The sequence below is a fragment of the Pollicipes pollicipes genome, unplaced genomic scaffold (assembly GCF_011947565.3).
Source record: "Pollicipes pollicipes isolate AB1234 unplaced genomic scaffold, Ppol_2.1 Scaffold_4881;HRSCAF=5763_pilon_pilon_pilon, whole genome shotgun sequence".
In the NCBI taxonomy this organism is placed as follows: Eukaryota; Metazoa; Arthropoda; class Thecostraca; order Pollicipedomorpha; family Pollicipedidae; genus Pollicipes; species Pollicipes pollicipes.
In genome coordinates, this window is record NW_023596576.1 from 5415124 (window position 1) to 5476071 (window position 60948).

Here is a 60948-nt window from a genome sequence, read left to right on the forward strand (position 1 = left end):
ATGCAAATCCGGCTCGTATTCATCTTCATTAGTTATATGATAAGCGAGTTTGGAGACTAATTGGACCGATTTTACCGGCCGTTAGCATGTCTGGTGTTTCTGCAATGCTCACGCACCGAGCAAGCGCCTATCATGGCGCTGTACCTGGCTGGGCTGGGCGCAGGGAGCAGGCGGCAGGCGCCCGCCGAGCCACCCCGGCGGCGCGCCGCACGGCTACGGAGCCTCCAGCTCCGCCCACCGGCTGGCTCTTGCCCACCACGATCAATGACGCCGCGTTTTGGTATAAAGCGGACACATTTGAGATATCCGCTGGGCGGAATTCACTGGAGTCTTAACCAACGGTCACTGGATTCAACATTTCAAAAGAAGGAAAGGGATTAGCAGTTTGGAAGGAGAGATTTCAGCGACTAATGTAGCGAACTATCTCGTTTGGGGCATACACGAACAGGAGAGCCGAATTGGACAGATCTTTCTACCCCGGTGGCTCCTATCCGACAGGAATTTTTGCGACGGGGTATTTTGGACACTTATATTGCTATATGGTTTCGGGTAACATGGGTATCTGGTTTTTCAGTAACTTAATGCCCGCACCATGCCATCGTGTGCTTCCTTAGCCTGGGGCCTGATTTCTGCGCGCAGTGAGACGCGGCCTCCGTCGTCGACCGTGGAGTTCCGGTGCCCTTCGGCACCCGGTGTCAGGGTCACGGACACCGTCGCCCCAGTATCCGCCGCCCTGTGGAGAAGCGGTCCGGCCGCTGCGCCGACGCGGCGCTCCTCCTCGGGTGCACGCTCACTCCGGCTCGCGCGTCCGTCACCGCCGGCCGTACCCGCTGCCCGCGAGGTGTCCCTCACGGCCGTTTCAATCGACACAGCGACGCTAATGGGCGCAGGCACCGCAGATTAATTATGTAAAACAGGGCCGAACACCGGGCGGGCGGGCCTGGCTAATTGGTGGAGCGGCGTGGGGCGCGGCGGGGCCCATCTGCCGCACGCCGTTCATTACACGCAGCTCCGCTGACGCCGTTCGAACGGCACGTGCTTGATGTGCGTGTGTCCCTTCATGAGCCCTGCGCCTCCTCCTCGTTTAAACAAATAGATGAGGGGTGTTTGCATAATTGTATTGCCTAGTGGCGCCAGGCTCTGACCGCGTTACAAACCGGCGATCTCATGAGGACAGCGATCTAGAGGGGGAGTCAGATAGTGCCCCAACTTCCGGAAACAGGGACATCACTTTATGTCCCCCGTTCGTTGCAAATGTGACATGCACAGGTAACACGGTACTGCAATACGTCCAAAAAACGTTAGTTTTTTGAAAATCAACGCATTGTTATGCATGAGTGTTACACATTACATTTAGTGACTGCCTCCATTTAACGTGTTCCCTATGGCTTCTGAGTGGCAAAGTTCCCTGCGAAACACTCGTGCAAAGTCAAATATCATGCGTCACAGTGAACGACACTGTTTCTCTCCCAGGATCACCACATCTCAGTTATATCACGACACCGTTCCGGGTGCTGATCGGACACGCACGCGTACGTCACAGGCGTGCGTCACAGGCGTGCGTCACAAGCGTGCGTCACAGGCGTGCGTCACAGGCGTGCGTCACAGGCGTACGTCACAGGTGTACGTCACAAGCGTTCGTCACAGGCGTGCGTCACAAGCGTACGTCACAGGCGTACGTCACAAGCGTTCGTCACAAGCGTGCGTCACAAGCGTACGTCACAGGCGTGCGTCACAAGCGTGCGTCACAAGCATGTGTCACAAGGTGCCCCGTCACGACTCAACATGTAGAAACATGGGCCGGCCTTGGCTTTTGCTTAGTTTAGGTTGGGAATTTCCCACTGCAGCAACGGTGCCAAAAACATCAGCAGACTTCAAATGATCTGAACTTGCCTCCAAAGTTTGTCCGCAGCCATGGGATCCGCGGGCACATGGTCTCGGCAAGGTCAGCTTTTCAACTGCCTTAGGGCTTAGGGCACAGAAAATAAAACATTCAAAAAAGCAAACAAGAGCGAAGAAGCATTCTTACAAAAATAATCGCCCGGTGCCACACATCAATTAAACGCCAGAGCCCACCAGAGGGCTCTCATACTGTGTGTTTTAGAGCTACCCTGAGGCGACATATGATGCAGCGGACGTGTACTACCTAGTTGTGGATTATGAAATGTACCGCGTGGCTGTGGGTTACGAACCATACACACCTTGGAGCTCCTGGTTGATGGCTCTGAACAGATATACGATTGTGCCACCTGGTTGCGGGTTTCGAATGTGCGGGTTTGGAATGTATCAAACATATTTTGTGGGTTACTAATTTATGTATCAAATGCATTTACTTGCTTTGGACGTTTTCAAGGGAGGACGATCCCTCTCTTCACTTTTACTTGTTTTGGTATGAATGTGTGTCCGACTTTGGTGGCACATCCATCGTTTTCATTGTTAACCAGGGAATTCTCAACACTGACAGGGAAACAAACACGCATTTCTTGTCCATAGGAATCACCGAAACTGTCATTACCATACAACGAAAGACGTCATTTGAGCGTTGGACTGACGCACCTGCGATAGCTTGCTGCATAGCTAACGGTATGCATCGTGATTTGAAAACGTAGTACCCCCCGTGACTAACAAAAGGATACGGAAATCGTGCTTAGGTCTTTACAAACGCCACATCCGTTCTCGCCACAAGCCCTTATGTGCACACCGCGTTTCTCGCACCGATGACTCCGCGCGAAGGCTATCGCCATCGTGACACCCCATATCTGCCACCATCCGCTTTCTCCGCGAAGCACCTACACACTGTGTCAGCCGCAACTGCATACGGTCCGACGCCCAAGCCGTGAGACTGATACGACTCCGCGCGAAGCATATCGCCATCGTGGCACCGCGGAGACTGCGTACGGTCCGTCCCAGCCGCGGAGACTGCATACGGTCCGTCCCAGCCGCGGAGACTGCATACGGTCCGTCCCAGCCGCGGAGACTGCATACGGTCCTCCCCCCGGATGCATACGTCGACGCGGAGACTGCATACGGTCCGTCCCAGCCGCGGAGACTGCATACGGTCCGTCCCAGCCGCGGAGACTGCAACGGTCCGTCCCAGCCTGCGGATACTGCATACGGTCCGGCCCAGCCGCGGAGACTGCATACGGTCCTCCCAGCCGCGGAGACTGCATACGGACGTCCCAGACGCGGAGACTGTCATACGGTCCGTCCCAAGCCCGCGGAGACTGCATACTGTCCGTCCAGCCGCGGAGACTGCAATACGGTCCGTCCCAAGCCCGCGGAGACTGCATACGGTACGTCCGTCACAGCCGCGAGAACTCAATACGGTCCGGTCCCCATCCGGAACTGCTACGGTCCGTCCACCCCCATACGGTCCGTCCCAGCCGCGGAGACTGCACACGGTCCGTCCCAGCCGCGGGAGACTGCATACGGGTCCGTCCCAGCCGCGGAGACTGCATACGGTCCGTCCCAGCCGCGGAGACTGCATACGGTCCGTCCCAGCCGCGGAGACTGCATACGGTCCGTCCCAGCCGCGGGCACCATGAGCCGTCACGCGTCACGCCTGCTGACGGCCGCTGATGCTAGCCAGGGCTCCAGGTTTACGAGCTGATGTCAGTCGGGGCTCCAGGTTTACGAGTGGCGTACCGTGCCTGACGGGTCCACGCCCGATGACCTGACGGGTCCACACGTCTGACGACCTGACGGGTCCACGTCCGACGGCCTGACGGGTCCACGCCCGACGACCTGACGGGTCCACGCCCGACGACCTGACGGGTCCACGCCCGACGACCTGACGGGCCCACGCCCACGCCCAACGACCTGGCGGGTTCACGCCCGACGACCTGACGGGTCCACACAAGACGACCTGACGGGTCCACGCACGACGACCTGACGGGTCCACGCCTGACGCCCGGCTCCGAGACACCTGCAGGGCGGCACAGGAGCCAGACGGGAGCCGGCGTCGTGCCTGGCTCCGGGACACCCGCAGGGCGACACAGGACCAAAACCGGAACCGGTGCCGTGTACGGCTCACCGCGGCAGGGACCGGCCGGGACTGGACAATGGCCAGGGACGACACTGTCGGACCCGGCTGGGCACAATGGGTACATTACTGCCGGCCGAACTGGCCGCAAATGAAGCGGCGCGCTCCGGAAGGGTGGGCGGCGGACGCCGACAACGGCCGTGTGGGTCGGCGCGGCGCCGCGCGCGGCGAGAAAACACTGCTGCTGCGGACGCAATTACGCGAGGATCGCGCTGCCCGCTGCTGAAATGAGCACCAGGTATTTGCTGCTATTGTGCGCAGCGCGGTTTGGAGGTATTAGGGACAGATTGCGCACAAAACGGGTGGTCTGTCAGCTCCGCAGGCGCTTTTGCCCACGTATCATGAACACAAGTAGGACACGTCATTTTTTGTCTTCTAATATTATTCTTCCAGGAATATAGCCAACTGCACTGCTCAGTGTGGTTTTTCAAAACCGGCAAACGATACAAATTCTAGGGAGGGACGAAGAGACATAAATTTCTTATCATAAAAAGGTTGCGCCAAAAACATAAAATGTCATCAATGGAATGAAACCTATGTGCTAGTTGTGTATCAACCTCACCTTCACCAATATGAACTTCCCTAGGGTAATCTCATCTTTTTGCACGTTTTGCTAAAGTCAGATTGGACGCGTCCAGTTTGGTCAGGAATGCTAGTTTTCTTGAAATCTTTCTAAGTACTAACAACTCTATTTTTACAAGAACATGGTTTTGTGAAATTGCACGTAAGCTGCATTTCATACTCAACCCACAAACAATTGTAATAGATAACCATCCGCGTAATCGTGGTGGATGGAAGACCCATCCAACATTACCGGACATATTTAGCTGCAATTTGCCACAAAATAGTCCCATTCTGGTCAGCAGTAGCATGAGATCAATAGTTTGCTCCTTGAGTGAATCCTGTTGACATGCCTGGCAGACTGATATTTATACCTATGTGACAGCACATGGTGGCATCATTCTCAATTATGCAGAGACAGACTCGCATCAGGCGAGCATTATCAGATGTCCATGATTCAGACTTTTCTCCAAATCATCACTGTCAGGCTGGCTTTTGCTCCAGGGGAGCTGTTGAACTGGATGCCCTTTTAAACAATCAATCAAACACTGGGTGGTGGTTGAAATTAGTCCAATAAAATCATCCGATAAGGACATACTTAACGTAACCAGCACTACAGGAATGTAGTTCCCATTCAGTTTTGGGAAAGGGGGGGGGGGCATTGTGCTTCTCGTCAAGGGTTTCACAACATTAATAATAAAGCAAAAATTACCACCGACAGGGATGTTATGCCATCAGTTAAACGAGACATTGCTTCCCCCGCAAAAGCTTGTAGGGTCTTTACTTATAACTACATCACTTCTGCTGCAAAAACTCAAACACACACGAGTGCTACACCACAAACATTATGCTGCAAAAACTGATACTAGTCATTACTCATACAGCAAGCAATTATGGTCTTCACTTATGCGCGGCATTTATTCTACTGCAGAAGCTCATACACGACATAACTGCTACACAACAAAATTTCTTTTTGTGTTGTCACCGATCGTATCCGGTAAATCGGAAGGTTTTCACCCCTGACGATATTACCGATGTCTTGGCAACCTTCGTTCGCAGCTCATCAACTGTGCACGAAAGTACATGAGGAAACAAAGTCAAGAAAACTGCATAGTGATGAAAATCGTGCTACGTGCGTCAGCACCATCTATGCAATGAATGCTGTCTGTAGCCACTTCAACACAAAATATGTCTAGTTCTAATCCGAAATGTTCGCTGGATAGTTTGGACACGAAAAAATCATTTGCTTGTTATGTCCTTTTGGTAATTCAACTTCACTTTTTCGTGACATATTCTCACTGACAGATAGTAGGGGTTTGCTAGAGCATGTTCTCAAAATTTACAAAGAAGGTAACACACTCAATTAAAAAATACTTATTTCGTGCGCAGCGGTAGCGGCCGCGTGCATATTATGCACTGTGGGAGCATTAAAGGCTGACAACGTAATTCGGTTGCGGACCGACAGCGCCTTCTCTGTTCACGTAACACCCAGTCGTCAGCCCGGAAAAGAACATCCGGGTGGTCAGGACAAATGCTTAAAACCACACGACGGGAGTGCGATCGCGCGCGTTTGGTAGCACTGCTGCAGGGATGTGAGCTGACACAGGAGCAGGTTTGTCGGCCGACGGCATACATTTTTTTGCGGGGGGGGGGGGGGCGGGCCGCAGCCGCGACTTGCAAACTTCCGACCACCAATTAAACCTTTGTTGTCGTGCCCGGAGGGTGCGACCGTGAGCATATGAGGGCCCTGCGGGGGAACTGCGGGCCGAAAACATACATCGCTTGCCGGCCAACATCACCTATGTTGTTCAAATGGCACTCAGTCGGTGCTTCACCAGCTGCCGCCGCCGATCAAGAGCATGGTGGCGAACATGCTGCGGCGCGAGGCAAGTACTCAGAATCCCGCGCGGAAATGCAACCGTGGAGATTCGATAGCACTGCTGTAATGATATCAGGTCGCACCAGGATATAGCTGATAGAAAAGGCATGGCTGAAACTGCAGGGAATGGTCTTGAAAATGTAGTTAACAATTCAAAACCCGACACAAATGTGGTATGGTTCTTTTACTAGTGTCGGGCTGGCCGCAGCGGCGACTTGCCATGTTACGGCGAGCTATGACTTTCACTTGCGTCTTCTCATTCGGATTGTTTTGTAAGACAAATCACATGCACCTGAAAACTGACCTGTATGAACCACATTTTAGGAAAACACTGGCTACCTAATGATCTAGCATCTCTCTCCATATTTGCATGTACCAGCTTTCGCCTCGAAAACGGGTGCAGGGTGATCTTTACCATATTTGTGCCCTGGCGAAGCCTCCAGAGACATGTCCTTTGAGTGGCGAAAACCGCGCCTGAGAGAAAGCCATCCTCGGGTGACTTTTGTATTCAGACTTTACCAACAGACCCTTCTCGCGTCCACCGACATCCAAATTGCCCTAACGGCCCCAGTCCTAAAACACCACCGTTACAGCCATTAAAGCCATTAAGCCGGCCATAACGAGACGCATTACGTGACCACGTGCGTCTCCCGGCGTTCCAAACGGGCGGGCAACCACGCGCGGCCGCGCCCCTGCTCCAAACGGCGGCCCGTTCGGGGCGGCGGCGCCCGCCCGCGTGTCCGCTTCCAAAGGCGCCGCGACGTTATCAGCGCAGTATGGGCGCTGAGCGGCCGCACTCCGCGCAGACATGGGGGGCTGAGATGACGGCTGCAGATATCAAGAAGGGGGGAGGGTGGGGCTGGGGAGCGGCACGGCCAGGGCGGCGGCCTAACACTGAAATGGTCACCAGACAACGCAGTAGCGAGGCGTGCAATGCAGGATCGTATCGGTAAGTTGTCCTTTTCTATTCGAAACACCATTTTTTCCCACCGCTTCGCGCTCCGCGCTCAATCCTCTCTTGCTAGCCAGGGAAAAATCCCGGCTCTGTGGCGCACTGCTCCGCGCTCCGCGTTCAAGCCGCCCTTGCTGGCCAGGAATAACTCCCAGCTCTGCGCTGCACTGCTTCGCGCTCCGCGTTCAATCCTTTCTTGCTAGCCAGGAATAACTCCCAGCTCTGCGCTGCACTGCTCCGCGCTCCGCACTCAATCCTCTCTTAGTAGCCAGGAATAAATCCCAGCTCTGCGGCGCACGGATCGCGGCTAAAATCCGCGGTTCCAATCCTTCTAGATTGTCAACGAATTTTCTTGGATGCGTTCAAAATAATGCTTTTGGTCCAGAACACTATCTAAGCGTAGCTTGTTGCGTGCGCTCCAAATCACCGCTCGAAGTACGCCGATGTAGCCTATCCTATCATGCTCACTGCGGTCTTCTCGCCAGGCGGTACTTATATAATGATATGTGCCGTACAATGCTCCTACACGGTCGCCTTGGGCAGAATGTACCTCTCCTCAGTAGCTGAGACCAAGATCTCTCCGATCATGTGAAACTCGGGGCGGTGTACGCGACATTACTAGCGCTGCACCACTGCTCTTACTCCCACATTAATATTGCACGGGATTCCAAGCCCGTTAAGAGATCAATACATCTGCTGTGTTTGAACTCAACGTATAATCCTCAACACCGCTGCTCACCATTCGGGCGCAAACTTCCGGCTGCTGACAACCGCAGCAAACACTCTTCTATTGGGCTGCATCGGATGGTGTTGTCAGTTGAGTATCTTTCATCGGATACGCAGACAGTGCCCAGCAACCTAGGGATTGTTATGCTCAGTGAAATCAAAATCCACAACCCATCCAGTTTTTTTTGTTTGTTTTTGTTTTGACCGTCTGAAGTGGTCCTCCTCACGACATCCCTTTTGCACCATCGTAGCGAGATGTCATAGCAGATTCTATCAAGCATACACACGCACACACACACACACACACACACACACACACACACACACACACACACACACACACACACACACACACACACACACACACACACACACACACACACACACACACACATGAATATATATATATATATATACATATATATATATATATATATATATACATATATATATATATATATATATATATATATATATATATATATATATATGTACATAAGTACATAGGTGATAATAAAGGCATGTCAGGTAACAGTTCTCAATAATGATAAACTAAGCGCTATCATACATCTGGATCATTCTAACGTAACACAACCAAAATTTTCGAAAAACTCGTCATATTTTTTCAATCGTCCTAAAAAGCGATCTAAAGTTTATCGTAACAAGGAAAACATCCGAGAAACGGTTCCCGGGATATAGCTTCGGGCAATTTCCAAAGCAGACATTAAAAGCACACCTTGGCAATTTGCCATTCATTAATCATCAGTATGATCATCTAAAATGTCTCTGCGGCTTGCAGTTACGATGACCAAGGAACAGTAATGACATTTCGGAGGTGGAATTTTACAAATTTGATCAACGAACTTTGAAACTTAATTTTTAAAAAGATTACCTTGCCATGTTGACCAGCGAAGGTCGGTTTTATCAAAAAATTGTTTTAAGCTTTACCAATGTTCTTCAAAATAAGTAAAAAAGATGACTTTCGCACTGAAAGCACTATTTTTGAGCTTTTGGAATCGATCAACATTTCAACAACACTGGCTGTGGGCGGCACTAGTGACACCTAACGGCACATCTCGGAACTGAAGGACAATACTGAGATGCATTCTGCGCCAGATAACGAGTCTAGACATTTTAAGCGTAAATTGAGGTACTCGACTATTGTCTGATGTCAGACGAAGGTCACGTTGGCGTACCTGCTATTTAGAAACGTTAATGGATATTTTTTATCCTTGAAAGAGCAATCTTTCCGCGTTCCAGCGCGGCACTCACAGAGCCAGAGGTTAACAACATGCAATATAAACTCGCGCCACTTCCCCCATAGGAAAACAACCAACAAAATTTCCAGATGTTCTATCTTTGGGACACCCGAATTTAGGTTTTGTACGTTTGAAGTTCATTGGATATCGTGTTTATATTTTAGCGGGACAATGGAAAATAGACCATGCTTACACAAAGGGATACAATGCAATGCAATGTTTTACACAAAGAGATACAATGCAAGCTGAAACAATGCAGTAAAGTCGAAATATGAGCAACGTCCAACGGTTTGTTCTTAGAGAAAATGTACTGTGCCGGAGAGGTATGAAGTTTAAGACCGCGTACTGATCCTAGCTGCTTTTGGACTGCGGCCAGCAACAATACTTTTGCGGTAAGCACCTCGTGGACAGTGTGCTTCAAATCTTATATTTCAGCTGCTCAACACCAAGTGTCGCAGACCACACGGTAGACATTACAAAGACAACACGACAGTGAAAATGCGGACACCGAAACTCATCTCCAATAGCACGTGCAGGCCACACTAATTCTCTACAATCCTGCGCCACACAAACGCAAGAGAGCGATATCATTTCAATGCAAATTCCCCACCATCCTTCCTAAGTCGATTTCCGGGGTAATCTCACCAGCACATCTTTAAATGGCCTCACCATTTATCCCCTCTGCTTTCGAGATCTTTCGACAGCTGATACACTCTGATTGTGGTTCGACCCACCGGGCAGAATATGTGGCATCTGTGTCCCACCTACGGTCGCCGCCTTGGCGAAGAGGCCGCTGAGGTACCGTCCCCACCATTGCAACATCTTCCCTTGACACGTGCATGAATTTGATCGCGGATTATATAAAGCAAACGTGAGCGTGTTCTCAGCAGTGTGAATCTGGTTTTTGACAGTGCACCGGATTCAACAGTCTCATCCTCACCAGCATCATCATGCATGAACATTGACAGAAACCCCATCACTAAATCCTCACCGGACCACTCATCACAGTCATCTATCATACAACTTCGACTATCCGAGTTGCAAACAGCCACAGTAACTCAAAGTCAGGCAGGGGTTCTGGTAGTGGTCCTTCCTGGCTGCACTGATCACACAGAACGGTCGGAAGAGCCCACACCAGCCTGACCGCGCCGGATCGTGGTCTGCCCTCCGTCCCGTGGCCCGGCGGACTCCGTCGCTGCCCTCGCCTGTCACGTGACCCGACTCAGCTCAATGGTCCGAACACTCTGGACTGGAGCGCTGGAGACCGTGGCTGAGCCGCCGCCCGACGCCCACCGTGCCCTGCCATGGCCAAAGCGTGTCACGACACCCTCGACATGCATGTGTGCAGGACAAAGGATAACAGAGTTGAAAGGAAAATGTCCAAAGTCTCGTCGGTGTCTACTTCAATAGGCATGAGCGGTCTCCGGAAAGTCATTTCGGTGAATTCTTTGGTAAATATGACCTTAAACACGGCCTTGACCTGCCAACGGGCCTTAATTTCAATAAATATATATCCACAATGTCTTGGCCCTATCAAGTCATTGACCGCGTCTCTATATTGCACTTCAGTTTGGAGATATTGGAGATATAGTATATGCTACTGGGTATCACCAACGCTGCTTAGAGTCAATTTTGTGAAGCCCAAAAACGATGTTTACGGGGTGAAAACCGTCTTTTCAGTTCTGTGTTAAAAAGGAGCTTTAGAAACCTTAAATCGCCTTTAGACGAAGATACAACACTCACCTGCGAACAGGTCAAGGTAACTGTTAAACGTTACGCCACAAGGTTGTCATCAAAATTGGAGAACGGTGAAATCCAAGATAGCCGACATTTTCCTTGATTCAATACAATTTCAATGACGATTTTGGTTTCAATATTATCAGACTAGTAGTTGATAAATGACGAGCTGCAAAGAAGTACTAGCAATGTGATCTACGGAAATCGCCCAAGGGTGTATCTAGGGAACCGGCGATCGACATTGTTTTCGCTGCCACAGGGGTGACGGGCAGCGTTGTAGGACGTCACTGCTGTTGGGGGTTGATGGACGTAGGCTTTTAGGTAAATCAGGTAATGGTAAGTTTAACGTCGTGCAATAGTTCATAACAAAGCACAGCTTCAATGGATTTGCAACATTAACAAATGCATTATCATGCGGTGGTACCAGCATTTGAGTGATTTCCCTTCCGAATGTTTGGTTGTCTCTAGCTCGCTCGGCTTACCTTAATTTGAGCAGATTGTCTGCCAGTCTATGTCGTTCAACAGCTGATGCCCCTGTTACGATTGCACAGGTCTGGCAGTAATTCAGTGGCATTAGCATGGATGCTAAATTTCACCATACCACAAACGGCTGTGCGCAAAGTGAACTCGGCAAAAAGGGCATTGTGCATTGCATTTAACTAAGAGGGGGGGGGGGGCACGGGGCCATACCCCCCAAAAAAACTCTGAGAGTATGTTTTGGCCCCCCCAAAAAAACATTCCCAGAACTTTGTAAAAGTTTCGTCTACTTACCTCAAAAGATGTACCTCAAAATAATAGCCTACATAATAGCAAATACATAATAGCAAAATAACACCTCAAAATGAGGGTTACCAGCTTTGTAAACATGCACACTGTATACGGAAGATTCAAAAGCATTTCGGTGCTTGAATGGTGTCCCTACTAGGTACTGGCGAGAGGCACCATGCACTGGACCTCGGATCCCGCACCAGCCAACTGGCGACGAAAGGTTGGCCCCCCCAAAGCTCCAGGCTAGATCCGCCCCTGCCGGGGAGAATGGTTTAACGATAACAAAGGTAAGCGAAATAAAATGCTCCCCCACCCATTTGTCAAGAGTATATGTCAGGACTGGCAAAGGCCCAATGGTTATCAAGCGCAATGGGCTGACGTGCGTCAGTCTGAAGTTCTCTCAGATTCATCCCCTGCCACCTGGGGGCCACATTCACCAGCAACATTGGCAATACAGGTTTATGCCCATGAAGACCCAAGACCATTTATATAACCTAAGTACCAGTAAAAAAACATACCAGCGTGCACCAAGTGTAGGTACTGATTAACTGCAAGTATTTGCTCTACTTGGGCGTTTAGACACTGATCTATAAATGGCAGAGGCGCAAGGACTACCGTGTTATGGGAGAGAGGGGGGGGGGGGGAGTTTTGGAGGTTGAGGTATCCCGTAACATTTGTTGAAATCGAGCAATAAGTTAGCGGTGGTGCATGGAAAAACGACTTCAAATGCCCCTGAACCGTTAATCCCGGACACCTTTCCTCACTCCCGTATAAAGGTGCAAATTTCGTGCAGAAAGTCCACCGATCTGAAAGATTTGGCTCAGCTGGTAACCTCACACCTAGAATGACCTGGAATCATGCGGTCAGATGGTAGGGGTCAAGGCTCACAGAACGAACACTGCTCAGCGTGAGCTCTGTCCTTAGAAACATTCATTCAAAAGGCGCAGATAACACCTTAAAAACCTAACAAACGTGCCTGCAACGCCTCAGGCAGATGCTTACCAACAAACTGCAACTCAAAGTTTCTCCGCGACGAGTCAAATTCCGCAGCAGAAGCCAGCACGTCTAAAAAGGTATCCTCAACGCAAGCACAAGAGTTTTCGACATCATTTCTTTTAAATTACAGTCTGCATAATAACAGAACCATATCCGAATGAAAGTGGCATATCAGTACGGTCAAATATTTCAGTACTTATACTATACTTATACTTATACAAATACTAATACTTATACTAATATTCAAATACTACGATCGTCCGCACACCAAAGTGTCATGCCTCAGCAATTAAATGAGTCAGAGGGCGTGATAGGTAACGTCGTAGGACGCTACTGCTGTTGGCTGTTAACGAACGTAGCGCTGCATTTGGACCATATCGTGATGCGTTTAATGCTGTGCAATAGTTCATAACTTAGCACAGCTTCAATGGAATTGCAAATCACGCATGGCAGGTACTGTGGAATACCTTCAAGCTACAGTTCATCACCACGCAATCTAAGGGCGCAATATGACCTTAGGAGGCCTAAATGCACGCTGCCTTCTCACCCGAATGACTCACGCGCATCCTAAACCCCAATCATCATCGTCACCATGCGGTCTTGCCCGCATTTTAAGGATTTACCGTCGAGACTTGTTGTAGACTTGTTATTGCTTTCTCTGTCGTATTCGTAACATAAATCGAGCCGATGAACGCAGAAGGAGAGTACTACTGTGAGTGAAAGCTAGAAATGATTAAACACCCTTGTACGCAGTCATGCTGTTCCCTGTTTGATACACCTTCAAACATTTACCTCATCTAGAGCGACCTTCCAACAGGGCTGTTGAATGTTGCAATGGCAGTGTCATTGGTGGTTTATGCCAGCATGGTATGAGAAGTAAATGAGGTAGATGTGTGAATGAATTTATGTGCATATTTTTACTGATCTGGGACCAGATTTGTAAGGCAATCCTCTATCAAAAGGACTCACTAGTTCCACCGCTGAGTTTTGTGGCTCTCATTTTTTTGACACCACAAGTTTGGGCGTGTTAGGTACGTGTGTCATGCAGATATTAAAAATGAGAGTCACGACTCTGGCAAGGTTCTCGTGTATTTAATTTCCGAGTCAAATTGAGTGCCTGTGTAAAGACCAAATGCTGGCATTTGGTCTAACATATCTGAGAGTTTGGACCACGCCATATGACCAGGTAATTTTCAGTTACAGCCATTGTCAGAGTTGGTGTCAAAATTGGCTTTGAATTTTAATAAGTATACTTGATTTACCCACAGCTTTGCCAACTGAAAAGGAGTCTTCTCAAATCTTCAACTAGGTAGCGTGGTATCCTGAAATTTGGGAACTGTGTAAAAGTTGCTACCAATTTTCTTGGTACGCATTTAACTGAAAAGAGAGAATTAAGACTGTCAGACTGTTGCTGACATTCTTCGCAGCTTGGCATCATGCAGGCAATGTTACTGATCATCATCATGTTACTGCAGCAAGAGCATAGTTTTGGAAAAGTATGTCCTTGTACACTTAAAAACAACATAGGCTACCGTGAAGATATTCCAACAAATGGGTTTCTCCCCAGAATTTGCCCAGCTTTTTCTCAAATTGGGCGGAAGGGGCCTGGTGACCAAGTTGGGAACTGAAGTCACCCTCCCCCGAAATGAAAAGGAAATTACACACCTGGTTTGCAATAGGACTGATGATTTCACTTTTGTTGTAAGGTCTGAAAAGGGTACACAGTTGGGTATGCTGAACTGCTTTTTGAAGATTATCGAGCGTCTGACTGACCCTGTATCACTTAGTTCGTCCCAATGGCTCAGTTGGCTTAGGACGCCTGCCTTCTGGTTCACCTACCCGTGGCACGTTAGGTTCGAGTCGGTTTTGACGGTCGTTATTTCTTCTTGACAGATATGGCCTACGGCCGGTGGCAGCGGCCACACGAAAGATCAGGTGATGTTAGAGAGCAGGATAGACCGTGCCGCACATTATGGCAGGTTAAACTTCCCGCCGTCACATTCTACCGTTGACATGGAATTGCTCATTGGGATGGTAGGGACCGAGGCTCACACAGCAAGCACTGCTTAGCGTGAGATCTGATTCCAGAAATTCATCCATTTAAAAAATCCTGATTAAATTTTTAAAAAAGAGGCGCTAATACGGTGGCATGATTGTTGACCGCATTCAGGACTCCTCCAGCCAAGATCACATGAAGTCAGTTGCATCTTTATAGGATGATATATTCTAAAATCACGTTTAAATGGGGGCAAATGTTTTGGTAAAGCATGAGTAGTGGTTGCAGAACACTGTACTGAATCCAGTTGATGGGACGGTTGCATGCAGGCTGGCAACCATAAAAGATGATCGGATATGACAATACTTACAGGCAAAAGTACGCATAATGCATGTGAATAGCATGTACGACTGATCGTGCTATGTTAATTTTCAGTATTCACAGCCATCCAATCAAGCATTATGCCTGGTCACCACTAGACATGAAAACAATGTCAGAGCCTCACAGACGAACACTATCGCAATTGGCCAGCGGTAGCGAAAGTCAGCTGCGGAACCCGAACTGTGCATCCACACTAACTACGCAACTACCGGTGATAACTGAGCTAAGCCCGTTCTCACCGTGCGACTGCAGTACAACGCGTTTTGTCAAACGACAAGGATCATACCCACTGAAATATGCTACCAAATTTTTCCCAGCGTGCAGGCCGGGCAGCCCTTCTTGGTTATTTATTTACAGTCAACGTCCATAGCAGCAATGCCACATGTTCTTGAAATTGCGGTTGAGATGCCTTGGCCATTGCTCTCTCTCCCTCCACCCACCTCGATTCATGAGCTTCTGTCTACTGATGCACTCAGCAAATTGAGATACCAGATTTTTACCTAACCCAGGGGTGTGCTGATGCACACAGCTCACCGGAGTGTAACCGTCCGCACAAAATGATGAATGAATGTATGCTGATCCATGAATGTATTTGATCAATGAATGAATGCTGATCGAGTGGTATTATATATAAATAGTATGGAGTATTGATGCTATCAAGACTAAGAACAACGAATCCTTAATTTTCCTTGTACTTAAACAGGTGCTTTGTCTTTGGTTTAGTCTTTAGAATGTGTAATAAGATTTTCATTCAAACCTGTTTACGTTTCGTCATATTTGTTCCTTAACACGCGCTCGGAAAGGGGTCAAATTGACACCCGGAAAGTTTTTTTCAGAATGATTTCCGATTTCCGAACGACGCGGTATAGCCACGCCAAATTTTGCATAGCTTTAAACAATTAAATCGCGGATCCTTTGGTGTCAAAAAGTTATATATACCTTGTAAGGTCACTAACCTATGGCAGGTCAAAGTCAGGCCACGGTTTCAACGAAGCTCATTTTCAAGGAATCGTCAAATCTGATGCAACAACGGAGTGTTAGACCAAGCCATACAGCTCTGAGGTGCTTTCTTAGGCAACACAGATAATGAATGAGCAAATTACGTCGACATAAGGTCTGGTATAAAGGTCAGACCAAGGTTAAAATCAACATCTTTTATTACTGTAGGGTTTGTTGTATGGGATAGTTTCTGGTGCTCATTCCGAAGTTATTGGTAGCAGCAACTGAATTATATATCTTCCATGGAATTCTTAGAGGTCAGAATAGGTCATTTACCTAAAACCGCCCAGGTCACCATTTTGTCCTTAGAAACGTACTGCCTAGCGTAATTTTTGTCGCTTATTCGAATGCAAAACTCAGAGCAGTCTTGTATGGTTTTGTTTGCTATGACCTTCAAAAGGTCGAACAAGGTCACTGACCCTAACTGAGCATGCGAGTTTTTGCTTAGAAACAGTTATCTAGGTTCTGGGGGACTTTGGAGACCAACCTGGAATTTGGCCATGTTTGACCTTATTTTACCTGAAGTTCATGACCCAGGGACATAAAGCTCTTACCTTAGTGAGTTCACGTACAGGTAACACACCCTGCAAATTTGGTGCCTCTAGCTTTCTTAGTTTCGGAGATCTCAGGGAGATCAAATTGACCCCCACCAGAGCGAAGGGTATCTAGCCGGCCGCCCGGGTGCGAGTTAAATCCCGATAATGCATTATATTTAGTTGGAACGTTAAGGTCAGCCTTTTGTAATCGAGCTCCTGAAAACTTAATCTAGTTTTGGGGTGTCCACAACTGATATGCATGGTTTTCAAGTGACCACATATAAAGGCATAAAAACAGTTGAAAAGAAAACGCCGCCAGCTATTATGACGTCAGGTGACCTTGTTAGCACCTGGCCGAATCATACATAATAGCTCAGGACAACTTGTAACAATAGGAGGGAGAAGCTAGTTAACATGATCTGTTTAAACATTATTTACATTTCTACATTACACATCATTTCAAAGTTAAAATTCAATATCTACAGATGCAAAAGGCTACCGCTGCCATATTTCACAGAGTTGCGGAACGCGACCCATGTGACCCTCTTGCCATACCACTGGTTTGAGACCCACTTTGTACAGACGGACGCTGACATGGAACTAAGCACCAGACGAAACTGGCCCAAGAAGGCATGACCAGTCGGTTAACTTTTGGGTCCATCGATGACGACAACCTCCTGCACTGTCTGTAACCTGCTGGAGTCCCGTGCCCACCCGAGCGTTTCCAAAAAGACAAAGACAATAAAGGTGGAGATAAATTAATTCTCCCTAAGAACGGCCGCGTCGATCTGCATGATCTGAGGTCTTCCAAAACAGCATGCCATCCTAGCGGAAGCGGAACAAGAAACTGCCCATGATTTGCGCTTCGTCGAGCACGCAAAACGTCTGAACCAAGTTATTTCACAAAAGAAAAGCCGTTTATCAAAGCAGAGAACGCGCTGTAAACGCATTTCGAGACGTGACTTATTAGCTATTCTTGCCTCTGAATATTAAATGCAATTTCTCTATAACGTTTTGTAGGGGGTCGGGGAATCACTGGCATGAAAATAATATCCCAAAACCACATCCTCTTAAAAGAACAATAACGCCTCTTGATGCTCGGTGCCAACTAGGGCGATTGACGTTCCAAGAATGCTCAGTTGCTCCCTGAAATCTACATGTACTGTGCCTATGGGAGAAAACTGTAGAACTGCAGGTACGGCACCGAACACTGCAGCTCCAATAATCCCGGTTAACATTCAGCCACAAAGAATGCTTGTCTCGGCAGATTTTACAAGCAGATTGCAACATTGTTCAACCGTGTTCACTGTTGAATTTCGTGATTTTACCTTTCTGGATCGCTGGCTCACGCGCTGCACGGCACTAGCCATGGAAAAAGAAATGTGCTCAGCAACCAAATGCGCACCCCTCGGTTGAATATTCGACTCGTCGGGGTCAGCTGTTGGCTGCCTCGGGCTACAACTGGACGAGCTAGTCTCGGTCTCCCAGCTTGGTCCCCGAGCGAGAGCAGCGGTGCGCCGCCTCGGCCGCCACAGCACCATCACCACTCACCAGACCGCGAAAATGAGGTGAGTTCCTACCGAGTCGTTGCAGACAGCAAACAACAGATGACGGAATGCCGTGTGTGTCACGTTCTGCAGCCGTTGTTCATTCTCTGTTGCGTGACTGAGTCAGAAGCGCTATGGATATAAAGCATCCATTGATGATAAACTCGAGTCGGTAATCGGGGCCAGCATGCAAAATGTTCCGAGCGAAGCATTCATGCTTCGACTTTTTATGTCGTTCATTTCCACTTGCCTTGCTTGGAGTTGGATATAACCGGTGTACTGCGGCTTTGTGGGATTCAGTGCAGTAGTCAAGTCATCATTCGTGGTGTTGATCCTCACATTGCCTACGAAATTTCCTTTGCTATTTTTTTGCTTGCTTTTTTCCATTGCATTTTTCCCAGATTTCCATTGCTATTCTTGAAATTCTCATAGGATTGCAAAGACAATAGTGTATAGTTAGCGTGGCAGCAGCTTCACCAGCTTTCATTAGAAGTGGTACGATGGTAAGCTTCACACAGCTTTGTCATTCCAGCAATTTTAGCTTTCTCCACCTGTACCGATGAAACCAGCTAGTGTGCTCTTGGCTCCCTTGGAAATGTAATGTTAGAAAAAAAATATCACGTCGTTTTCATTGATCCTCTGGTTATATCTTTTCTTCCGTATTCAAAATGCAAAACATAAAGTAAATCTTGGGAAATGAGAACTAAGCTGTCACTGGGTAAGTTTTATTTCCTGTGGCACCCCAACATGCCCATAACAGGTAGTTTTTAAAGGGGCATGGAGACAGTAGCCTCGAACGATTTGATGTAGATGTTTGAGCGCCTCATCATTTTTGAGTCTCCTCCGTAACCTTGTCATCTGAAGTATACATTTATCTGAGTGAAAGTATCTAGACAGTGCTGTGTGGACAGTTCCTTGACAAAGCAAGTGCATGCTAATACCGTCTCAAATAAAGTAACACATCACAGGCCAAACAATTGCTGGAGTTCGTAATGCAATCACCAGGCTTCCTTCTCCTTGACCTGAGCGTGGCCATGCTCCTCCATTCATGCACCATTTCCATCCATTCCATCCAACCATTTGGCTGAAATATTTCCCATACGCCAATATGTTTGCAACCAGTCGGGGATTAACGACCAATGATGATCAATAATGAGTACCACATCCAAAGCAAAGGTCGCTAAAGGTCACTGTGTCGACTGGCGCGTGCTTCTCTGCTGCTGATAACGCCGTGGCGCCCGCGTGCCGACAGTGATGCCGAGGTAGAGGCGGCACCGGCCGACATCTCCGTCAGCGACATGAAGGCCGTCATGGCCACCATCCTGGACGTGGTCGAGTGCCCCGTCTGCTACCAGGAGCTGCAGTCTCCCATCTACCAGTGCAACAACGGCCACCCCGTGTGCGCCCGGTGCCGGCCGCGCGTGCGCGCGTGTCCCGTCTGCAAGTCTTGGCTGTACCACGTGCGCGCGCTCTCGCTGGAGAAGATCCTGCGCGAGATGCCGCGGCCGTGCCGGTACGCAGGCCGACGGATGCCCGGCGCGGCTGGGCACCGCCGGCCGCGCGCGCCACGAGCGCGCCTGCCCCATCCGGCCGGCCCAGTGCGTGGAGGCGCTGGTGGCGTGCGCCTGGAGCGGTCCGCTGACGAAGGCGCGCGCCCACCTGGCGCGCCACCACGACCTGGAGAGCCGCCTCCACCCGGCCATGCTGGGCCGCTTCCGCTTCAGCGTCGGCTGCCAGGGCCAGGAGAAGTTTCTGGAGGACGAGGCCGACGGCCTGCTGTTCCGCTGTCTGATCCGCAGCGAGCGCGGTCGGCTGCACTTCCTCTGCCACGCGCTGGCGCCGGCCGAGCGCGCCGCCGACTACATGTTCCGCGTGCTGGTGACGCAGAACTGCTCGGACCGCCGGCTGTCGTACGAGGGTCCCGTCAGCTCCGTGTTCCAGTCGGTCGCCAAGACGATCGAGGCCGGCCATGGTATGTGGCTCGGTCGTGAATGGCTGATGAGCATATGCACGTGCCACAAGAAGCGCCGCCACTGCTTTGACACCACGTGGCAGCTGGTCCGCAGGACCGACCTGCAAAGCGCGGCCGTTTGCCAGGCCATCCTCAGCAACTTCCTGGAGGCCCGTGGCGCCGGCCGGACCCGGTCGCCCGACATGGACCGCAGCGGGCTCGGTGGCACCGAGCCGGCCAGGGGGCAGACCGGTAGGGACCGCGCCGGGACCGGTGAGGTCAAGTCGTCCAGAGGGCAGGCCGGCAGGGACCGCGGCGGCCCCGGCGGCGCCGAGTCGACCAGAGCCTGAGCGGCGGGTTCGCGGCTGGACGCCCTCCGGCCGTGGCGTAGAGTTCCAGTGAAGCCTCGCGCGGCAGCGCAGCGGTCCCGTGCGACTGCGGGCCTACGGGGCCATGTGTACTGCTCACGTGTCCTACTGGATGTAGGCAGATGTTAGTGCTGGGAAACGGTAAATTCGTTTAGCTCTCAGACACCCTGAACGTCCTTTTAGTCATAACTCAGCAGAGGGCAACGTTCCAATGCATTTTGGTGAGCTTTTTGCAATGGTAAATGTTTCCGCATTGCTTTGCAGACATTCCGTGCGATGGTTTTATAACGAGACGGCTTTGTATCAGTTATGCCTTCCTCATAGACCTCGTCATTAAATGTGCTCCTCGGCGTCCATTTGTGGCCAAAATATACGGGCCCTTGATATTGACAGCTATTCAGTGCAACAGATGACGATAGAACCAGGGCGGAAAAATCAAATGGAAGACGACACACCTGGGTTTTCGAATTTATTCCGTTGAGTTGCATTTTGTTATCAATATGGCCGCGTTCTGATAAGCCTTGCGCGTTTCTTGCTCTTAAGGCCCATGTGTAGCGGGATACATCCTATAGTTGGTACTAGACATGATCTCGTTTCGATTTCGATGACAGACGTAACACAATTGATTTCCGTGCGCAAGATTGTAGAGGGCTACAACCAGGGATGGGTAAGTCTCATTGTGGAGAACTGCATAACACAGATTGCCATCTTCCCCGAGAACTGCATATTTGTATGCAAGTTGTTTACACGCCATGCTGTAGGCCAAGCAAGTCCTAAGTCGACTGAACCTATTGTTTGTTATTTCGGAAGACTGATCCTGCCCGACACAGTCAATCAGGCTTTGGGCAGACCTATATTTTGCAACCACTAGTCGTACTGCCATGCAGTTTTCAACGTTGATGTACTACAGTTGCTTATAAGCTGCGCCAGGGGATTTCGTTACTAGAAGAACTATCTGGGTGAGACCGGCTTCAGTGCTTCGTTTTGAAGCCATATCTATGATGCTAACAATCACGTCTGTTTTCACTTCGTTCATATTGAAAAACGTGCCTTACTCATATTATTTGGATTGGATTGCACATTGTACTGCACAAAATGCTACTTCCTATCCCGTTTGAGTGGTTGTTTTTACGCCTCTGGGCCTATGGACCCGTATTGGTGTTTTGCATGCAACAGAACCATTGTTCCGCGAGAGCCCTTACGAGACTATTCGGATTTGGTCGATTGACATATCGCATCGACCGCATACCTATCGTTCACAGTAGCTGATCATCGCTCCGAGAGAGGCCCTTACCGAGGCCATCCGGAGTTCGTCGATTGACATATCGCATCGACCGCATACCTATCGTTCACAGTAGCTGATCATCGCTCCGAGAGAGGCCCTTACGAGACCATCCGGAGTTCGTCGATTGACATATCGCATCGACCGCATACCTACCGTTCATAGTAGCTGATATCTCATCATTAACAAGGGTGAGCTTACGTTCTGCAGCAAACTTATAAAGCTTTGGAATGCTGTAGCGCAATGCACACATCATCGGAGTTAGGAACACCACAGAGAGGCTTAACCCAGCCATGTTTTCAAACTTAAACGTGACCCACGGGCTTAAGAATGACGGCTCCCTTACTGAGTATAAATTATGGGCTTAAGATAACCCCGTGCCCGGCCGTTATCTTAAATTTTTCTCGTATGGATGCCAGGTGTTGGGTACTTACAAGGGGAGCGAGTGTTAGGGACAGAGTATTGGGAAACAAAGGACCAGTTACAGGCACATCTCGGCGCGAGACGCTACCGCGTAAGGAAAAAAGTTATGAGGGAGCTTCTTAAGCATCGTTCCGTCGTGTCACCTTCTGAGCACGCCTTACCACGACCGAAAAAAAAAACACCAGAAATATCTTTTAGCAACGCTTTGAGGAATCATGCATTGATTGGATCTCATATGTTGGCATCAGGGGCGGCGCAGGAGGAGGAGGGGAGGGGGACAGAAGGGGCAGTTGCCTGCAGCAGGCAGCAGGATACCCCTCAATTTTTTTGGTGTCCCTTTTCACAAACCAAAGACATTGTAGCTACCCGTAGATTATTACAACTCGGATCAAGGAGTCCTCATAACTGGGGTAAAGAGTAATCAATCGAGCTCAGAAGACCCATTTCTGTGTCAAGGGGCCCATTCTCTGGATCATGATACCAGCCTCATGAATAAGGTAGCCCATGCTCTAGATAAGTAGGTATGATGTCTCTTGTAGTCTCTTGTATGATGTCTCTTGTAAGTAGGTACGATGTCTCTCTTGGTAAGCCCCTCTGCCGGCTCGGGAGGCCCCCGTTACAAACTAGAAGGTCTTTGTTCTGGGTTGGGAAGATTCTCCTGTATTCAGGAGGACCCATGTCTGGAACAGGAGACCCCTTCGATGTATGAGATGGCCGCGGGTTCCTAATCAGGATTTCCTGCTCTGGGATAACGGAGCCACTTGCTGGGTTTGGAGGCTTCCTTCGCGCATTGATAGCATATTTTTCTGGATTACGAAGCCCCTCTCGACGTCAGGAGGCAACTCTCTGGAATAGGTAGCCCTGCTTTAAAATAACGAAACTCTTTGCAGATTTTCAGAAGGCCTCCATTCTGGATCATCCATTTATCGACAATGATTTACCTGGACATGTTACATGTAACGATTTGATAAGAATGCATATGCCTTCGGGTCCCCTACCCTTAAATACGGCGATGCCCGCAATGCCCCCTGTGAGGAAGCCTCATTTTGTCCAGCAGGCCGCTGGCGAATCATGCTCCCCCCCCCCCCCCTTCAGCTCAAAAGCTCTGTCTGGTATTAATCCAGACTGGCTCAGGCTGGTATTAACTTCTCCTTTTTTATCTCACGTTTTTTGGTTAAAAAAATTGTCACCCATTGTCCACAAGTGGTCTTTTGTTAGTTTGCTTAAAAAAATATACAACGGTGGGCTCCATGCCGCATGCTCACATGACTTTCTCTAAAAACTTTCAGTACGTTTGTGCATCACTTTCCGAAAGCCAACAAGCCCGCCCAGAGGGTGCTGCGCTACCGGCACAGAATCTCCGTGGCGTGACGTAGTCTTCTCTGCTGTCAGTGAACGCCAAAAGCGGACGGACGAGATCCCTTTTAGGTGACGTGGCATTGATTCTATGCGGTCTAAGACAATGTAAAGGAAATCGCGGCCTCAATGTTTTTGCCGATGTTAGCGCAGGTTGTACGCGCTGGACTGCGCGCACGATGGATGCGACTGTACGGAACATTATGTAAGCAATTACTAAAATGTACTTAGCACGCACCATAGCCATGTTGCTTGCTGTTTGACATAAACTGGATTTGAATTCGAGTCCTTTCGGTCAGTGATGATCTTTTCAGGGCCGTGGGTTTAAGAGGAGAGGTGGGTAGCTCTGGAAAAGTTGCAGTCCTCCCGTCGCGTCTGCAGTCCTCCTGTCTCGTCTTCCGGCCTCACGTACAGTCTGGACGCCTCCCGTCCTGTCTGTAATCCTCCCGTCCCGTCTGAAGGCCTCCCGTCCCGGCTGCAGCCGTCCTGTTCCGTTTGTAAGCCTCCTGTCACGCTTTCAGTTAACCCGTCCCTTTTTCAAGCCCCCGTCTCGTATGCAATCCTCTCGCTTCCGTTTGCAGCCCTCCCGTCCTGTTCGCAGGCCCCCCGCTCCCGTTTGCAGTCCTCCCGTTTCGTTTGTAGGACCTCCCGTCTCGTCTGCAGTCCTCCCTTCCCGTCTGTAGGCCTTTCGTCAGCGCACAGGGACCCTTGTTTAGTGTGTGCGCGTGCGCTCGGGCGGGGCTCTCCCGGGAGGGCTGAGAAGCTGACTTGTGACTGACGGCCGCAGCATTCTACGTTAAAAGGATCGTTGCCAGGATTCGGAACGAGGCGATGATTTAGGAAATAAAGGGAATACCTGAGGATGGGGCAAATAAGGATTGCGTGCTGGAGCCTGGAGAGGACACTTGAACAGAAAAAGCGTTTTGGATGAGAAAGCCAAAAATCATGTATTCTGCGGGATAAATGGGGAGCGACAAATGTCTTACTTGTCAGAATTGTGGTGCATGTGGCCGCAGTTTTTTCCTGTACTCCTCAGTAGAAACATTAGTGATTTTAAGTTTTAAAGGGCTTTGGCTGGATTTCGCTGGCAGATGTCGACACAGAAGTGTGTCATCCAAATTGCCCCATTTTATGTCAGGCTGAGCTGTGCCACTGGAAGCCGGCATATCTGCAAGTATGTTTCTCTTTTTAGGTGCGAATTTTCTGCGCTGTCATATGCTCTTAGGTGTACCTAAACAATTACACGCCATTGCCAGTGTGAAGACTTCGAGACATCTTGCGTCGTGACCGAGTAACCTAAGCTTTTAAGACTTGTCACCAGGTGGCAAGGCAGGTATAGCCGGTCATGCGCCGCCGGCCCACCCTCGGCCCGCGAGTAAACGAAAGTGACGAAGCAGCCGGGGCTCAGTGGGGTCTGCCGGCATGTGGCGGGAGCCTGGCCGGCTGTGAACTCTTCCCGCGAGTCTGGCCGGTGTAATCCTTCCGAGCCCGCGCGACGGCCTGATCAAGACTGATCTCGGTGCGAACTATGCGGTGATCGCGGCTGCGGCCTCCGCCGCTGCAGCGCAACTGGCGACGCCCAGAACGGAGACGGAGACGGACAGGACTCTCCAGATCGCGCGCTCCCTGGTCGGTGACTTTTCAGTGCACGCGTGACCCTCCCCGGCTGCAAGATGTCGCGCAAGCTGCTCAAGTTCCTCATCACGTTCGACAACGAAAATCTGCTATATTTTCCGGGCCAGTTCATCAGTGGACGGGTCCTAATCGAGCTGGAGGAGGAAACGGCCGTGCAAGGTACGTGTGCTGGCGCCTCACGGTAGTTCCCACAGTGTCTGTTTCATTTCTCCACACCTGGTGTGCTTTTTTATGTTGACATCAGGTCGAAAAGCTTTATAGTGTCAACCGATCGCCAGTTATTAGCTAAGTTGCTCTCAGCAGCCAACCTGCTAGTCAGATAGCACCTGCTATCAGGTTTGTTAACTCTGTAAACTCATTTTTACCTCCTGCCCAATATCAAGTACCTAGATATACTTGGCAGAAAACCAAAAATAGATGCGCGCTCACTTAACACATATACGTATAATTAACATATGTACGGGGCTATATATATATATATATATATATATATATATATATATATATATATATATATATATATTAGCACTTGTAGGCAATTATCTACTTAACGTAAGGTCGCTATCTGTCCAACTTCTAGCTATCGCATTTATCGTACATGCACGGCTAGCAAAAAAGGAGACCTCTGAAGCTTCCACTCTTATTCACCCAAGCATGTAGGACGTGCTTGTCACTGAAAGAACTCTCAAGCGAACAATTGCAAATACCGCAAGCCTCTACGTATTTAAGGTAACGAGGCCCAGAATATCACCTTTCATCCACGCCAGCTTGTGCTCCTGCTCTTTGCGAAACGCCGTCGAGCGTGCCGGCGGACTCTTTTTGTCAGCATCAGCCGGCCGGCCTCCGCTTCAGGTCAGGGCCGGTCCGGGGCGCGGGGACCGGGTGGCGAGCCGTGGGTGGCGGTGCCGCCGCAGCCGGTCCCGACCGCCGGACCGCCGGAGCGGCGTGCCGGGAGAGCGGCCGTGGCCCGTCTAACCGGTCCGGTGCAGACCGTGCACGGCTGCCATGAGCCGACGGGTGCGGGAGGCTGCTGCAGCTGCGGAGATGCCGCCGCGTACGACCGCCGTACGGAACACGCCGGGTCGGGGCCACGATGTCGGACGTGGGGAGGGCGGCGGCGAGGCGGTGAGGCGAGTCAGAGTGCGGTTTACGCGGTATAATCCGGCAGGGAGTGGTTTGCTGACATCATCTCCTGTGGCGCCCGAAGGAGCGCGCTGGACCTCAACACATTATGAGTGCAGAGTTTCTATGCTGACAGTAAGCGACCTTACCAACCACACATACCCGGAGCCAGACTACGTGCCAGGTGGTACTGGCTGAACGACGATATCAAGGGCCGCGGTGGCTATGGGGGCGTGGGAGTGCTCTTGGAGTTGGATGCTAGTGCTCCTGGGAGCACGGCATAAGGCTCCATGCCTTGACAATGTAACAAACGTTTGTTTGATTACGTTGTTTAACCGGCAGACATAAACCCGGATCCCAGGGATAGATCCCAGGGGCGTCTGTAACGTTGAAGGTCATTTACTATGGCCATAAGAACCCAAACTTACAATGCCGAAAAATCAGGAGCTCAAGGCGCTTTTTGCTTATATCAAGGACTTCGAGAGAACATGTTCGTGAGACCAGTGAAAAATAGTAGAACACTACTAAGCCAGCGACGTTCGCTCGAACCAGCTGCGAGTAATGCCTAGCATCGAATGATTCACGCTGATTTGGTAGACATTAATCAACAGCGTCTTAAAAGTTTTTCGCTGGCAGAATGTCCGCACACCTCCACGCCGTTTTCCATGCCTTGCTGCCTGGTTGGTCTGTGGCCGTGCGCCCGAGGCGGCCTCGGCGGGCCGTTGTCACGGTGATCTCGTGACCAGGTGGCGTGGCGGGCGTCCCGGCCGTGGGGAGGGCGTCCACCTGTCGGCCGGCCCGCTGCGGCGCCGCCCACGCGGCCGGCTGACCTCGGCCGGCCCAAGGTCCCGGCCGGCCCGGTCAGCTGACGGGCTGGAGGAGGCGCCTCCGGCCGGCGGGCTGCGTGCCGCGATGGCCGCGCGCCGGCGGGCAGACGGGTGAGAAGCGGAGAACTGAGGCGGTCCAGCCGGCACCCACCTGACAGCGCGCAGAGTGGGGGCAGCGGACGCTCGGAAAGGCTGCACTGCCAGGGAATTATGCACGGCAATTGAGCGGTTCACCCACGCCAGAATAGCTCAACCCCAAATAGACGAGAGGTGTTCGGTAGGTACCATTAACATCAAAGCTTTTTGTCGTAAACATGCAACGAGACAACGCACTGCCTTTAAACACAAACGGGACAAGAGAAAGGTAATAATGCCACGATAAACACAACAGATGAACCAGACGCGTGACCGTAGGGCAGAGCTTGACACGATTTATCTGGGACATTCGGATACACCGGATCAGCACGGCGCTGGAATGATCCGGCTGCCTCCGAGGCCGATGCCTATTAAGCTTCCTTGCGCCAAACGTCAGCTGCGTCCAGGGCTGTCGTGTTTGTTGCATCACCAGAATGACGAAGTCGGAGCCACGGCGGTGCACCAGAGGAACGTCATGTTCTGTGGAAAAGAGTGCCGGCCCACTATGTCAGCTGGCGCCAACGCAGGGAATACAACTAAAACGCTTCGAGCGTGGGTGGATCCCACTGTTGGCCGCTGTAGCAGTTCGCCAAGCTCATGCCAAGTACTTTAAGATGCTCACTGCTCGCACGCATCCTTACATCAGCTGATAAGTTGATGGCGTATTCATACGATTGCGTTGCAAGGGACTATGCCACATCTTTTATCAGATGCACTCTATTTTCATAGTGTTTAATTTCAGCCGGAATTGTTAAGAAACAACGTTTTTAGTTGCCATTTTCTTGTGTCATGCCTAATTGCATCATTTTAACCATGCATCTTCACAAAATTTTTGTCATCTTTGTCACAATGGCTTCGTGAACAGCATCTTACTTGTCATTAAAAGCCAACGTAAATCCCCTCAATGTCGGTGTCAGAAATCATTTTCACGTGTTGCCGTGCGTGCACTGTGTGAAGATCATCTCTGCTGATCCTTACAAAATTACGATCATTGTCTGCAGATAATCTGTGCACACAGCCGACTGACCGGGCGTGCCTGCGGGTCCGGTCACGGACCGCCGCCATACGCAGCCACCAGTCCTCAAAGCCGGCAAACTTCCCGTTCCTGCCCTATCATTAGGTGCAGACGGCGGATAAGCTCGCGCCGCCGCGAGCGTAATCATCGGGCCGGCTGGGAACCGCCTCGGCCGCCCGACCACGCCCCGACCGTGACGCCGTGTAACGGCCGTCTCCGTGTCGTGTGTGGCGAGCCCCGTCAGCGGTGCGGCGCCCGGCCCATTACGTGCTCGTGCTGCCGTCCCGCGGTGTGACGCCGCGCCGCCGCCGAGACGCCGGTGTAACGGTGCGAGGACGAGTCGGCGGCGCGGGCAGCCCTTCGCGCTGCACCGCGTGCTCTCCGCTTATCTGCGCCCTAAAACAGGCCATGCCAGACGCGGCCAAGCGTGCCCGGCGAATGAATGGGGCCCGGCATGTTCTCTTTTCACCATCAATCGCGCTTTTCATATGCCGCGGGACTCGATGACGGACGGCACGAGGATAGTGATTGATGTAATTCACAATGATTGAGCTGGAAGTCGGGCTTTCGCCGCGCTGCAGCGGCGCGGGAGAGGCTCCCACCGTACTGCGGCTCTCCTGTCTGTCGAGGGCGGCCGTCAGTTTCGCTCGCTCCCACGGACACATCGGTTCCAGGCGCGGCTCCACCGGCGCGCCCTCCCCTCCCCCCTTCCTCCGTGCGTTGGGGCGGAGACATGGTCTGAGGTCGGCCAAAAAGTCCACAGCCCAGCTGGCTCCTCCCCGACAGCACGCGAGGAGCGCCCCGCCACAGCATCGGGTCACGCACGAGTGGCGGGTACAGTAGAGACCACCAAAAAACTCATCTTGTGGGTTTACAGCTTACCGTGAGAACGAACGCATCAGCGTGACCAAAGGCCTCAGATCGATGAATTCTGGTTATCTTGCAGCTCCCCAGATGCTCTGATCGCGTCTCGCAGCTCCCCGGATGCTCTGATCGCGTCTTGCATCTCTCCGAATGCTCTGATCGCGTCTTGCAGCTCCCCGGATGCTCTGATCGCGTCTCGCAGCCCCGCGGATGCTCTGACCACGTCTCGCAGCCATCTCGATGACTGCAGCCTTGCGCAATAACGGTTGCTCGGGTTTCGCTAGACTTTTCCGTGGTTACCTGGTTAATCAGTTCAGTCTAATGGTTCGCGTGTTGGCGACTTATCCTCGCCGGATGACGTAATCTTAGAGGCCTCCCTTAAATTGTTTTGCTGGAAGAGGCCGTGGAAGATTGCATGCATGACGGTGCGTTCTTGGGCAGCAGAGTTGTCAACCTTTACGTCTTGTGTAAAGCCTCAGAGACCTGCCTTTGGTGGGTCATAATTCATAACCTTTCACCAAGATGATGGTAGTTGCCTTTGGCAGTAAACGCCCAATAGCGTGCCCCGTCGTAGGATGACTTCTTTATTGATTTGCAGCGTCCTGTATCTCATGATCATGCGGGGCTATCAGTCATGGCGAAGTCAGGTCATCCAAGGTCAGGCTAGGCCAAATGCGGCAGATGAAGACAATTTGCGCTGTTTATGGCATATTCTGACCTGGTTTCACATAGCTTCGGTCACATTAACAGATATTTCATGCAGTTTGATAACGTCACCAACCGTCGTTAGTTTCGCTGCCGTAGAACGTTCAGCTCTTGCGACAGTGAAGTGCAGCTAATGCGCGCAATGCCTGACTCGTGTGAGCCGATTTGACGCGTCAAAGGTCTCGCCCACGGGTGCGAGGCCGCTGGTGCATGACTCAGCGTACCAGGAGCTGTACAGTACCGAATTCTCTTTAAGGCATACAAGGCTCCAAACACGGAAAAGCCGAAATTTACCGACCACACCCCGTTCACGTGGTTTGATACATGAAGCGCATTTGTACCCATGTTCAATGAAAGTGATCTGGTGTAGTTTTATGCGACCTCTCCAACCTGCTTTCCACTTGGTCCCAGTGCCTTAGTGGTAATGGTACTGTGGTCGTGGTGACCAGGTACTGAGGAGTCTGTGAGCCCTTCGTCCGAAGACGGCTAAGCTCAGAGCATGGGACATTTGTGGACCCCGGTGGCGGTCTGTACTGTCTGGTCACGTAGCCGCCTGACACACTGCGCTGTCTGTTCACAGGCGTGTTCTTCCACGTGGTGGGCGAGGGTACGGTTAAAGTCAGCGACAACCAGCACCAGAGGCACATCGACAAGGAGAACTACATCGACTTTAAGATGCGCTTGCTCGGGGAGCCCGGTGAGTTCATGACAGTTCCTCCGTTCCTGTCCGCCTGTTTTCTGATGACGCATGTGTTACAACACAGCCGCTCCGCGCCCAGCCCGAGAGCTTTTTCATAATCCCTCCAGCTTCGCGTCTTTCTTCATCGCGATTTAATTGCACTTGCTAATTGCCAAGTACAACATGTTTGATCCCGGAGCCATATGAGGCAATGCGAGTGGCTGTGCACTGCGTGTTGAGGTGCAAAAAAGTACGAGCGCTTACTTCGTACCCGAAAATGCCTGGCTTGGCTCGGCTTGAGACACTTTGTTGCGCCCAGCTCCGCGAACAAAAGATGCGTTCACGACATGATCCTAGCGGTCGCACCCATCGACGCATAACCCGATGATTACAAACCCGACAAGGCACGATTGTTGCGCACGACCCACGCACGGCACGTCAGCCCGCGCCACCGCCTCGTCACGCTCCCGTGTCCCGCCCGGCGCGTCCCTCCCCGTCTCCGTCGGGGAGACACCCGGCGCCCAGGAGTGTGACGCAACGCTAGCTGACCCGGCGAGCAGGGCGCCGCTGGGGAGAGAGCGCGGGGGCGGCCGGAGCGGGGCGGCGGGCAGAGCAGGGGACGCCGCTCGACGGCACCGTCCGACGGCGCTGCGATGCGCGACTCGCGGGCTTGTTTGTCGCTGACGGTCTGAGAGATCGCCTCTTCTGACCGGCCCGGCATGGCGGCTCCCCTGCCCGCGTTATCGCGAGAGGTAGACGGGGTAGCGGACCTGGAGTGTGCGTCACGGAGACTTAGTGCGCGGGCCTGCATCCCGCCACGATGTTCGTGGTCCCACGTTGCAGGAAAGTAATCGAAGAAATCTTGCAGCCTAAATGAGTCTCTGCGGGTTTTCCACGGCGGCTGGCGTGTTTTCGTGCTGTTATCATGGATCAGAATGGCTTGGGCTTCACGAGGGCACGGAATTCGAGATCCAGCGCATTTGCTAAAGCATTTGCACATAACCAAGCCATTAACAGGAATTGTCGCATGGCTTTCAGGGCAAATTGCACTGTAAATGGCCTGTGAAATGTTTAAGTGCTCACGCCAACAACCTGTAATTTGTCGCTGGATATAAGCTGGAGCTCCGTGACCAGACCAAACAGCATTCGTCTTCATCAACCTGTGCAGGCAATCCTGACTCCATCGTTCTACCTGAAACTTCAGGGTCCTGTGGCTAGATCATCACAGAAACGCTACATGCTTCAAGCATCATTACTTTTCACGGCGAACGCAATGCACTAGCTCTCTGCATTGTCGTAAACTCTGCACGCCCTACGCGAAACAAAAATGCTGACAAACTGGTGTGACTGGACAGTACTCAAAGTATAACGGAACGCAAACGGAAGCGTGCAGCTTTCGGAACGTCAGCTCATTCCGTTCGCACGCATGGAAAAGTCATGGGCTTCACCCCGCGTCCGCAGACGCCTGAGCAAGATGAACTTGCTTCCTTCCCGCTGCTGCCCGGTGACCCGTCCGCTGCTGTCCTCAGGTTATGACCCCTGTCCCGCTGCCGCTCGGTGACCGCGTCATCGGCTGTCCTCAGGTCATGACCCCTGTCCCGCTGCCGCTCGGTGACCCCGCCGTCGGCTGTCCTTAGATCATGGCCCCTGTCTCGCTGCTGTCCTCAAGTCATGACCCCTGCCCCGCTGCCGCTTGGTGACCCCGCCGTCAGCTGTGCTTAGATCATGGTCCCTGTCCCGCTACTGTCCTCAGGTCATGACCCCTGTCCCGCTGCCGCTCGGTGACCCCACCGTCGGCTGTCCTTAGATCATGACCCCTGTCTCGCCGCTGTCCTCAGGTTATGATCTCTGTCCCATTGCCGCCCGGTGACCGCGTCATCGGCTGTTCTCAGGTCATGACCTTGTCCTCAGGTCACGCACCGATCGTACTGTCGGCCGGCATCCATAGCTTCCCGTTCAAGCTGGGCCTGCCACTGGGCGTGCCGTCCACCTTCCTCGGCAAACACGGCTGGGTGCAGTACTTCTGCAAGGCGGCCATCAAGGAGGACAGCGGCCTCGTCCACAAGAACCAGCAGGTGTTCATCGTCATGAACCCCATCGACCTGAACGTGGAGCCGGCCGTGCTCAAGGTAAGACCCACCTTACCTTTGGGTGGCGGGGTCGAGGGAGGAGCTGCTGGTTAGTGTCAAGCTCATGTCAGTCCACCACATCGCTTATTAGATACTAAATGCAGGTAGCCAAATACAATTACATGTGACACACATAACTTCCAATAGCCATGCACTTTACATGAATGCAGGGACGTCCCGACAGCTCAAATCGTCCAGACTGCGGCGTGCATCATCCAGCCGTGAGGTTGCTCCCCTAATCACTGCTAACCGCACCCGCGGCCCTATCGTCACGGATGGGTTGAGCGCGCCACAAGCCCGTCCCACGCCCTTCTTTAATTGCCACGCACGAGGTACACCCTGCCAGACCCGGCTATCTCACAAGACGATGACAATCGGAGCACGATCTCCCCGCCCCGCTCTCAGCGCGCGATCTCCCCGCTCCCACTCCCAACTCTCCCGGTCTCCCCTAATCTTCCCGCCCCGCTCTCAGCGCACGATCTCCTCTCCCCGCTTCCAGCTCTCCCCGGGTCTCCCCTGACCTTCCCGCCCCACCCCTGCTCTCAGCTCTCCCCGGTCTTTCCTGACCTTTCCGCCCACTGCCCCGCTCCCAGCTCTCCCCTGTCTCCCCTGACCTCCCCGCCCCGCTCTCAGCACACGATCTCCCCGCCCCCACTCCCAACTCTCCCGGTCTCCCCTGATCTCCCCGCCCCGCTCTCAGCGCGCGATCTCCCCGCCCCCACTCCCAACTCTCCCGGTCTCCCCTGACCTCCCCGCCCCCGCTCTCAGCGGTCTGTGTCGCAGCGGCCGACCTCCGGCGTAGAGACCTGGAGAGACCGCTGCAGCTGTGCTCAGCTTGTGTTCAGTCCGTGCTCAGCTCGTGTCCAGCTCGTGCCATCGAGTACGGGCTGGGCGCCGCCTGATAACGGGCTGGGCACGAGTTGGGCATGATTTGAGCGCGATGCGGGCACGGCGCGTGCTCATGTCGTGCCCAGCCAGTGCCCGGCCCGCATGCCGAGTCAATGTCCGATGCCGATGCCCGGGGTGCCGGTGCCAGTCATGCACGGCCCGTCCCATGCCGCTCCACTGGCTGCAGCCGGTCGGCGCCGGGTCCGGGGCACTTCGTCACCGCCGTCCGAATACGGGCCGGCGAAGGCCGCCCGCGGCCGATGACGACGCGGCGTCACCCGGCGGCCCCACCGCTGCGAGCTTGCCCGCTCCGTGTCTGCACCCACCAGACCAGTCAGCTGAGCCCTCTGGCCTGCATTCGAGCCGCTGTGACAGCTCCACGGACAGCTTCGGTGCCTGCTCTGGCTCAGTGAGACTGGAGATGAAATCATCCGGCCAGCGAGCCTTGTGCTGGGCGTATTACCCGTGCAGGAGCGGGCGACGCGTGGGTGGTGTTCGTGACTTCCTTGCGTGTCAGAGCTGGTTTAAAGTACCGGGTCCGTCTGTCTGCCCGTAAACAGCTCCCATGACTTGTGCGCGGCTGTGACAACATTCCTGTGCGCAGGTTGGCACAAAGCAGTACGGCGATTGTTCGTGTGCGAAATGGAAGCGCGACGACTTATACGACGAGGACTTAGCGGGATTATATCGACATCCATTCGCTTCTGTTATTGGTGTAACTTAAAAATACGTGCACCTTTGGGATATATTTCTTTCGGCAGTTCAACCTGGCCTGTAACGTGAGTAATACCATCGAACTGCGACATTACAGCTCCATGACGTCATCGCAGCCAGAGCGTTGAGAGGTGAAGACCACACGCATAAAAACCCGGTCGGATAATTTTAACAATCCGCCAACAATATGCAGGTCTGCTCAGCTACATCCAACCCTTCACCTAAACTGTCACCTTTGTTCGACATCGTTTTGAAGGTGTGGTTGGTCCTCATCTCTACGTGAGTCAAGCTGTCATAGGAAGGCTTGTAGTTTGTACCACATGAGACCAGAGTCACCCAGTAATAGCTTTCGTTTTTAAGGATTCTTTTCACCTCTATCTGCAGGGCAATTTCTATCTACTACATTCGTTCCTCTGCATTACATTTTTCGGTATAAATACGATGTGGCTGGTTGGCAACACATTTCGAATGCAAACAGATCTCCACTGACAGTTTGACTTATGTTACGTAATTGACACACGTCTTCACCTTTCTCACGGATGAAGTGCAAATCTATCGTATCTTTTATCATACGGTGCAATATTGTGCAGCGACAATGCTGATTTTCAATGTGATTTACCTTTTCGCACTCCAGTCGGAGCATGGACAGCTGATGTAAGCAGACCTTTTCTGATTTTAGGCGGGAAGAGCACATTCATTATCGCTCAGCAAATCTGCCTTGAAAAACCGGGCCTGGTTGGCTCATTTCACCCAATGGGAAGAACCCTTTTGTTCGGCTATGATGCGCTGACTTGCACCTAGTGGCCTTTTCTCACATTGTAAACATGTATATCTTTTTCATTGAAATGCTCATGTTCCTTAGCTCCAAATGTGAGTAGGCTACTTTTTGTGCGCACAAATCAAGCTACGCCTCATTGTCAAACACCCTACATCTTATAGTCACAATAAGACTACAAGACATCACGCAAAAACGAAGCGACGGTTCCTTTGTGAACTTACCTGGCTACGAGATCTTGGGCTGCTGAGTTTGCATTTCAGACGGCGAGCCGCTGTGGTACTGCAAAACTGGCGTGTCAACATTAGTCTCCCCATGCACTGGACGGTGCCTAGTCCAAGTTTCAAGCGGCACAAGTTCTCTTGCGCGGTGGCGATACTTTCATAACAAGGAGTAGCTGTCTGTTGCTAGCCTCAGGAGCTAACCAGTAAATCGGACGTTTCGGATTTGTGATTGTCTAACCGAACATTCTGGCTGTTTTCTCTGAGGGAACATTAAGTGAACACCCGTGACATGCACCGCGATCTGTGCATACCGTATTATGTCTGGAGAATTTAAAACAGCTCAGGAAACTTTTGCCGAGCGACAGCGTGCGACGCAACCGCAAGCACAATGTTTGCGTAAAGCAGCGTAACGGAAAGACGATTCCTTCTTTCTCATTTCTATGTTCAATCCTGTTTTCAATCAGCTGTTTTGCAACAGTGCGCAAGCAGCGTTGGTGTGTCAACAAGGCATTCAGGCTGGCGAATTCGGCCTTACGATCATCTGAAAACACTGTGTCTTGTATTGAAGGATTATTGTGGCACGTGCATGTTGAAGTGAGCCAAGCTATAATCAGCTTATGTAAGAGTCGACATATCGTTTAGCCAGTCAATTTATACAGTGTCAACTTGCCAGGTAAGGATTTCCAGGAAAATTTCGTGCAACCTTGGACGGAGGAGATATTTGCTTGCTAGCACCAGATTGATATGAGCGAAAGTACATTGCGCATCTTTTTTAAACGGATGTCGGTTGCGGCTGGCGGGTCTTCGGATCAGCAGCTGGTCGCTCCGGCATAAGGGGCTAACAATAAGCCGATTTTGTCACAAGGGACTGGCTTCATGAAGAAGAAACGCGAACCCATACGCTTTAATTTGTGTCGCAGGAGCTCATAGACTAAAAGCAACATAGTCTGAAAGGCACGCCTTACTTGTCAATGCCCTTAGAATGGAAGCCTCAAGTAAGATCGGCTCGCCTCCGGCTCAGCTGCCTCGAAATGCGCCGCGTAAAGGCTTCATGTTGGTTGGAAGCTGGCTTCATGTGGCCGTTAAAATGACCTTTGCCTAAAAATTCTAGAAACATGATGCTCTATTTCATTAAGCATGCACGTATTCTTGGAATTATGATCTTATGTGAGCAGGCCAGTGCCGCTTGTCGATCATCAACGTCATACATTCAGAGATATAATGTTCAAAAAGTGTCAAATAAATTTAGCAGTGGGTTGCCTTCAAAATCTGACAAAACTCCCTTACAATTGTTTAACTCCTTTTTTGAATGTGTATTTTCATTTTGTACCGAACCTGTTCATTTTCCCATCGTTCAAAGCTATTTAAAAGTCTGTGAAGACGTAGAAACATCAGTTGTGAGTTTCTCGGCGGGCATTTCAGAATCGGGTTTATTCATAAGCCATATGTTCGCTGGCAGCATTGTCGCGTGCTCGCATTTCTCTCACCTTGGCAGTTGTGCAGTTGTTTTATATATATATATATATATATATATATATATATATATATATATATATATATACGCTTGCGTGTGTGTGTGTGTGTGTGTGTGCGTGTGTACGTGCGTGTGTGTGTGCATGTGTGCGTGCGTGGGTGGGTGGGTACGTGTGCGTGTGTGCGTGTGTGCTCGTGTGGTTGTGTGTGGCCTTATGCGAAGTCAGCGAGTCCCCAATACTTTTCTGCAGCATAGAAGGCGTTCTTGTGTTCTCACACCATGAACAAGGCCTCTGAATGAGGCAGCCTTATGGCTGCACAAAATGTCAGCTGCATTTTGCATGACTGTGAGCATTTCATCTATTTAAGTTTTTACAAAGGGCTTGACAAATTTCCCGAGTTTGACAGACTTTGAGAAATTTTTGAGGTCCTCCCAGGCGGTACAGCGCGCAAAGGCTCTCAATTTTAGGGTAATTGATTTATTATGGCTCTGCCAAACATAAAGATGTTCTCCAGAAACCAAGATCAGCACTACTGGAATCTTGAATTTGCGACGAACATACCGCTCACACATTGCTCATGACTGGCAAAATGTTCAAGTCCGGTGATTTTGCGTTAGAAGGCACGAACAAACCGATGAATACGTTCAAACCGGCATCTGATGTGTCAGATGCCATGGTGAAGCTCTTGTGTGTGATAAGAAGATAGAAACAACTTATGTCATCAATTTTACGCGCCAAGGAACATGCAATCTTAGCTGAACGGTTCACGGAGTTGATGAAAGTATCTCGTTCGACGGCTCCAATCCTTGAGTGTGCCTTTTCAGCTGTGCCGCTGGCTATGGCCGGCATACCGGGTCTGCTGCTCCCCCCTCCCCCCCCCCCCCCCCTGCGGCTAGGCGATCGTTCGGCGGCTAGCTGGAAACGGACCTTGTGATAATCAACCTATCAGCATCTTCCCACGGCCACCGAGCTGATATTCTGATATGACGCTGTCGCCGCGATGCTTTTTTCCAGCAGTCGTGTCTGTGGAATTGCTCACTTCGATTCACATCCACAGCCCGGGGCGAGGACTGGCGAGATTGCCCAGGGAAACCAGATCGATTAGCGTGATGGTTGATGATAGCACAAAGAGCTATGACGGATTGGCTGAAATATGCGAATGTGGAGCACTAATGTGGGGTTTCTGCGGGTGTTTGAAACTGCTGGTACTCTTTCAATGTCTTTGGGGTCCTGTGCATTCGGAAAACAGCCGTAGTTCACCGTTGGATGTTTTGAACCTGAACCTTAAACGAACTTCAGTTGTGCACGCAGCGCATCACATATTGGTGCTCAGACATCTTTTTCCATTGATCTTAGATCAGCCATACGGTGTGGCGTTGTTAAGAAACCTATTAGCTTGCGTCTGCCGGAAATTAATTCAATTAGTTCGGTCTTTCCACATCATGTTGCACACCACTTCTGACAGTTCTAGGAGGAGCCCAGTCGGCGAACACTGATTTGTTGTTGGCAATGACTCGGTTGGACATGGTCTACGGCTAAACCGTGCGACGCATGCAATGACCACGTGCTTAAGTTAAATGGTCTGTGGTTAGAAATATCTCGGTCTGCCAAAGGTATCACGGAATGCTAAGAACGAATCCGGGTTTATGGTTTTACTCTAGGACTTCTGCGCTGTTGAACTGCGCCAAGTGCGCTGCTCGAGTAGGCTCGGCCATGTACGACATTTTTGTTTTGGACTGAAAATGGCTTTCTTAATTTCAGGTTACTGCTGTTTCATGTACTCGTAAACCGCATGTCACCTTTAAGATGCAGTATTAGTGTCCTGCATACTCAGATATCGCATGATCGAACTAATGAGAATTCCATTGCACCAATAATCTGGCATCACTCGCCCGTCCCGCCGCAGTAATCCGCACGGTGACCAGGATCTTCTGCATCTTCGGCAGGAGCCGTTCCACTGCGAGATCGAGCACAAGCTGGGCCTCAGTTGCTTGACCTCTGGGCCGGTGGTGTGCCGGGTCAAGCTGGACCGGGGCGGCTACGTGCCCGGCGAGAGCATCGGCATCTGGGCGAGCATCAGCAACCAGAGCAAGGTCACCATTAAGAAAACCACGGCCTGCCTCACCGAGGTCAGTGCATGCGTGTGAAACTGCTGGATATTTTAATGTGTAAGGATGTCGATGTCAGGCGTTTTTGTTTGAATTTGTTTAGGACTTTTTCGGCCATTCGTGGACTATTTCAGAGCTACGACGTGGAGGTGGCTGGAAAGTGTTGAGGCAAGAAAGACTGCATGGATCTGGGAACCCTCCGCCAAAACTGAGCCTGCATAGGGACCCCTCCTCGGAGTATTGCTGAGTGCTCAGGCAGGACTAAAGCCAGGGGGCGCGGAAGCCCACCCATGGGCGGTGCGTGGCAGCTCGCCACCAACAAACGGGGTGTCCGCGGATGCGGGATGGAGCGTGAATGAGGAGAGAAGGGCGGATGTTGTCAAGACAAGCTTAAATCAAGTCAAGGTTTGATGCTCCTACCGTGTTAGCAGTAAGTCAGCGTTAGACCTATGACGTATGATCTCACCCTTACAGCTCTGCGCGGTGCCAATGTGGATTCGGTACTCCACGAGGCATTTTTGGCTAAGTGGGCGCCGGATGTTGTCTGCGGTTCTAAAGGTTACCAGGCTTTGACCTCTAGTTCAGAAGACAGCCAGGGCCAAAGTGGTGAGAGGTTACGGAATGGCTCTAGGCGACTACACATAACCGTTCGAAAGTTATGGTGATGCACGTTGACTTATGTCCATTTTACTCTCAGAACATATCCAAAGCCACTTTGAAACAGTAAAGACGTCATTTGACCCGTCCTGACTGGTCAAGCGTAAGCAATGTCACCAGATGATATGATCAAGAGTTTTAGATCATGTGCAGCGCTGCCGCTCTGTTCTCTGGCATTGTACTTTGGCCCGTCGGATGTGGGAGGAAGTGGAATGGACAGCCTGCCCTGCGCCGCGGCGGACGGAGGGGGGGGGGGGGAGGGACCCACAGAAGTTGACAGGTGGTGGAGGGCAATCAAGTTGTACTACTTCGCTCTTCAGGCTCTCTGCCCGGGCATTGCTGTCTTGTCGTTCCGACCTGTCCCACCGGTGTCGGACCCGAGTTCCACATCCTGGGCTCCGGAGTGTGTGCCACCGCACGGAGAGTCAGCTGCGGTGTCAGCAGGAGAAAGCCTGGCCTGTCCTCCGCCCAGCTGGGCGAGCCGATTTGGGCATTGATATACGCCACCGGTGAGACCCACTTTTACTTTCAGCGCGGCCAATCAGCTGACCGCTGCGACTGTAGGACCAGATGGCCATGTGTTGGGAGACGGAACCACCGTTTAGGCACGGCCATACGCGCCACAGCAGGGGGTGGGAGAGAGGCGCGGGTGCGTTTCTAATGAACTGATTCAATCTGAGGCCGTCCGATGGATACAGTGAGACTGATAGCAACTGATCTTAGGGAGTGGGAACCTCTGCAATTCCGTTGTTTAGTGCATCCTGTGACAAGATAATACTAGGGCGTAAAAACACTTTGTTCGTTGCTTTCTGACACTCAGTCGTCATGTAATCGGTGTGCCCATAAATTGTTCCTTTGCTACAACGTGCAACGCCCTGAGATACAGTTCGTGACACTCAGAAGTAAACAGGTCCGTGCGAAGAAGTGATCAGAATACCAAAAGGCTGTGTAAAGAAGAACAAGAAGGGGCGCGAAGCTAACGATCACAGACACTTGATATGAAAACATCCACTGCCATTTTGTCAGAGCATACCAAAACTTAAGCGCAAAAGAATGAAGACTCCTTACAACAGAAGGCATTAAACGCGATCACCTACCCAACTGTGTTTCACACAAAGACGCAAAGAAGAAGAGCTGTGGATTCCCCCGCGCTGCCCGAGCCTTGGATGCGCCGCCCGGCGCCCGCAGCAATGCTGCAGGCCTCGTGGACTGCGCCTGCTGCGAGCTTTTTAATGTGGCGAAATCGGCGGCCTGATTCGAAACGTTTCCCAACCTGCTAACATTCGCCCCACGCAGCAGACGGGCGCCCGACTCTGCCTGACCTGACTGGGACGGCGCGCGCAGACAAGGGGGGGGGAGGGGGGCCCAGAGCGCAGGTGGTCAAGGCCGACTCAGAATATGGCTTGCATGTATGCATTTGCATGCATAACGCAGCAGGCCCGCGGCCCGGTCCGTGCCAGGTCCGCCGGCCGGTCAGACGATATTCCGGAGGAGTCGGGAACGTGTCGTCGGGCCGTGGATGACGCCAGGAATAAACGCCGCAGTACCCCTCCCCCTCCCCACGCCTAGCCAACCCAACAACTCATGCGACCTTTCAGAGCCGCATTTCACCGGTTCCTCTTCCAGCGCCGTCACAAGTCCGCGCGGCTCATTTTCAGACGATCCACTACCTGTCGCGTAGCAAGATCGTCAACACGGAGGTGCGTGAGCTGTCGCGCGTGGCTCGAGGCAAAGTGCGCCCTGGCGACACGGACGACTGGAAGAACGAGCAGCTGCTGGTGCCGCCGCTGCCGCCGTCCAACCTGCGCGGCTGTCATCTGATCAAGATCCAGTACGACGTCTACGTAAGTCCGCCGGCCACCCACACCGCGCCGAAGCTCAGGCCCATGCCGCGGGAATGTGCCGACTGTTCATACACGATCATGATGAATTCGGCCTTTACGGACGTGTGGTTTTGTGTGGTGTGCTTTGACCGCTCGCATCTGATCACGATCCAGTGCGACGTTTACACGGCCTGCATCTCATCACTATCCGGTATGGGACCCGCACGTCTCGACTGCTCGTAACATACCAAGGCCAGACGACGTCCGTGGACGTGCGGCGACCTAGCTTTTCACACATCATCGTGATCCATTTCACGACGTATTTCATGAACTACCGATTGCTCGCGGGGAGTCACGAATAATTCCGGATTATATATTAAACGAGTGATTACGGATTGTCTATCACTGATGTCGTTGGACGCATCTCTCATTTATAATAGACGAGGATGTACGACACATCCCAGCTGTCACAACTCAACCCAATTTTGGTGAACCATGTATTGGAAAATGCTGTAATGCATTGGATATGGGATTACAATTCATTTGCATGACTTGGTTATGTACATTTGTTGCATATACGTTAAAAGCTTATGCTTTGTAGGTGTGTCGCTAAGTTGTGCTGCTCACTGGATAAGATAACGAGGCGAAGGAAAAGTTGCGGGAGAGAGAGACAGAGAGAGGGAGAGAGACAGAGAGGGAGAGAGGGAGAGAGGGAGAGAAGGAGAGAGAGAGAGAGAGAGAGGAGGGAGAGAGAGAGAGAGAGAGAGAGAGGAGAGAGAGAGAGAGAGAGAGAGAGAGAGAGAGAGAGAGAGAGAGAGAGAGAGAGAGAGAGAGAGAGAGAGAGAGAGAGAGAGAGAGAGAGAGAGAGAGAGAGAGAGAGAGAGAGAGAGAGAGAGAGAGAGAGAGAGAGAGAGAGAGAGACCCACGATCACATTGCCCATCACTAACCCACATGATTATTAGAAATCCATTTATCGGTGCTGGTGCGAACGTGATGACGTACGGAGCGTGCACCTCGCCGACACCAGGATCGCGGCTTCTCACGACGATTAGCGGTCCAGCGCGCGCCGACAAAGGCCAGGGCCGGCTCCACCATCAGTCGCGATCGGCCGTGCCGGGGGGCGGCTCGGCGGCAGGCGCCGAGTACTCACTGGTGGCTCGTGCGGCCGCCGGTGTCCCATCGCCTGTGGAAGGGACAGGTTGCGTGGTGTGTGTGCTAGGCACACGCCGTACATGTACATGTGTGCGTAGTGCAGCTTACTTAACAGTATTGATGAGCTTGAAACTAAATCTCATAGCTGTACAGTTGCACAAAGAATATATGACACTCGAGAGAGCGAACTAATCTTCTCTGTTCGAGAGGGCGAACTAATCTGCTCTCTATGCCTGAGAAATGCATTGAACCGCCTCTTTAGCAATCTGTTTTTCTCTATTTCGTTTGCGTCAGGTCGGGTGAGCTGGTGACCACACATGAGCAAATAACAAGCGACATTGAAGCCCAAATTCCAAGGCGAATGCGGGAAAGATGACAGTCGCGCTTGTCAGGCGGAGAAAATTACTTGTAAATTAGACGATTAGCTCACCAATGGCTTTGACACTATTTGGTGTCCTTAAGGTTCGGAAGTCCGGAAGTTCCCAGGCGTTTCCCATGATCACGCTCCGTAACATTGAGCAAATGGCACCATTATCAGCCTGAGATATGTCATTCAGCTGTAACATTGGTTAAGCCGCGTGTGTTCTAGACACTGTGACTGAATGCCAGTCATATTCACGACACGTGCGACTGCATGACGTCACCAGCCCGGATAGCTCGCCTCCACGCTGTCAGAGCCTACGGTAGTATGGACAAGGCGGGCTGATGTGGCAGGCTCGGCTCCAGTTCAGTTCAGGCCTTGGCTGCCGGTAAGCTGCCCGCATTAGGCGAGCCGAACAGAGCGTTGTGGGATTTAGTCTGCAGTGCTGCGCATCAAAGCGAACCGTAACATGGCGAGGGGGTCGGGACGTGTGGTCTGGTTATGGGTGGCATTCGCGCGCCAGGTGTCTGTCGGTAGCACTGGGTATATCACCAATGCCTCCTGTGCCGGTGGGCAGGCCGCTGCCACCCCGTGGTGCCGCTGGACACGTCACCCGGGACCGGTGCCACTGCCGGCTTCGCCACTCATACCCCGCGGTGCCGCTGTATAAGTACACCAGTGGTGGCACGTGGTGCAGCTTCTCTGCCGCATTGGTGACCTATTGTGCCCCTGGGTACGCTTTTGGTGCCTGTCGGCGGTTAAGAGCACGCTGCTAGTGCACCATGATTCTGCTAGACACGCACACCACCGGGTCCCTTGGTGCCGCTGGGTGCACCAGTGGTAGCGGATGGTAGCCCTGCTGAGCTCGTCACCGTCTGTCAGCGGCGGCTCAGTTTCACAGCTCACGCAGCCAGCGACGGGTCGCCACCGACCTCACCGTCCGGCTCGCGCCAGCTCGCACCAGCTCGCGCTCGACTGCGGTTGTGCGCGATGATTGGCCCACTGCGGCCGTGGTGACGCCCATCCGCTAACGGACGCACGAGATGCCTGGGCCCGGAGAGCCATGCACGGGCGACTGGCAGCTCCGGCGCCCCGGCTCGGCCTAGCCGGCTCGCAACGCGCACATCTGGAGCAGCGGGATGCTCAGGATCCGCCGCCTGGTTCGGAGGCGGCGGTGTTAAAGGGTGCGGAGCGCTACGGTCCGAATACTGAAAGTTTGCTGATGACAACGCTCTGCTACTGGAACTTTGGTTTTCCGAGGTTACATGCAACGGTTGGACTTCGGCCAGACCGATGACAGCTAATTTAGCCGTCGTGCATGACAGACGCGAGCCGTACCGATTAAGGATTTAACGAGCATGCATCTCACGAGCATGCCCAGACGACAACCTCATTTCGACGCCGCCACCCGCGGCATCCCGGCGGCGGCGGCTCGGCTCCGCTCGGGCGGCGCAGTCTCCCGTATCCGGCGGGCCGCAAACGGCCGGGCCGGCAGCCGGGCTGCACTCGGCTCGTGGGTGGTCGACACAGATAGCCAGCGGGGCCCGGCCGATGGGCACGACAGGGGCTGGGAACGCAGCGGGCGCCCCGCGGGGCGCGGACCACAGCCCGCTCGCCGCTGTGGTCCGGCCGACACCGTTCCCGGGCAGAATGGCCTCCTCGTCCGATGGTCGGCAAATCATTATGCAGAACGGCGGCGAAATGGACCGTGATGCGTTCAGGCGGCGTTAGCGATAAGTGAGGTAGCTGGTCTGGTGGGCGGACGTGGGTCGTGTGCAGACCCAGTCTGGGCCACAAATGTTCGGTCCGAGCGAGACTGCATCGGAGAGCCATGAGTTCGTGACACTTCGGCTTCAAGTCGTTGTCCATGTTTCTAGGGCATCCACGTTTCCTTTATCACGAAACTCGCGCCTCGACTGCATTGGAAGCCATGACTCTATAGTTATGAGTGCCAACGCCGATGAGTAGGCATGTGTGCGTCATCATGATGCATTGTTAATTCTTAAATTAAAACAACGAAATGCTACAAAAACAGAATAATGAATGGGCTTTCCTTTAAAAAATCATTCGTGAGCTATTCAGGATTTTCGGGCAGACAGTGCTGGCTGAGCCCATCAACACAATTGAAATATGCAGTCAAGCATGATAGACGCAAAATTTATTTCAGCGTTTGCATCGCTCACTTCGGTCATCATTTCTGATGCTTTGAGCACTCGGGAATGCGCTCTGATTGAATTCGTATTACCAAAGTTTAAGTCAACGTCCTTTGCAACACTGCAAAAAGTGCAGCCACAGCGCATCAGCTTCGGGCCCAACTTATGCTTCCCTTATGCTTCACATCCCGCGGTCCTGCAGATTGTCCGACTTGGTCCGCACCACAAGCCTGTTTTACGTCCACGGAGCGCGGAGCTCCGCCTACAGAACGACTGGACGGATGACAGTGTCGAGACTGACTGGTGACCGCGCTGTCCGGCAGTTCACCATCCGGCCCGACAACCTGGAGAAGGAGATCAAGCTGCAGCTGCCCGTCACCATCGCCTCCTACCCGTACCGCAACGCCGACGGCACGCTCAAGCGGAAGCGCGGCGCCCACTACCCGACCACGCTGCCCATGCAGCGGCCCTGGCTGGACAAGAGCAAGCCGGCCGCCTGAGCGCCCGGCGCCGGGCCCAGCCGAGACTTCCCGCACAGCGCCGCCGATCGGTCACCCCGGCCGGCGGGACCGGCGCTGGACGGGGCCGTGACGTCAGCGGCGGGGGGGGGGGGAAGGGGAGCGCTGGTGGAGCACCGCTAGACAGTGATGTCAACGCCGGCGGAGCACCGCTAGGCAGTGATGTCAGTGCCCGTGGAGCACCACTGAGCAGTGATGCCAGCACCGAGGAGCGCCGGCACAGCGCCGCTGGTCAGCGACGACAGGGGACTGTTGGGCGGCGGTCGCGCTGCCGCCGCAGCCCGACGCGGCGCCAGGGGCTACGACGGACGACTGTCCGAGCCGGCAGCCGCCGCCAGACGTGTCGCCTTACACCTTCTGCGCAGACTCCGTGCGGGCCCGCAGCCGCCGGGCGGCGGACGTGACCTGTATGCGTGTGTGCACGGTGTTTCAGGCGCTGCAGTCCAGCGGGCCGGCTGAGTCATGTTTCCTGCCTGCCACGAGGAATGGACTAACTGAACCGCCGAACACGTGTCAGTATACCGCCAGGCCGGAAGCTCAGCTGGTGCCTGTGTCATATATCGAGCCCGGGCCTCCCGCGCGCCGCCGAGGTCGTCCGGGCACAGACTCCACTATGCCCGGTGGCCCGCGTATTCCGGGGTTCGATCCCGCCAGATCCGTCGATCCGACACGGCCGGGTGACGTGTCCACTGTCCACCACAACCCGGCAGCAATCGGTCCCAATGTATTGATGATAGCGCGGCCGACCGTCTGCTCACTAACTGACGCCAACCGTATCGCTAGGTTAATAAATACATCACTGACCGAGAGATGGAGAGACGAGGCTCGCGGTCGCGGCGGGTCGCTCGCCGCGCCGCCGGACGCCCCAACACGCCGACACAGGAGCCGCCACCCGAGATACACGCTCACAACTCCGGCCAGCCCGCCAGCCGCGGTCACAGCGAGACGCTTTGTGCACGTGAAGCAGAGCGTCGGGCGACCTCACGAGGCCGCTCAGCCGGCGCCGGCGGCGCCGGCGGCGGCGCGGCTGGACGGCAGGGCCGCGGTCCAGACGCCGCGCCCACCGGCACGCAGCAGGCGCGCGGTCCCAACCGGAATAACTGGGCCCAAGGCCCGACAGGGACGACACCGCGTCAACACCACGCCCGGTCATGCAGAAACCCCCCTCTTCTATCCCCGCCCGAAAATATAACAAACACAGGTCTGCGACACGCTCTTTCACGCGATCCACTCTGCATAACTGCGGCGGACAGTAAATAAACACGATAACAGGCAGAGACTTAACGTAACACACGACCGTCACGCCCCCCGGACGGCAAAGTCGCAAGACGTCCGCCGGTGCCACAGGTGCAATAAAAAGCGCCACGTGATGCCGAGGCGACCGACGAACGTGCGCCGTCAACACGCCTGCAGGTGGCTCGCCCGGCAGGTGGCCGGCGCCGCCGCCGCTGCCGCCATCTGGCGGCCGGGATGCCCTCTGAGTCCTCTGTCACATCCGCTAGCTGTGCCCAGTGGACAGCCTCTTGAAGAGGGGTCGGCGCACGCCGCCCCGCCCCCCACCGCCGGCCAGCGGCACGTCACTTCAGGAATGCGGCGAACACGGCCCACATGACGCCATTGGTGCCCGGCTTGGCCGCCTCGGCATCCAGGTCCAGATCGGTAAGCTCCCGCACCCGCTTCATCGCCACCTGTCGGAGGCAGAGCACATCTCGAGTTCGACGTCCACCGCAAGGGTGCAGCAACCCATCTCACAAGACGCATAACTCCGTTCGCACATTCGGCGCCACGTAACGGTAACTGTCGCCGACGGCTAGGCTGGGCTGGGCTGGGCTGGCAGCGCAAACCCACCTCGTAGTCGTCGTCGGAGAGCGGCGCGAAGGCGTTCTCTAGCACGTCGGAGGCGTGCGCCAGAAAGATGAGCGACAGCATGCGCTTGTCCATGCGGTGCGGGTCGTTGACCCACTTGCTCAGCACGGCGTCCTGCACCTGGGGACGACGGCTGACGTCACCGGCGCAGCACCGCTGGCGCGGCCCCGGCAGCCGCGGCTCGTCGGCCGCCATAGCTCCCCGCAACGCTGGGTACGCTGATACGATCAGCATACCGAGCCGGCGCCAGGCTGACCTGCAGACGTTGGAGATCGACCCGTACCGGAATAAATTTCGAGCCCCCCCCCAAAAAAATAGGGACGGTGTCTGATCACGAAAAGCGCGAGTCGTAACCAAGACTCCACCCCGAAAACTGACTGCCTTTTTAATGACTCAAAGAAACTGCCGTCCATCACACACGTTCCGTCACATTTATGTTCTTCAACACAATTCCGTCACCTTTACGCACATCAACATCTGCCCAGTGTGTGTGTTTTTGCTGCATCAGCCAGGCTAAGACGTTGATGACTATGCGTAATATGAATGGAAGGGCAAATCTGACGGGTCTAGCGTACCTTCTTGATGAGGCGCAGCTTGGCCTGGTTGTCGGTGACCGGATGGGTTGTCATGTCGAACAGCAGGAAGTTCTGCTTCTCAGTGGTCAGTACGCCCTTCTCCACTAGGTTCTTGGCCAGACGCTCGCGCACGTTGCGCAGCTGGTACCGCAGCTTCAGGGGGTTCCAGGTCTCGCCTGAATCGTACGAAGCCGATCATTTTTCACATGCCTCAGTGCGGCCTCCTCTGAAGACTAGAGGCCTTGGGAAACCTGTTCTGATTATTGCAAACGTGCCGCCAAGAACCCTAACGTAGTACCAACGTTTCTCCTTCCGTTTCCGGGTAAATAAGCCCAATGGGGCATCCCTCTAGGTAATTTGTAATGCATGCTACTTTAAATAGCATGCCGTGTTTCCAAGTCATTTCTCGCAAATAGGCACTCCAACACCTCCCGCTTGCACGAGCATGGGCCGTTCAATGAGGATACATGGGACCACCATCGACGCAAAAAGCTCCATCCTGAAAACAGCAACAGCTGCATTCACGCCAACCCATGCGCCGTAACATGTAAACATGGCGCTAACAGCGGCATTCTTTCCTCCCGGGCCGTCTTTAGCCAGGCCCTCCAGCGCCTGTCCCGGCCCGAAGCGCACCGCTGAGGAACTCGATCCAGCTCTGGACGGACTCGGTGGGCTGCGTCTCCTTGATGTGCCGCAGCGCCTCGTCCAGCAGCACGTCTCCCGTCGGCTGGTCATTCTTCAGCGTCACCTGGCGGCGGCGCGTCACACACAGCGTCACCGCCGAACGCGGCGCGCACGGCGAGGGGCGCTGGCGGACAGGCCTGTTGACTGTATACCAGTCTGGAGCGTCCTCCATCATTGTGGAGGCTCTGGACTGGTAGGCAGCTCTCGAGAGAGGCCGGTCTGCAAGGGCCGGGCACGCCCAGCCCACCACAACGCAGACGGCTTCAGTGCGCTGGAGGCCCCGGCCAGAGTACAGACCGTCCGTACTCACGTGGGGAGGCGGGGGGGGGGGGGGGGGGCGGCCAACTACGGCGGTGCAGGGCGTCGGGACTCACGTGGCGGGAGAGCAGGTTGCGCCGCCGCATGCCGGCCTTGTCCAGCTCGATGCGGCCCCGGATCGCCAGCTCGATCAGCACGCAGCCGCGCAGGCCGCTCGAGATACAGTCGTTCCAGAATGACGTGTACCCCTGGCGGCGGAAAGGCGCGGTGACGCCACGCTCACACAACCACACAAGCGCCGACGGCACGGGGCGGTCACTGAGCCAGTGCAGCTGCTGTCAGCAGTGACTGGCCCACAGCCTGTGGCAGACCTGTCAGGCAAACCGAATAATTCAAACAGGAAGGGAATGGTACCTGCCAGCTCCATACACATACACTCTTGGGGTAGCACTCAGGTGCATACATGCAGACGCCTGTACACATACGACCACCGTCAGGTCGTCTTGCGGTCATGTGCCCCCGCGCCTGTCGTCACCAGCCCCGAGCGCCGGACCGCCACCCACTGACCTCCTTGTCCTTGAGGCCGAGCATGAGCACCTCCTCCATGAGCGTCAGCCGGGTCTCCTTGCTGTCGCCGTCATACTCGCGGTCGCCGAACTGTTCGGCCTCCTCCTCGTTGGCGCCGCCCTCCTCGGCCGGCCGATCGCGCGCCACGTGCCGTCGCTGCACCAGACCCTCGGGCCGACTCATGGCGCCGGCTGGCTGTCTCCTGCCGGGCGCAGATGGGAGCGTGACGTCACAGGTCGCCACCGTACCAGACATCCGGACACCCTTAAAACGGCACCTACGGTCCGCTGCAAATGCCGCCAGGGGCGCCACTTTTTCCTTCGATTTCAATTTTCTTACCGTCATAAAGAACTCGGAGGTCAGTCCGTGTGGAATAGGATGTTCTAGGCTATCGCAACTTATTCCGGATAATGAGATCCAGGCCAAGTTCGGCAGTTGTTGATGGCAAGCAGAGTACGATAGTGGATAAGCATTTGGCCCCAAACTGAAAATCCCGCAAACAATCAAGCAAACCGCCGATCATGCAACATTAAAGGCATAACTAGGAACACTATGCCAGTCTGTAACATGGAAAGTCAGTACCTGGATAAAAGAAAACGCACAGACCGGTGGATGCGGGCAACACTAACTTCGCGCTAGCAGAAAGTCCATAATCGTCCGTGCATAGTTGGTACAAGTCTCGAGTCAACCCCGGCTAAAACCACCTCAACCCTCGATGAGACCAGCGCATTCCTGAGTTCTCTGCAAAGGCCGCAAAGCCGCCTGTAAACACGATATCTGCTGGAAACATCATCCGGCCTCATAAGGCGCTTCGACCACTGCCTAATGACTCGTTAAATGGCGCGCCATATGGAGCTGTCACTGGCGTATTATGGGGCCGGCATTTCGCGAATTCCGCGCGCATTCCCGATCACGAGCTTGGAGGCTCGTGCAGAAGTATCACACAATACGGCGGGCCGGGCAAGTCCGGCCGGGGCGACGGAAGGTGGATCGCGCAGGTACCATTCTTTGATCGTACAGCCACATCGCAATTTTTAATTTAAAAAAACCTTGGGGGACGCGTCCACCGCGTCCTATTCCTGGCCAGTTCATATGCACATGGATAACAAGCTATGATCAACATCTCTGCCGCCGCCAATGTCACGCTGAAAAGGTACAGTTAGTGTCCCTAACGCCAGTCTTCTACGTAAACCCCGTTGGTTTATTTGCAAGACATTTCGAACGGAATATCGCGGCATCAATAACCTCGCTGAGCGAAACTCATTGCCTCGATATTGACCCGACTGTATAAAATTCATGCCCTCCCCACTGTCGGGGTATTGGTGTAATTCAGCGCCTGGGTGGAAATCAAAGCCGTACTCATGGTCCTGACAAGATACGTCTCCGACCCCCGGTCTGCCACGTCCCGATACTCGATAGAACCACTGTTCTCTCCGACCCGGAACCAAAAAGGCTTCTTGAAATTGAACCATTTGGCTAATGATATCAATACTAATCGCCGACATCAACCTTTTGTCTCCCCGCGGCCATTTGATATCATTATCACGCCTCAAATGTCTGCAGAGGACCGTAGGTACGTACGCGTGTCTTATCTTGCAGAGAGGCGAGCGGCTGGCGTGCGATATGTGGCCCGCACTTAACTTCGCAAACAAAACAGGCGAGCTAACAGAGCCAACCTGAGGATGCTGGCAACCCTCCTCCTTACAACTACTCTCTTCTCTTGTGCTTTCATGGGGAGGGTGAGTTAGATTGCTGTGATGCTAATGTAATCTTTGCATGCACAGGAAGGAATAATATGAAAGGGCTTAAAGTGATAGCTTCAGACATCAGTAGATTAATGAGACACATACCTACAGCCCATTTGAAGCCGTTTTGGCTGCTCCATCCAAAGCAATTCAGTTCAGTTTACTGCAGTTTCTTATTGTTGAGAAGTTTCAGGATCTACATATACCCCATCAGAATAAAAGAAAAAATATGTCTAGGAGAATTTTATCTTCATGGGATGATAAAACTTTGTAGTCCATGCTAGCAGGTCGCAAACAACAAAATTTGTGCACTCTATGAACATGATACTACTATTCTCAGCCTGATGTAGTAGTCTCATGTAGTATTGTATTGATGTAGTATTCTCATAGTAGTCTGAATGGATGGTCCTGCATTACTGACAGCCTTACACATGCTCTTATCCAGTTCCTGACTGCCCATCTGCAACTATTCATAAGCATCACAGGTCATAAAAGCAATGCTGATCATCTCCCACACAACCTCTCTGATACTTCTATAGTTTAAGTTTAGAAACATGCTCCATGACTAGTACAACCAGTACATTTTCAATCTGCCCGACACCTGGGAAGCAAAGGTAAATTGTCAATCACAGTCAAAATTATGAAACAAAAGTAAACTTCCCACCCTGTGGCCAAGTAATGCCTACTAAACTTCACTCTTAGGGGGCAGCAATGCTTGTGGGTGGTTAGCTCAGAATATTATCATCATTACGACTTGACACACTTCAACTGAGCGCCAGAGCTTGGCTGGGCATAGAAGGGTTGTTGCACATGTTGTAACTGAGGTACAGCAACTTAAATTTCTCACAGGCCACAGGCCAGCACCATCTTTTATGGTACCACTGTCACCAGCAAATGTTAGTCTTTCCCTCACACCAGGCATCTGATGTGTGAAACACATGGGAAAGGTTCCTAACATTAAGCCTTCTAGCTGCTTTTAGCTTCCTATTCCCACTGAATGGCTGGTCATTTCAGTGCTCCAGATAAATCTTAAAACCTTGGCTAAATACTTGTACACCACATGATCACCACACATCTCAGCCCATCTGAAACCCTTTTCTTAACCAGCAGATAGTGCTCACATATGTGAGCAAATCTGCCTGTCATGTGCACAACAGCCCTGATAGGGTCAATGCTTATCATCTTAGTACTAATGTGGACAAAGGTGCAGGAGAGAGGGGTTGAGCAATCCAAGATTAATTTAATGCAAGTGGTTCTGCTTCTGAGACACAAAGTATTTTAAGTCTCACTTGCATTTCCACCATCAACATGATGGGGCACTGGTATTGAAGCCTCAGCAAAGCAAGGAGTAAACTTTGACAAATAATGCTAGCTGTCTAACAGAACAATGTGAGCAAGCCCACATCACCTTCAAAAACAAGCCACTGGTGATGGAAAATATGTCTCCCAACTCACACAACTCACTCACAAAACCCTGGTGATGATGGAGATGTGGAAAAAGCCAGCAACCTAGTATTGCCATGTCTTAATTTAATTTGCAGTGTCTGATGGCTGTGAATGTCATGTTCTTGTAAATGAGCCAATATTTTGAACTTGATCACTTGATGAGCAGAAATGCATCTTCCCTCAAAATTTTGCATATATGTTTTCACTTCAATCACAATCCTGGACTTTCACTAAATATTTTGAAATGACGAGAATGAGTAGGTTCATAAGTTGCTATGATCAACAGCACAAATATGTAAAAGTTTAGAAGTAATGAGGTATGTACAAAAATGACCAGTCAGGCAACAATGACATCATCAACCTTGCGCTTCAACATCATAAGACTAAGGCATGGATGATTAATGCAAACAGGATTAATGGGTGGTATTATTTAACAGTTAACTTAAGTGGAAAGCAATGCATGGGAGTTGGGTGTTTCTTGGTGTTCTAGCCCCAAGACATTTGTTCTCCACAAGTATACATTGGAAACAATATTCTCTAAAAAAAGGTCTTTGTGTGCAACATGAGGTGCAAACGAGCTGCTCCTGAAACTTCATCGGCATCATGTGCCATGCTCACCACAACTACACAAGTGATGCCACTTGCGGGTTTCGGCTGAATATTTTTTATCATACCACACACAATCTTTCCTTTTGTTCCACTTAGTGCTCAAGTTGGTTGCCGCTCATCAGCACATCTTTAACCCACCTCCCCATCCAACCAACAACACTCCCTCACTCAGATGCCCGACTCAGAGCCCACACTCAAAACAACAAGGGCCTCTCCTGACAGGCATGGTGGCCAGGAAGACCAAAGAGAACATCTTGTATGGGTCATGATTAAATGTTTCTGGATAACATGCTGAAATTGTTGTAACACAATACACACTGATACCAGAATACATATCAGACTAACATATGCATAGGTACACACACACGCACACGCACACACACACACACATATATATATATATATATATATATATATATATATATATATATATATATACATCTGTATATGAGATGAACCAATTATATATCAGGTAAAAATAAGGTTAAATTCCTTTAGATACTACTTTATTGAAGCTCCATTTGACACTATACAAAGTGGACATTATATAACAGATATACCAGTGACCTCAAACACCATCCAAAATGCTCACTTGGGCATGACAAATTCCACACCTCCTCAAGTCACCAACTCTTGGGGAGGATTTTACATTGGAGATGCCACCACCAAGGAACATAAGCTGAATACAGGATGAACATCAACAGAGGGGGCATTAAACAAAACCATGCAATTTTCCTACTGATCTACATAATGTCACCCCCAAAGTATGGTGTGGGTGTAAAGCTATAGCAGAGTTTCTTGTTTTCTGCCAAGCAGATATTTTGGTTTTATCATAAAAAATCAGTTGCATTTTTGAAATCTCACTTTGATTTAGAGCTTTCCAAATGAACAATTTGTACAAAACCATTACGGTCCTAGAATGATGATGATTTGGGCCTTGGGCTCAATGACTACATTGGTCATATGGTGCCCATACAATCCTAGAAAAGCAATATCAAAACTGGTAAATAACTAATAGCAGATGTGTCCTTGTTGTTGAAGACTGCTACTCTGTGCATGCCATTTCTCCTCTCCTTTTGCTTTTTTTACAAGAGGGCACATGGGGTGTCAGGTGGTGACCATGGGATCTGTAGATAATACAGACAAGGTGTAAATTCAGCCCAGCATCATACACTGGGTATAGCATTGTGTTAGCCTAGTCAGAAAGAGCAATGAATAAGTGAAATAGTGATAACTTTTTAGGGCTGACTTGTTCTATTGCAACAAAATAATTATTTGATCCCTGCCCCCATTGACCTATGAGACATGGTCATGCAGCAGTGCAGCTTGATGTCCCAGAGTGAAGTTTTATATATAACTTTGTGGAGGGGGTGAGCAGAGAAAATAATTTAAACTGCACTGATTGTGCAAACCTTGTTCTCCCTGAACTTGGCCAAATTTCTTCTCAAGGTTGGGGAGGGACTAGAGTCCCATCCCACTGAATGGGGAAACTACACCCCTGGTCCCAAATTTAATATATCTAGGACAGTAGAAACCCATGTGGGTGTCAAATTGTTCCAGCATCTGTCCCCTGCTGAGAAAGATTGCATCTTAGCTAGAAGATAGCTGCACTTATTACCATGTCTTAGATGTTCCTTTTTTAATGCAGTGGTTAACATACCACTTCAATTATAAATTTATGGTCATGCATTCTGGGGGAGTGTGCAACAGGTGCAAAGCATCCCAAATATTGGTTTTCATGAGCCATAAGTGAGACTTGCCCCTTTGTAATAAAACTGACAATATAAGCAACTTCATATCCACCCCATAGCCTCCCACTTAGGAAGCAGGCAGTAACCATGGCAGCTAAAAAATTCAATAATTACACAAAACAACCTTCAATGGTCTCTGACAACCACAGAGACCAGATGGTGCATGGTTTTTACTCTAAGCCACAGCTTACTAACGACTTACTAAAGCACCAGTTGAGCATACAGCGCAAACACACCTAAACTATTTTGTTCTCACTACAAACCGTGATTAAAATTTGTTGCTCCCTCCCCACGAGCCAAAACAAAATTTCAGATTCGGGTGGAAAGAAACACACAAGAACACGCGTGAGGATTGCATGCCGTTGTCAGGAACACTCGGACACGGCGACAGCACAACACTAAAGTGACGCACCTGCAGTTATGATTTCCAGCGAATATGCCGGGTGCAGGGCGGATAATCAGCAAAAGAAATTATCGCATTCGGCAAAATTCAGGTTGCAAAACAAGGGACGCCGCGTGTGTGTCATACGTTGCAGAGGAAAGACAGTTTATCGCACACGGTCACCCGCGCTATCGCCCCCAGCACCTGGCTGGCGATCCCGTTTGTTGACACGATTCCAAGGCCATATCCCTCAACCAAAATATCATTCATATTTTCTACCATATAAAATGAGCATCCACTTAGAACCGAATATGCTTTGAAGAAAAATGCTTATAAGAAGCCATGGATATTTCATTAAGAAGATATTTCTTCCAATTTACCAGACTGCATCTGTGCCACATTTGTTATTTTAAGGCTACAAACTTCTTTGATTTGGTACCCCACGCGAGTACCATAGACATGCGTCAGGCCAATGATACCACACTAGCGCCGTCACTTTATCTTTTTAGGGGAGAACGCTCCGATGCTCGCCTTAGCACCACCACAACCAACACCCCTCCTTACACTCCTTTTTCTCCCCCCCCCCGCTCCACACTGATGGACATGGACCAAAAAGGAATACTGAAGCATGGAAACAGAAAATTACCCTGAAATGCAAACAAAGCAGGTACATGAAGTAATCACAATTAGGCTCATGCTCATTTTGCACCGTATTGTATCCTGCACTAGCCTTATAGTTTTTTCTTCCAACTGTTTCAAATGTTACCATGGGATAGCGCATGGATCGGTCAAAAATGGCCTGTACTACGCGGCAGCAGGAACAATTGGCCGGGCCCGCAATTTCCATTGGTCAGATCCCTGACACATCGTGAGGACCTGCATCTGGCAGTGGGTCCTGCCGGGTGCAGGATGCCAAAGAGTCCTGTGTCCTGTCATGGCCCCGTGCCCCCCCCCCCCCCCCCCCAGGATCCGCCTATGTGCTCGAGGCCCTCTAAGCACGAGAACTTACGACGCGAGTTCACATAAAGACGATGCAAGGGCCCTGTATCTGTCAGGGACGCCAGTTCCGGACGGGGCTCTCCACCTCTGCACCCAAGGACTCGCTATGCCGAACTGGATTATATGGCCCATTATAGGATCGCCTACGGAGACATGGGACCTTGCTGCGTCGATGAACAGGAGAAGCGCCAAGGATTTTGAGTTGGGAGCGGGTGCAGGATTTTCTAGGGGTTTCCTGGACCGAATGGGATTTCCTCACAAGGGGGGGGGGGAGGTTGCCACTGGGCAGTGTCGGCGAGGAGAGGGGCACTGAGGGCGTGTGCCCCGTAACACAAATTTTAAAAGATCATAAACGAGGCCCCTCATCCTCCAGCAAAGCGTTTCGCTGGAACAAAACAGGGCGTTCTGTCCCAGAAAACGGCCTCCTGATGCGCGGAGAAGCCTTCTGATCGAATACGGAATGCTTTTTATTCACGGCTGCAAGACAGGGAACGAAGAGCTCAACGGTACTAAAACTCAGTGGGAGCTAGCAAAGAGTATGGGTTGAAAGAGGTCGGCGTCGGGCCCTTTGCGCTTTATTATTTTTACGAATAATATTGGGATGGGATTAGAAAGTAGGGCGCTGTAATTTGCTAACGATGTAAATTTGGCGGGAGCATCGAAAAACACAGACCAGATGGCACTTGACTCACAGTAGCTAGTGAACTGGGCCTCCCTGTGGAGGATGTCATTTCATGGTGATAAGCATACGGTGATGCATTCGGGTAGTTCTGGAAGCGAGGGTATTAACTATAACTTGAGAGGCCGTGAGTTGGACTGGCTCGAGTAAGAAAAGCACTAAGGGATTCAATTTTTCAGAGATTTGCAGGCTGGAAAGCAACATGGGACTGCTAAGAAGGCGCTTCGAATACTGGGATTTATCAACAGGAAAATCCATTGTCCTGAGTTGGAATGTTGTGAACAGTTGTACTTAGCTTGTGTCACACCACAGCCATAGTATTGTGTGCAGACTTGGTCCTCGCCCTTCCAAAAATATATAGATAAGCTGGGGAGAGTTCAGCGAAAAGCAGCTAGGATGATACATGGGAATAGCAAATTATACAAGGATAGGCTTAGGGCATTAAATTTGTATTCACTGAAATGTCGTAGACTTAGAAGGGATCTGATAGAGGTATTCAAGATTATGAGAGGGATAGACAAGGTAGCTCTGCAAGGAACGCGGGCAACTAGGACGATACTTAAAGGAAACCAGCTTCAATTACCTAAAGGTAGGATTAGGCATATGAAGAGACAGATGTCATTTAGTCGAAGAGAAATGAATCATTGGAATGGACTTTCGATGTGGAACGTTCCATTTACCATAGATTGTAAACCGAAATGGGTTGGAAATTTGTATGAACATTGCCAACCCATGTATGTCTGGAAATGGCCAGCCCTATGGCAGAGTTGATGACAAAAGTTATGTAACACAGTTTTGAGCATGCGCGCTCGCCAATCATAAAAACAAAGCCCCGACGCCTAGCGTTGCACTCCCCATACGCCGTACGTCGTTGGTCCCACGGCTAACACTAGGCGGTGGCCAGCGGGACGAGGACAGTATAGAAGATAGGGATAATGACCACAATACTGACGCATCTGAAATAAGTATTCTTAAATGCATCAGGACATCATTTCGCACATTTCGTAGGCAGGCGTGGTAATATTTCACCCGTGCAATTTTTAGATTGTAAAGAACGGGTTGGCACTTACAGCACCGCAAAATGGTGCTGGAATCTGGTGGTGGGACTGGAAGAGTAAATATAATTTGTTGTGTGCTGCTGTAACTGTTTATCTGTCCAGAACACAATCTCCAAATAATAAAAGATACACAGCCGTCTAGTATTTGAACGGAACGATATGAGTTTTGGAATATCATCGGAAACTTTATTTCGCGAGGATCGTTCTCGCGCACCCCCAGCCCACCTGCTGGCGTCACCTGCATCGGCCAACGCCGTTCGATTTTACGGAAAGTGCAACCCCAACCATCGCTGCTTTTGGCCCATGGCGTGGGCATGCAGGCTCAAACTTGTACAAGTAATTTCATTCACTGATCTATTCTGCAAATGAATGGACATTCTCAGGCAACCACGGAGTGACATTTTTTCTTTTTTGACCTAGTTTCGATCCACTTTATTGAGTACTTATAAGACCCCCTACCTTTTCCGGATAAGGGGCGCTGTGAGTAAAATATCAGGTGGCGCATTATCGTCTCCGGTCAAGAGCTGAATGGCCAATCTGTCCCAAAGTGGGTTACCTACCAGCTGCCATCCAGGCAACACAGGAGCTGGGTCCCCTGATGGATCCGGAGGCCCTGAGAGGGATACGTTCTGCATTGCTCGCCTCCCTGATGTGGGAGGCCTGCTGACTTGCGATGTTGGCCCGGATCGACGCAGGAACCCTCATCAACAGGGGCAGTGCAGCCGGAAAAGGGGAGAAGGGCGGTCAGTTAGCGCAATGACTGCCGGCAGGAGGGGTGGGGGGAATTATACCTTTGTCTCTTCCAATTTTGTGGGAAGCCCTTTTCCTAAATTAAGGGCATTGTAACTACCTGTAGGTTCAAGGAGGTCCAATAACTGAGTTAAAGAGTAATAAATCGGACTCAGAAGACCCTTTTCTACATCGAAAGGCCCGTTTCCTGGTCATGAAACTACCTTTATGAGTAATGCAGTCCATGATTTCGATCAGTAGGTTAAGTGTTGGGCTAACGCGGCCCGGTTGCTGACCCGGGATGCCCACGTTTCAAAAAAGGATGAGCTCGTTTTGGGTTAGGAGGCGCCATCTATCTTCAGAATGCCGTATTTTGAGAGCAGCAGACGCCTTTCATGCATGAGATGGTCGCCGTTCCGTCTCAGAATGCCGCATTTTGCGTTAGCGCGGCCATTTGGCCAGCTTTGGAGGCCTCCTTCGTAGACATAGGGACATAAAACGTAAAGGCATCAGGTCAACAAAAAGTTACAACGGCCCAATGGGGTTGGCCTGCCTCAGGCTCCGCTCACATCCTAGACATTAATCTTGCCGCCTGACCTGCCTGAATATAGCTATAACTGTAATTTTAGAGCGATAGAACTTGTCCAAACGATTTTGTATGTTGCTAGAGAAGGATTTCCTAGAGCTTGACTTTAGGAAGTCCCTCTCGCCCATTTCGGTGTACAATCTATTTAAAGGTAGTGTTTAAAGTCTTTTTAAAACTGATTTTTTATTTAAATGTTTAAAGGTCTATTTAGAGGAAGTGTTGCACATTTATATGACATTTTGAACTGAAACAGCCATCTTGAAGATCATTCACTGCAGTTCACAGTCCTGCCCTTTTTAAGACCTAACCCGCTCTGATTTTTTAGCTACAAGGCTGCGAAAATGCTTGTGAGCTACTTCGGGGAAACTTTAAGTTCACCCAGGCATCCATGACGCAATAATACCGTCATTCAAATCCTGCCATTCCATTTGCCGCGCGATGATTAAGACCAAAAAGAATATAGCTGTTGTGCCATTTATATATGGCTTTCGTGAACACGATTTCCAGATTTAACGGTCGTCAATTGATGTCCGTCAAGTTGGCGATTTCTTCAACGATTTTTTTTTTCAGCGACGGCTTCCAACTCTTCTGAAACACGCATTGAAACCAATGTTGGGACAAGAACATCAAAAATGGCGTTTATTTTACAATGTCATGCGATCTTGAAGGTAAAAAAGGTCAAACGATTGGAAGCTCTGCGTTACCAAAACATCACCAGCCGATTTTGAATTTGCAGGTATCATGATATTTACCAGCGTAAGAGCTAGCGCCCATAAACATGTTCTCACCTCTAAAAATCACCTTTCAGCGCAAACTTTATGATTAAAAGACCGGGACCTTTCTATTGCTCAAGTAGTTACCGGCCGATTTCAAGCTTGCAAGCACCAAAATGTTAAATAGCACATGAGCTAGCATCCGTCATAAAAGTCCTGACCTCTCAATACCACCTTTCAACATCAAATACAAGCTCAAAGGACGGGCAAAGCCATAGCAGGAACAAATTGCCGTTTAATTTTGAGCTTACAATAACCGGAATATTCATCACAGAAGACCCGACGTCATTCAAAAAGTCATTATCTCTAGAGGTTACCCCTCTAGATCAAGAAAGGCTCAAATTTCTGGGAATCGTGGCGATTCATTCTACGATTTATTCAACGACCAGTTCCGATTTCTCTGAAAGCGCGGCATGTGCCCAAATATGTCACGAGGACACCAAAAATGATGATTATTTTGCAATTTCATGTGACCTTCAAGGCCAAAATCAGGATAAAAGGAGGGGAAATCTATGCAAATAA

The 60948-nt window shown here is 51.5% G+C and overlaps 2 protein-coding genes across 2 annotated transcripts; one reads left to right on the forward strand and one right to left on the reverse strand.

Moving 5' to 3' along the window:
- Nucleotides 1–25168: 25168 nt before the first annotated feature.
- LOC119100837 (arrestin domain-containing protein 17) lies at nucleotides 25169–46528 on the forward strand. Its single transcript, XM_037223997.1, has 6 exons — nucleotides 25169–25553; nucleotides 30643–30759; nucleotides 32653–32870; nucleotides 38893–39075; nucleotides 41370–41555; nucleotides 45525–46528. The coding sequence occupies exons 1-6, from the start codon at nucleotides 25433–25435 to the stop codon at nucleotides 45699–45701; spliced, it is 1002 nt and encodes a 333-aa protein (XP_037079892.1). The 5' UTR covers nucleotides 25169–25432; the 3' UTR covers nucleotides 45702–46528.
- Nucleotides 46429–55818, reverse strand: LOC119100838 (Golgi phosphoprotein 3 homolog sauron). The gene is made up of 7 exons (XM_037223998.1): nucleotides 55633–55818; nucleotides 49670–49871; nucleotides 49219–49350; nucleotides 48794–48908; nucleotides 48161–48336; nucleotides 47568–47705; nucleotides 46429–47407 (listed from the first exon to the last, which is right to left on the reverse strand). The coding sequence occupies exons 2-7, from the start codon at nucleotides 49850–49852 to the stop codon at nucleotides 47297–47299; spliced, it is 855 nt and encodes a 284-aa protein (XP_037079893.1). The 5' UTR covers nucleotides 49853–49871; nucleotides 55633–55818; the 3' UTR covers nucleotides 46429–47296.
- Between the last annotated feature and the right edge of the window lie 5130 nt (nucleotides 55819–60948).

Coding starts and splice junctions, on each gene's coding strand:
- LOC119100837 (XM_037223997.1), top strand. CDS start 25,433: ATGTCGCGCAAGCTGCTCAAGTTCCTCATCACGTTCGACAACGAAAAT. Junction 30,760..32,652: donor GCGCTTGCTCGGGGAGCCCG/GTGAGTTCATGA, acceptor CCTTGTCCTCAG/GTCACGCACCGATCGTACTG. Junction 39,076..41,369: donor CCACGGCCTGCCTCACCGAG/GTCAGTGCATGC, acceptor GCTCATTTTCAG/ACGATCCACTACCTGTCGCG.
- LOC119100838 (XM_037223998.1), bottom strand. CDS start 49,852: ATGAGTCGGCCCGAGGGTCTGGTGCAGCGACGGCACGTGGCGCGCGAT. Junction 48,337..48,793: donor CTGGATCGAGTTCCTCAGCG/GTGCGCTTCGGG, acceptor CGTACGATTCAG/GCGAGACCTGGAACCCCCTG. Junction 47,706..48,160: donor AGCTGCGCCTCATCAAGAAG/GTACGCTAGACC, acceptor CGTCGTCCCCAG/GTGCAGGACGCCGTGCTGAG.